The 72,089-nt window shown below is 37.8% G+C and overlaps 3 protein-coding genes and 1 pseudogene across 3 annotated transcripts; all 4 read right to left on the bottom strand.

The window, feature by feature from the left end:
* Nucleotides 1-7,289: 7,289 nt before the first annotated feature.
* bhlha9 (basic helix-loop-helix family, member a9) lies at nucleotides 7,290-8,999 on the bottom strand. Its single transcript, XM_059352309.1, has one exon. It carries the CDS (start codon nucleotides 8,664-8,666, stop codon nucleotides 7,803-7,805), a length of 864 nt encoding a protein of 287 aa, XP_059208292.1. The 5' UTR covers nucleotides 8,667-8,999; the 3' UTR covers nucleotides 7,290-7,802.
* Nucleotides 9,000-20,497: 11,498 nt separating this feature from the next.
* riox2 (ribosomal oxygenase 2) lies at nucleotides 20,498-32,103 on the bottom strand. The gene is made up of 10 exons (XM_059352308.1): nucleotides 32,063-32,103; nucleotides 29,958-30,404; nucleotides 28,260-28,379; nucleotides 27,012-27,140; nucleotides 24,659-24,762; nucleotides 23,401-23,503; nucleotides 22,538-22,703; nucleotides 22,324-22,412; nucleotides 21,614-21,724; nucleotides 20,498-21,145 (listed from the first exon to the last, which is right to left on the bottom strand). Exons 2-10 carry the CDS (start codon nucleotides 30,396-30,398, stop codon nucleotides 20,993-20,995), a joined length of 1,416 nt encoding a protein of 471 aa, XP_059208291.1. The 5' UTR covers nucleotides 30,399-30,404; nucleotides 32,063-32,103; the 3' UTR covers nucleotides 20,498-20,992.
* Nucleotides 32,104-32,505: 402 nt separating this feature from the next.
* Nucleotides 32,506-50,292, bottom strand: LOC131987141 (NLR family CARD domain-containing protein 3-like). The gene is made up of 11 exons (XM_059352312.1): nucleotides 50,237-50,292; nucleotides 49,658-49,739; nucleotides 48,854-48,981; nucleotides 48,441-48,523; nucleotides 48,037-48,265; nucleotides 46,154-47,948; nucleotides 45,902-46,075; nucleotides 45,526-45,699; nucleotides 45,366-45,412; nucleotides 43,644-44,303; nucleotides 32,506-33,586 (listed from the first exon to the last, which is right to left on the bottom strand). Exons 2-10 carry the CDS (start codon nucleotides 49,723-49,725, stop codon nucleotides 43,759-43,761), a joined length of 3,243 nt encoding a protein of 1,080 aa, XP_059208295.1. The 5' UTR covers nucleotides 49,726-49,739; nucleotides 50,237-50,292; the 3' UTR covers nucleotides 32,506-33,586; nucleotides 43,644-43,758.
* On the bottom strand, nucleotides 33,581-39,798 carry LOC131987136 (NLR family CARD domain-containing protein 3-like; annotated as a pseudogene).
* Nucleotides 50,293-72,089: the final 21,797 nt, after the last annotated feature.

Genomic DNA, 72,089 nt, shown 5'->3' with positions numbered 1-72,089 from the left:
TCCTGTGAGACCATGTTCACCAGAAGTCATGTGGATTACCTACAAATAATACAAATAATAGGTATATTTAGCTGAAGAGTGAATGTGAACAGCCTGTGCTGTATTACAGAGTGTTATTTTGGGGGGGTGAAACACTATATATTGCATTTTTAATGTAACCTACAGCATTGTTTATTCCTGACTTTGCATCCAACTTTTATTTCACCTCACCTGACATGATGTGTTGTTGTAGCCCAGCTCCAGCAAGAAATTTAAACCAGAGAGTTTTGACAGAAAGTGGTGCAGGGAAGATGTGTTAATAATTCAACGTAATAATATAACTTGTCACCATGGGAAAAATAAAACTCTTAAACCTCTGAAATGGAATAGTAAGCTGCACTTTTTTTCGCCTGCTTAGACATGGTATTGTAACATCAAATAAACTGTAGCTGTTATATCTCTGCAGGAGACACATATATTTGCATTTTTACATAAAACTGATACTGTGAGCATAAACACAGTTCCAGTGTGTTATTTATGATAATAGACTCACCTGCACAACAATGAGGTTTTAATGATGGCATGAAATACATTGTTATTTTTTATTTTCTTTCTTGGTTGATTTCATACATTCTTGGTGCTAGTTGTTTAACGCTTTTCCACAAGTTTTCATGTCCAATTTAATGCATTAACCCTTTTTTAGCAAAGGTTAAAACACGTGTATTAACATGACTTTACTTTTTTTGCAGAGATTTTTCTAGTTTAGCTTTGTGCATTTAGCATTTGTAATGCAATCTTTTGTGTTTACTGTTTGTTTGTTTTGATGTTTTCTGGGGTTAGGGTTATTTCTTTGTGTTTTTATCTGTTTTTTGGAATTTCTTTGTGTGTTTTATGTGTTTTTTGTAAATTTTGTGTGTATTTTGTATTTTTATTATGTTTTTGGTGTGTTTTGAGTGTGTTTGTATGTGTTTTTTGTAATTTTGTGTGTGTTTTTGTGTGTGGTTTTGGTTTGTTTTTAATGTTTTATGTGTTTTATGTGTGTTTTTTGTATTTTTTTGTGTTTTTTTGTGTTCAAAAGTTGATCCAGTAAGTCAAAATGAAATAATAATCAGGTCATATACCGAAGGTGAGGTTGTGCTGAAAACAATGATAGCAACATGGCATGGTAAAGATTTTTAAGTGGTTTATACAGGCAGAATGAAAAGGAGTCCAAAACCGACAAAAAAGCCCCAAACTCCAAAGGGTTAAGTCATGTGAATGCTTAGACTTTTAAGGATTAATGGATATCTGTGGAGCTCAGGCCTCTGGTTTCTTCAGTAGCTCCACACACAGCTCAGCTCTGTTGTCTTGCCTCCATCTAGTGTTCAGTAATGAAAGTGCTTTCTGCTCTGCAGATCCAAACAGATCAATAAAACAAGCTGTATCATGTCTCATCTGTCAGAACAAAAGGGCAGAGATAACACTTCATGAGTGGAGCAAGAGTTTTCTATATTTAACAAGGACACAAATCTGACAAATAAGGAAACAGAAGTTGAATCGTGTACAAAACAAGAAAAAGAAAATATGAAGAAGTTTATATTTACAGCTTGTCAAAGAATCAGAGACACTAAGACAGTACAGGTTGTGAACTTAAAACTGTGACTATGTTTAACATGGTCTAGTTGCAGTAGCAGTATTCTTTTTTTCTTGTGAAACCAGTCAATGCATTTTTAGGCATTTTCAAATTTTTGACCAAAATCAACATACTATAGTATGACTTTATTTCCAGCTCTTTTGACACCCCATAATATTGTTAATTAATCTGTTTTCTGTAATTTATGGCCTAATATGTTTTAACAGATTATAAAAGACCCATTTTAAGCATTTTTAGGCATTTTAAAATTTGCCCATTTTCGACAAAAAATCGACATGCCCTACAAAGTCTAACTGCAGGAACTACACAAATAAGATAAAACTATAAAACAGAAAAACTGCTTTAAAGTTTGTTTTTGTTTTTTTAACTGGCCAGTCAAATTGGTTATAGATAGGTCACTTATTTCTACATGTATTGATGATGTCACTTTTATGCTCAAAAATCATGATGATTTATTTGACCTTTGACCTCAAAAATATAGTTACTGCACCCTGGTTTTGCTGTAAGAGGTTCTAATAGTAATGCAAAAACAGAGTGCAATAACAACAATGTTGTTGTCTTTTTTTCAGCTTCTATATTTTGTTTTCAGTGAATAAACATTTTAAAACACACAAGTGTGTAAGCGGGCGGCCAGGGTTCGAGTCCAGCTCTGAGCCCTTTACTGCATGTGTTCCTCACTGTCTCCCCCTTTCACTCTAATATCTCTACTGTCAATAAAGCTACAAAATGCCCAAAAAATATATTTGAAAAAGAAACTTGGGGAGAGAGGGGGGGGGGGGGGCTTTAACATGCATCAAAGGTCCCCAGTCAGAATCACATACAGTCATGGAAAAAAATATTACACCACCTTGTTTTCTTCAATTTCTTGTTCATTTTAATGTCTGGTACAACTAAAGGTACATTTGTTTGGACAAATATAATGATAACAACATAAATAGCTGTTAAGAGTTTAATTTAAGAGCTGATATCTAGACATTTAACATGGATTTCTTGATAATGTTTTTGGTCATTATTAAGAAAACCAGTTATTTTTGTTGTTATCATTATATTTGTCCAAACAAATGTATCTTTAGTTGTACCAGGCATTAAAATGAACAAGAAATGAAGAAAACACGAGTGGTCTAATATTTTTTTCCATGACTGTATACACATATACATTTTACGTAAGCATCGTTTTTCAAAATAAACCTCACTGGGTGACTTAACGGATGTATACCTTTTTATTTTTCCCCACAATATTTTTTATTGAATTTAACACATTCATAGACAGCAGTGGAACATGATCACCAAGTTACATTTATCATAAAAAAGAGACATCACGTTTCTCATATTCCACATAACACAAGTAAATTGACAAACAAAACCAGACAAAGCAAAACCAAAGAAAAACAAACAACAACAACAACAACTCAGCACCTCACAACCGAGTCAAGGTGTATAAGGATGTATACCTTAATTTAAAGTCCTGCCACAGTCGTGTGTCTCAGACAGGAAGTAATAATTCAGGTTTAATGTGCTTGTTTGTAAATGTCAAAGGGAACAAACAAGTCTGTCACATCATGTCCTCTGGCACCTTCACTTCCTTCACCTTCACCAATGATGTCATCACAGCGTGTGTGTGTGTGTGTGTGTGTGTGTGTGTAGGGGGTTGGGCTCAGTATGTAGTGCATCAACATGCATCTTGACGCTGACGGCTGACTCATCCCCATATATCACGGCTAACACACCCTCGTGTCCTGGAATCATTTCTCTCATGTTTGCTTGTTTTCTTTTCCATCGGCTGGCAGCGGAGGGTGTCGGGGAGGCCGAGCGCTCGGAATAAAAGATGCATCAGTGACAGGCTCACATGTCGGAGAAGTGAGGTGAATCCTCAGGTGAGTCACCGTTCAACACGAAGGTTGACCTGTGGAAACACTTTCCTGCAAGACTCCATGAAGTGTTTGGAGAATAAACTCATGACTCACAAACTGATTTTGGTAAACAGCCTACACAAATACTGTGACGTACATTTGTATTTACAATTATTTTTATGATAGATTAGTATATCATCAACAAATCATTATAGTTCAATTTTTAAAAGCCTAAAAAATCTTAAAATGGGTCAATCAACAGACCATAATTGATCCATTTTAAGATTTTTAGGCATTTTAAAATTTGAACATTTTTTACAAAAATTGACATACTATGACTTTTCTTTGGGAGGGTAATTTTATGGACATCCCATAATATGGTGTTTTTCGGTCATTTCTGGCCATATTGTGCTCGAATATGTATCGACAGACTATAATTGACCCATTTTAAGCATTTTTAGGCATTTTTAAAATTTGATCTTTTTTGACAAAAATCGACATGCTATACATAGTATGACTTTTTTTCAGTTTTTGGACATCACATAATATGGTGTTTTAATGTAATCTTGGACATATTTGCTCTAAAAAAAATGTCTCAACAGACAATAATTGAGCCATTTTAAGCATTTTTGGGCATTTTTAAATTTGAACTTTTTTTTTTACGAAAATTGCCATATGACTTTTTTTTGAGGGGTAATTTTTGGACATCCCATAATATGGTGTTTTTCTGTAATTTCTGACCATATTATGATCTAATATGTATCAACTGACAATAATTGACCCATTTTAATCATTTTTAGGCATTTTTAAATTTGACCATTTTTGGACATCCCATAATATGGTGTTGTTTTGCTATTTTTGGACAAACTATACTACCACATGTATCAACAAAGTATAACTGACCCATTCTTAGCATTTTTAGGCAATTTAAGATTTGACCATTTTTGACAAAAATTGACATGCATACATACATACATACATACATACATACATATGACTTTTTTCATTTTTTGGACAGTGAAGTATATGGTGTTTTTCTGTAATTTTCTGGCCATATTATGCTCTAATATGTACCAACAGACAATAATTGACGCATTTTCAGCATTTTTAGGCATTTTAAAATTTGACCATTTTTGACAAAAATCAACATACTATGGTATGACTTTTTTCAGTTTTTGGACTTCCCATAATATGGTGTTTTTTCACTGGTTTTGGACAAACTATACTACTAAATGTATCCACAGAGTACAATTGGGCCATTTCTAGCATTTTTAGGCATTTTAATATTTGACCATTTTTGACAAAAAATCAACATAGTATGACTTATAAGAAGCTATTCATACATCCTGCACAAAACTACACGTATGATCACATGGGGTAAAATATCTAAAGTATCCTTTTTTTGGTCCATCTTCAGAACATTTAACAACATTTTTGTATTCTTATCTTAACTTTCTCATACTTAATTATAATTGATACTATCAGACTGGCAAAAACCTAATACCAGCCATTTAAAAACAAATCTGTTCATTCATGTTATTCATGGCTGAGGCCCATTATTATTTCACCACAGCATGTTTGTAACATCCACTGTGTCATAATTACAGTGTAAACACTCTCAGATTCTCATAGAACCGCTGTTGTCTTTTCCTCAGTCCTACTGAATCCTCCAGCACATTTTTCCTTTGTCTCATGATGTTTTTCACCCAAGTGAAAGTAAAGTGGTTAGGAACACATATTTTCTTGACTATTCAACCACAGCCACTGTCTGGCAAGGGAAATACTTTTACTATTCTAACTCTAACTATTCTGTATTTATTATGAGGGAAATTGTTGTGCAGCAGTTACATTACAAAGTGGAAATATTGCTACTGTGTTTTCTGTTTAACCCTCTGAAATATTGAGCTATTATGTCCATTAAAAAATCTGTTAAAAAATCTTTACCATGCCATGTTGGTATCAGTTTATTCAGCACAACCTCACCTACATGTCCTGAAAATTATTTTTTAACTTTGACTGACTTGATCAAAATTTTGAAGCCAAAAGAAACAAAGGAAAACAAAAAATCTGATCTTGAAAATTATGTTTCACTCACAGAAATGTACATGTTGCAAATATGATCATAGGTTGCAAAGATAGCATAGAACAGGTAAAATGAGGATAATATCTAGTTAAATATTTTTACACTAAATATATTTCACATTATCTCCGGTTTTACTTGGCCGAATATCATTAAAAAAAATCTGGTGTGCAGTTTCAAGCCAAAACTTAGAGGGAAGCTGATGGCTAGACTCAATGTTCATTTTTATGTCTTCACGTCATAAATAAGTAATATGCAGGTGGTTTCATGGACTCTAGAGGGTTAATTGTTGTTTTTTGCACGTTTATGGGTCACCATTTTTTTCATTTTTATCCTGCTGCGAGGTGTGATTTTCTTTCCATAAAATAAACCAGGACTAGAAACAAGTCTCAGTAGACTATCATGGTACAGTACTAGCGGCCCACTTTCACTCAAGAGTCTCTCGAGGACCCAGGCGAGTAGATAAACTGGCACAGCAGTGAGAGGAGACGTGTCTGCCAGAAAAGGAGGAGGAAGAGACATGCCGTCACTGAGGGCTGTCAGCCACACTCGTCTCTCGCTGGTGAGTCAACGTTTTCTAGTGATTCACGTCTGTACAGAAGCTGAACGACGGGCTCAAAGTCTACTCACTCTCCTCTTTTTTCTCACCACACATATCCTCCTCTTCCTATTATTCCACTCCTCCTCTCCATTCATCTCTCTGTCCGTATTCCCCTTTCCTTCCTGCCTGCTAATTGTTGTTGTGCCACACCATTTATTTCTCCAGCGAGCCTGCAGTACTTCTCCCCGGGCCAACTCTTTTCAGCAGCGTCTCGGGGCCCTTGTTGGGAGACCTCCAGGACGTTCAAAAAACTCTCACACACCCAATTCCACCTGCGGGCCAGAGCAGCCCGACAGGGGATTTCACCGCGCTGATGACGGGGCACACTCTTCCTTCCTGAGCCCACATAAATCTGTCGGTGGGCTCCGTCCTATAGTCTAATATTAAAGCTGTTTTCCATGACATGCTGCTCGGCGGGAGGGAGGGAGCTGTTATTGACTAACATGAGCTGGTAGAGCCGGGAGGGAAAAGCGGATTGTCATCTGCAAAGAAAACAAGTGACCTTTTATTGGGAATGATCTAGCTTTTGTTGACTAACATGAGCTTGTAGAGCCGAGAGGAAAAAGCGGAGCTTCATCTGCATAGAAAACAACTGACCTATTATTGGAAAAGCTGTTGTTGCAGTTTAAATTGAAATGTAGCCTACTTCTGAGCAGAAAGAAAGAGGTCCAGGATTCACTTTTCATATCCCTGCATTGTTTATCGATATATATTTCAGCCTTACATAGCACAAACAAACGCTGTCAGTGTTGTCATTCTCCCTGTCTGCTTTTATTTTGCTGCGTGTAAATCACACCTTGACTTTTCTTCTCCCAGAAAAAAATGACAAGAATGGACTTGTAAGGACATTTTTCAACTGAGTGAAGGACCTCTGTCATCTCAGAGTCAGAGTGGTAGGGGCTACTGACCCTAGGCTATAATCAAACACACACATGCATGCACACATGGACAAGCATGCACACACGCACACACATTGTTGTGTTACTGCTGTATGAAAAGTCTGCACAACCAAGAAAAACAGGAAGAAAAGCAAGAATCATGTCATTTTCACATTTAATTGAAATGAAGTTTAGAAAATTATGTACAAACTCTTTACAACTTTACAAACAGACATGACTTTTTATGCAATACAGAGAATAAATACAAGTTGAACTTTGAAGTCTTAGTCACATTTCTTTTAGATGCACTCATTACGTAAAAGGAAAAAAAGGTGAACATAACAACAGAAGAGCACGTGTCAGCTGTCTCATGTTTGTTGATTAGTCCACTTTTCGTTCTTTATGTGTTTATGTTTCCTTTACTATCACACATTTAGTACTGTAATATATCCTGTAATATTTCTTCTTCTGCAGAAAATCAAATGAAGACAATTTACCAACAAGAAACCGATTCTGTGGTGAATTATCTACAGCACTGTGACACATTCTTTATATATATAACATTTGAAATGCCAGATTAAAATACATGTCCTCATACATAACATTCTGCAGTCTCAATTGCCATTGCACTTCTATTTATATCTGTTATAATTACATTATGATGACTCTGCTTTAAAAATATGAGAGGATTACTGTAATACTGAGTTGATTGCAACAGCAGAAACACAAAAACCTTTTTCTCCCTGAGATGATTCAACAGTCCAAATGTCTTCAGGGCTCATTACAGTATGTCAGAGCCCAGAGAGAGGCCGTGCTCCGGCTCCTGCAGGTAGCTCACCTGCCAGGGGAGCCCCAAAGCTGGAGACGGCTCCACAAAAGTGTCCATGTACTTCTGAGCGCAGGAGGCCCACATCCCCGACTGGTACCCCAAACCCTCCGACACCTGAGGGTACCGCCGAGGGCTGGGCGGGTGGTCGTGGGGGCTGCCGCAGTGTCCATACGAGGCGTAAAGCTGCCCCTCAGTGGGGTAACAGGGGTAGTGAGGTGACGGGGGGCAGGATGATGCGGTGTTATCCATGTAGATGTGGGGCTCAGTGGGCAGCCGGTGCATGTGAGGCCCTTGTTGTGGCTGGTGGGAGATGGACGCGTGCCAGGGGATGTAACTCTGATGCTCCAGACGAGGAACTCTAGTCTGCTCAAGTCGGGACGCTCCCATCGCTGCAGGGCCGCCAGACGACCGGTTGCACTCCCGGTGGGTGCACGGCTTGCTGGGGGGGTTGGAGCTCAGGAACACCGAGAGAGCAGAGATGCGGTTGATGGCTCTCTGCAGCGTGGCGATCTTGGAGAGGCGTTTGCCGCTGAGGTCGTGGTTCAGAGCCACACGAAGCGCGTTGAAGGCTTGGTTGTAGTCCATGATGCGTTTGCGCTCGCGGACGTTGGCGGCCATCCTCCGGGCTTTTGAGCGCACGGGTCGGTTTCGCTTCTTGGTCTGGCCTTCCTCGGGGTCGCTCGGGCTGCCGGGGGAGCTCTCGCAGTCTTGGAAAGAAGCTTTGGAACTTCCCTCGTCCTCGTCTTCTTGGCCCAGCACGCCAAGCTCCAGCTCCTCCTCAGAGAACTCAGATCCTGCAAGACTGCTGCAGCTCATCGTGCCAATAACAAGATCGCTGGAAGGGTTTGAGTAAAATCGTCCCGCTGAGTGTGCGTTTGTTTGCAGACGACTCCACGATCTCCCCCAGTGCTCCTCTGCTTGTGTTGTGGGGCTGCCGGTGCCGACAGCCCAGGTATTCTCCTCCTCTGACTCCTCTGGTGCCTTGTGATTACTTGTGCCTCAACAAGACAGGTTGGCCTGCTTTTTAAAGCTCTTGCAGTCACATGGTACAGTCACCTGTGAGGAATGGTGCACTCTCTCTCCCTCTCCAGGTTTTATGGGCGCCCTCCAGGCAAATGGCACTGTCACCTCCTCCTCCTCCTACTCTGACTCTCCCTCACATCCCTTACAGAAGAGTTTCAACACATCACGTCAGTGCAAAACATACGCAAAACATACTAATTATTTGGATAGCAATTAACTTCACACATCCTTTAACACCTTTGCAGAGGATTTGATTCCACTGTTCTTCGCTCCTATAATCGCCCACTCCAGTTGCATGTTTTTACATGAGACTTTCCATAAAGCTGTTTTGAAAAGCTAAGCTGCTGATAGTTGAACAATGCTGCATAATTCCATGGTTATCCCCTTTTTTCTGCCTCTCAATTTTTTACCATCATTAGCAATGAAGAAACAGTTAAAGGTAACTATGTGGCTTTTTTTAATAAATATGTGTCTTTTAAAATAATTTTGTGTCTTTTTTGGTAATTATGTGTTGTTGTTTTTTGGTAATTTTGTGTCCTTTTTAAATAATTTTGTGTCTTTTTTAGTAATTTTGTGTCTTTTTTTGGTCATTTTGTGTCTTTTTTTGGTCATTTTGTGTCTTTTTTTGGGTCATTTTGTGTCTTTTTCTAAAATGATTCTGTGTATTTTTTGGTCATTTTGTGTCTTTTTTTGTAATTTTGTGTATTTTTTTGCTCATTTTGTGTCTTTTTAAAGTAATTTCATTTTTTTTAACCATCATTAGCAATGAAGAAACAGGACTATTAGACATTTATGACAAATTGCACATTTATCTAAGTGACCTAATCTGTTGAACATGTTTCCCCTTTTCTCAGGTCTGGGAAGAAAGGGACCTTCTTATCTGGCGTAGGTTAGATTTGTCCTAGCAATTAGTTGTCTGTGGAGTGGCGATTCTGCTTCTCTCTGTCTCTCTCTGCTCAGGTTTAAGGGCCATGTAATTTAGAGTCCCAGGAACCCCTCACCATAAATCAGGCCGAGCAGCACCTGAGGACAAGAGCAGAGCGAGCCTTAGACTTCAAAGAGAGGGAAAAACAAGGGCAAATATTTTACAATTAGAACCTGCAATTGCTGCTGGATAGGCTATCGATCTTTCATAACCTTTTGCTAGTGAAGATGTGCTTACATTTTCATGAAGTTTGGACAGTTAGCAAAACTAAAATACTAATAATCTTTTTTCTTAATTACCTTATAAGATAGGTGTTACTTTTATAAGAAAAGTATGCCCTTTTCCTTCTCACATTTGGTACAAATATCAGGAATAGCAAAATAGCTTTTCTGGAGTTATAAACACTGCAGGCCAAAAGTTTGGAAGCAAGATCAAGTTTGTACAAAATGATTGTTGGTATACTTTGCAACAAATTAAACATGATTATGATATAAAGGGTCTGTATTCTTATTTCCTTAATGTACAAATTTGTACTATTGTTTCTTTACTCAGCTGCTTCTTTCTAGCCATTTCTGTGGTAGTTTGTCAGAGATATGAACACAGTTGAGAGTTATTTGGGTTTTTATCTGCAATGGAGGGTGGTGGGTTTGACATGTTTGTTCAGTTTTGTTATGTTGTATTTGTATTTATTTTTATTTAATTATTTGCATCATAGGAAAAGGCAATTACAAAAAAACAGAAATTAAACAAGAATAGTAAGTGCAGGAGAGGTAAAAAACCTATATGGGCTTATAAAAAGCAACTCCCCAAGAAATATACAAACATTTCAAAAATAAATCAACAACAATGAGAGAAAGCAACAACAAATAATAACAAAAAAGAAAGCAATACAAGTGCCATTTTATAGCACACACACACAAAAAAGTCAGAAATGAAAACATGGGTGTGTATAAAGGCAAAATAATTGTATTTGAGTGTACAAATACATAAAACATGAACATGTATAAGAGAAAATGATCCATTGAGAACTATACTGGAAAAGAAACTATACAGAGTCTTGATTTAACAGGTAAGTTTTCAGTCTTAACTTAAAATTATTGAGGGATGAAGATAGTTTAACTACATGAATAATGTTAATTCCTGCTGTATGGAGCCTCTGTAAGCAAAATAAAACGTGTATGTGTAGTTGATGAAGTTTATCAGAGTGTCCTATATTTATAAATAAATATGCATGATTGAAGTATATTAATATCGTAGACTGACAATATATGAAGTTTCTTGAACAGAGGGGCAGATGGAGACAAAAAATAATTAGAGAAGGTGGCTCATCTAACAAATTTATTTTGTGTGATAAATCATTTCTGTAAATTAGAAGGATAAGTGCTGGCCCAAACAATATTACAATAACTGAGATGTGGATAAATTAAACTATAATACAGTATATTTAAAGCATTCTGAGCTTTGTGAAAAAACAATAAAAAGAATGTTGGTAAAAGAAATGAGGAAAAAAAGAGAAAAGGACAACACACTTCTCTTGACAGAAAATAGTGTGGAATCAAACTGTGTAAAAAGGTGAAAAAGCTGCATCCACATGAGATCTGTGAGTCAGATATTGTGGTGGACCATCAGTTTCAAACTCGCGGCCCGCGGGCCAATTGCGGCCCTCGTGACGATATTTTATGGCCCCCACCTTGATATGAAAGTTTAATGTGAGTTTCATATGAATGGCACTTTACCGTGTTGTGTGTGGAAGGTCCCTTTAATTACTTTTTATGGATAATTTTTGTCTTTGTCTTTTTTTTGTAATTTTGTGTCTTTTTTAGTAATTTTGTGTATTTTTTTGGGTCATTTTGTGTCTTTTTGGGTCATTTTGTGTCTTTTTGGGTCATTTTGTGTCTTTTTTCTAGTACTTTTGTGTCTTTTTTAAACAATTTTGTGTCTTTTTTGGTAATTTTGTGTCTTTTTTAGTCATTTTGTGTCTTTTTTTAGTAATTTTATGTCTTTTTTGGTCATTATGTGTCTTTTTTTGGTCATTTTATGTCTTTTTTGGTCATTATGTGTCTTTTTTTGGTCATTTTGATAATGCCCCCAGGTAATTTGAGTTTGAGACCCCTGTGGTAGACAGTGAAAGGTGATTTAGGTTGAGATAGGCTTCTGGCCAACAGGTCAGGTAACTAAAGGGTTTGGCCCTGAGACGCTGAACTGGGGGTCGTTGAGGAGCATTGCTTCCTTCCTGTTCTCCTCTTTTTATTGTACGTGTTGCAGCTCTGAGACGCCAACCTTTGAAACAATTACAGCCCAGAGTTTCAGCTCTAAAAGCACGAGTATTGTGGGAACCTTGTCTGGCCTTTTTACTGCTGTGTACAGGAGGTCAGCATGGATACCCACATACAGTCATGGAAAAAAATATCAGACTATTGTTTTCTTCAATTTCTTGTTCATTTTAATGCCTGGTACAACTCAAGCAACATTTATTTGGACAAATATAATCAAAACAAGAAAAATACTGATAAGAGTTTAAATTAAGAGCTGATATCTAGACATTTTCCATGGTTTTATTGGTAATGATTTTGATTATTATCATTAAAACCATGGAAAATGGATGGTTAAATGGTTATATGAAACTCTTATGAACTATTTTTGTTGTTATTGTTATAAGTAATTTTGTTCTCCCCCCCCTTTACTGTCCAATATCTGTACTACATTATTATGGTTTTGTAATAGAAATAGTCTCTGAATATATTTTCTTCTTTCTCTCCAGTGTGTGAAAAGGGATGGTTGATGCTATGTTTTTGTGTGCATGTGAAATTTTAATAAAAATGGTAGAGTCAGCATCTGTTTTGACATATGACTAATTCAATGGAAAAAAAGATACAAAATAACTCAAAAAAGACACAAAATGACCCAAAAAAGACACAAAAAGACACAATATGACCACAAAAGACACAAATAACTAAAAAAAAAGACACAACAACAGACACAAAATGACCATAAAAGACACAGAAGACACAAAATGCCAAAAAAGACACAAAATAACAAAAAAAAGACACAACAACAGACACATAATTACCAAAAAAGACACAAAAAGACTAAAAAAAGACACAAAATAACTAAAAAAGACACAACAGCAGACACAAAATGATCAAAAAAGACACAAAATGACAAAAAAGACACAAAAACTAAAAAAGACACAAAAAATACACAAAATGACAAAAAAGACACAAAATAACTTAAAAAGGACACAAAAAAGACATGAAAAGGATTCAAAAATGGACAAAATAGTCGAAGACTCCATAGAGTTAAAATAAAATGAAAAATCTGACTGATAGCCAAGTTTGTGTGGAGAAAAAGGAGCCATGCATGTGATGTAAGGACAGACTGAAAGATGCTAAACAGAGACAGAAATTAATGCAGAGGAAGATGACAAATTTGAACCAAAATCTCCTGGACTTGAGAGGTTTATTCACTCATTTATATCTTTGTTTTGCTCCAATCCAAACCAGTGACTAACCCCACCTTTCTAAATAACCCTGCTCATCGTGTGCATACCTTTATAGCTAAAACTGTTTGAAACGTTGAGCCAACGAGGAGTGCGAAGGCTTTAGCACAAGCTGTGATTTACGGCTTCACAAACATGTCAGATTTACTGCGGCGGTGTAAAGAGCATGGAGACTACAGCCTCGGACTCTCCCCGTCCATTCATTTTTTGACAGGTGACAAGACACCAGTAATTATCAGCCGCCGGGAATAAATCACAAGATTTTATCACGCAGCTCGCCGTGCCCTTGATGGAATAACCATTTTCAAGCAAAGGGAACCCGTCCAACGCCGCTGAACCTAAGATTTGTAAATCTCCTGCTCAAGCCCCCATAATGACGGGTTGTTAGCCGGTTGTTATTAGAGGTCTGTGTGCCAAACGTTATAGATGTATATTTCCAAAGGGGTAGTTAGGGCTAATAAGTGAGTAAGGTCCAGGTTCGCTAACCTTGGCTTTGCACTGGTATGTTAATGCATGTTTTTGGTGTCTGCCATGGAATTTTCTCACCTCAATAAAAAGCCTCGAGACAAAAAATGCTGGCGGTTATCTCTGCCCCCTCACTATTTGCTATTTGTCACAGCACAATCCCTTAATGTCTGTTGAAATCAATGTTATCAGGCGTACACTGCCAATCTGCGGTTTACGTCATGGCAGTTATTTGATTCCACGTTCTCTAATCTCTTTTATTGCAAAAACACTGTGTTGCTTCACTGGTCAAAGAAGGAATTTACATTTTGTGGCTGACTTAACCCCCTTTTGTTATGTTGCAGGTCAAAGGTTAAAAATCAAATAAATAAATAACTTTTTTTTGGTAATTTTGTGTCTTTTTTTGAATAATTTTGTGTCTTTTTAAAATCATTTTGTGTCTTTTTTAGATAATTCTGTGTCTTTTTTTTAGGTATTTAGTGTATATTTTTGGTCATTTTGTGTCTTTTTTTAAGTAGTTTAGTTTTTTCTGTCATTTTGTGTCCCTTTTTTGGGTCATTTTGTGTCTTTTTTTAAAAATAATTTTGTCTTTTTTGGTAATTCTGTGTATTTTTTGGTCATTTTGTGTCTTTTTTAAGTAATTTAATGCTGGCGGTTATCTCTGCCCCCTCACTATTTGTCACAGCACAATCCCTTAATGTCTGTAATCAATCAATGTTATCAAGTGTACACTGCCAATCTGCGGTTTACGTCATGGCAGTTATTTGATTCGACTTTCTCTTGTCTTTTTTAAATAATTTTCTGTCTTTTTTGTTCATTTTGTGTCTTTTTTAAGTAATGTAGTTTTTTTTCTGTCATTTTGTGTCAACACTGTGTTGCTTCCCTGGTCAAAGAAGGGATTTACATTTGGTGGTTGACTTAACCCTTCTGATATGTTTCAGGTCAAAGTTTAAAATCAAATAAATAAATAAATAAATAAAAATTAAAAGTATTTTTTCATGAAAAAGAAAAAATGTAAAATGAAATTTTAAAAGAATCAATTATCATGTTGAAATATTGTATATTACATGTAGGTCTTTCCAAAGTACATTAAAAAAGTTTAAACAAAACGAGGGAATCTTCCTCATTGAACCATGATCACTGAGATGTAAAGAACACCATTGCACTAAATATTGATTAAAATCATTAGTAATGGAGTTATAAGTTAAAATTATTATTATGGAAAAAATTATTAGACCACCCTTGTTTTCTTCACTTTATTGTTCATTTAATTAAATGCTATTTTAAGAGCGGATATTATAAATTTAAGGAAAAGGGTGGTTCAATAGCTTTTTTCCATTACTCTATTTAAAGAGCATTTTCATTTTAATGAAGTAAGGATTTGTTTTTTTCTTTGAAACTTCAGCATTGTGTCGTCACTGTATCTATCTATCTATCTATCTATCTATCTATCTATCTATCTATCTATCTATCTATCTATCTATCTATCATTTAAACATTTCAAAAAGTAAAAAGAAGAAGGTGTCAGTTTGATGTGAGACATGCTCAGCTTTAGTATTTATCATCTGTCAGATCTGTCAACAGATCGTGGAGTTTGTGCGACATGGTGAGAGAGTGTCTACATCAGAGGACTCGTCCAACATGTTCAAAACAAACGTGAAAACAGCGAGCCTCCTGACACAACTATTGTGAATCATTCTGTCTGAAATTACTGGCAATTACGTGTATCTGGCTGCTGTAATCCCTCTCAGCGTGCACGCCAGCTATAAAATCTCAGTTGTCGGGTTGAAACAATGCCTCAGGTATTTCTGCAGGCACGGCCCGGCATTGAAAGTGTTATTCACTGAATATCTGTCACTCTGTTGGCTATTAATCATAGAGGTGTGTTGAGGTTTATTCTGCAGCATTAGAGATGTTTCCAGGAGCTCTGAGAACTTGGATGTGGTGTGATTTATAGGAGGGGAAAACTAGTAAAGTGGATGGCTGCTTATAAAGAAAAGGATATCGTGATCAAGGCCAATAAATGTTGTCATCTTTTAAGCAGTTAATCATAGCAGGATACAATTTACTGGCAAATAAACATAACTGAACATCTCACTGACTGAGTCACCTTTACTGGTTGATACAGTTCTTCTGTGTTTCGCTTTGGTGCATTTCTATAAACACTATAAACACTATAAACATTTGCATAACAGTTAGTTCAACCTCCACAACATTCAGTCATTTGTGCTCATGATAGTAGCAGTTTCTCATTACTTAATACAAATTGCGAATGCTTTTGGACATGCATCAAGTGCTTTCATACAACTCTGTATGTCATGTAACTCTAAACCAGGGGTCTCAAACTGAAATTACCTGGGGGCCGCTGGAGGCAGTATCAAAATTACCCAAAAACAAGACACAAAATGACAGAAAAAAAGCTAAATTACTTGAAAAATACACAAAATACCAAAAAAAGACACATAATTTCCAAAAACAAGACACAAAATGACTGAAAAAAACCTAAATTACTTGAAAAATACGCAAAATTACCCAAAAAAGACACAGAATTTCCAAAAACAAGACACAAAATGATAGAAAAAAACCTAAATTACTTGAAAAATACACAAAATTACCAAAAAAGACACAAAATTACAAAAAAAAAAAGACACAAAATTATTTAAAAAAGACACAAAATTACCAAAAAAGGACACAAAATTACCAAAAAAAAAAGTAATTAAAGGGACCTTCCACACACAACACGGTAAAGTGACATTCATTGTTGAATGTTGATCAGATCATGTGATTTTACCCCTTCCAGATAATGGCCTATGTCAAGTGTGTGACTTAAGCAGATTTATTATGCCTAAGTCAAAATAAAATGTGACTTAGGCAATTTTTTGAACATGCCTTTGTGACTTAAGCAAGTTATGGTAACACTTTATTTTGAAGGTGTCTACATAAGAGTGACATGAGCGTGTCATAAACATGACATGGGATGTGTCATGAACATTAATGACACTTTGAAGTAACATGAATGCTCATGATACTTGTCATGTCATGTTTCTGACAGGCTTGTGTGACATCTTATGTAGACACCTTCAAAATAAAGTGTTACCATATCTTGCTTAAGTCACAAAGGCATGTTCAAAAAATTGCCTAAGTCATTTATTATTTCTCTTAAGTTACATAATTTACACACAGTGTTATTACTATGCCAATAGCCATCCTTTGTTACATCCTTTTTGAGTGAAATGATCAATAAATGTCATATGTTACACTTTTGGTGAAGTTTTTTGTGTTTCCTACAAAACGTGAAAAAATGAGTTAGGCGATTATTTTAACAGGGTGACGATATGTGCCAGGTAGCTTTCGTGGGGTGCACTTTTCTGACCGATCGATCCAATTCAGGGATGGGCAACTTAAATGCTGCAGGGGGCCACAATTTTTCATGTTCACTACCACAGGGCCACATATAGGACCGTGCACTTAACCAGATATGATGAAACTGCAATTTTAAATATGTTTACAGTGCAGTAACTTAACATATTTCATGCTCAAATGCATGTTTAACAGTATAAATAGGAATACAAAAGGTTTGAAGCAAATAAAAAATAACCACTTACTGTGATTTTGTGAGAACAGCAGACCAACATTAATTTTAATCAAGTAATTTTGTGCATTTTTTCACAGCACTTTTAAGATTTCATGCTCAAATGCATGTAGTTGTACTGAGGGCCACTTCAAGTGAGGGTGCGGGCCGTATGTGGCCCCCGGGCCTCCAGTTGCCCATCCCTGATCCAATTCGTCCCACACAAGCTCAATTGGAGAAAGGTCTGGAGACTGGGGGGGCCAAACTATCTTTCCAAGAACACCTTCTTGTTACTTTTAGTCTTGGTAACCCTGACAGAGCTTGGTAGAATGCCTCGGGTCATTATTTTGCTGCAAAACAAACTTTCCACCCACAAATCTTCGTCCAGATGGAACTTCATGATGCTGGAGGATGGAGTGGTCCTGTTCCTTCTTCATGATACCCTTTACTTCATTGTGGGAGTTATGCACGGTGCTTTAAGACATCACCAGTTTGTCTGCAAACATAGACTCTGCAATTTGAACCAAATAGTTTAAAATTTCTTTCATTGGTCCAGAGAATTTGTTTCCAGTCATCATTGATCCAATTTTTGTGTGCTTTTGCCCACTCATGTCTCTTTTTCTTGTTCTTTGGACGAAGTAGGTTGTTTTTTTTTTTTACTGTTTTTAAAAAAAGTCATCGTCAAAGTTGTTTGGCCTGTATTGTCCTTACTTCCAAACTTTTGGCCTGGAGTGCATGTTGTATGTCCAGTTCCAACATGTACTGCAATATTGTTAATAGTTTTCATTTTAAAATACAAAATGACAGAAAAAAATAAATTACTTTCAAAAGACACAAAATGACCAAAAAAGACAAAAAAATTACAAAAAAAAGACACAAAATGACCAAAAAAGACACATAATGACCAAAAGACACAAAATTGCTATAAAAAAGACACAAAATGACAGAAAAAAACAAAATTACGAAAAAAAAGACACATTACTAAAAAAAGACACAAAATGACAGAAAAAAACTAAATTACCAAAAAAAGACACAAAATTACAAAAAAATACAGAGAATTACCGAAAAAGACACAAAATGATTTTAAAAAGACACAAAATTATTAAAAAAGACACAACTATTTTAAAAAAATGACACAAAATTACCCAAAAAGTAATTAAAGGGACCTTCCAAACACAACACAGTAAAGTGCCATTCATTCATTTATGAGCTATCCATTTTGAGCAAGTGACACACTTTTACAGGTTATCAACTAGGTTTTTCCAGTTTGTACTAATTGTTTTGAGAAATGCATTAACTGTGCAAATGTATAAATAGTGATGTGAGAAATGCACCAAAGCGACTGAGAAAAACTGTAATCAATATGTGCTGTCATGCAAATATCTCATTCACCTCTACGGCATTGTTGGACCTGCCTTTCTCTGCAGTAGTTGATTAATGAGACATTTTTTTTGTCTCAGTCAGGTCATAAAAGAAAACTGAAAAACAGCACTTTTAATGTTTGGGTCACTAAAAAAAACCCTGCACTCTCTAATTTAGCCATTACGATAACCTCCCTTCCTGGTGATTTATACCTTGTAACAAAACCACGCAAATCTGTCAGTACTGATGTCATGACATGTCTAACAGTTTCCTCCGCGGAGGAATGTCAGTATACTTCCTCCCCTGCCCCGAATACTTGAATCATGATATGAATCACTTGTTTTTACAGGATCGTAGCTGCCGTAGGATCATATGAACTGCAAACTGAGACATTGTTGAAGTGCATTAGAGTGCTTATTTAAACTATTTTCCATTTATGCTTCTGTTGAGGTTAATGTCAACACTTTTTTGCAGCTTCTTTCTGCACATGACAAAAAATGCACATGCACAAAAGCCCACCTCCCACTTTAAAAAAAAAAAGACAGCGGTGTATATTCATAGTGCATTCCTTCCAAAGAGAAGTCAGTCATTATGCCGGGTTATCATTACAGGGTCCATTTGGAGTGTTGGAACATGTGGTCAAGGTTAACTGTCTGTAGGCTAGTTCCCACACAGCCCACAGCAGTTAAAGTGGTGCACTCTGACCGCAGAGTGAAACAAAGCATCGCCGCAGTGCTCTGGAGAAATTAGTCTAATAAGTTCACAACACTCTCCTGAATGGATGGGTTTGAAGTGCTGGTTGACAGTTGTCAGAAATCAGTTGTTTGATGAATTAGGACATCACACTGCAACTTGTATTTTTTGGCCTAAAACAGTGATTTAAGTTTGTAAAACTTGGTAATATAAATTATTTACATTTAGGGCAATAATGTAAGTTAGCACAACAAAGCAAGCCAGTTGTCTGCTCAAAAACAAGTTTGTGAGTTGTTGTCACTTATATCTTTAAGTTGGGGTTCACAACAAGGGACAATAGTTCTGATAACTCTTATTTCTTTGTTGTGAAATTCGGTCATTAGTGAAAGCTAGCAGCTAACTGATGCTAGCGGCTAACCGATGCTAGCGGCTAACCGATGCTAGCGGCTAACCGATGCTAGCGGCGCTGCTTGTTACAGCTACAAGAGTAGCCATTAGCGTATCAATGCTAACTCAAAATTGTGGTTGCAACATTAGCTGACATTTCATAGCGGTGTTAAGATCGTGCCAATTCAGCACATTGCAGAAGTTAGCAGAAGTAAGGATTAAAAGTTATTACAATGTAAAATTATAAGTTAGTACAACTTACAGTTGAGTTGACAAAAATCTGAATTCAGAGTTGAGCAAACTCTAAAACAAAACTTAAAATATTAGTTTAATTGTCCAACTTAAAATTTTATTGAAGTTTGTTGCCTTGAAATTTTGAGTTAACCCAACTTTTCTTTTTTTGCAGTGCAGAATCAGAGGTTAAATACTAAATAAAGTAAACCGAGCTGGTATAGGAAGAACAAAGGGTATGCCACAGAACACTGGGTTTATGTCATTGATAATTGTAGCTTTCTCTCACAGTCTCCTTTCCTATTAAAGTCAAGCAGAGCAACCAATCACTTCATGTTGCTCATCACAGCCGTGTCTACCTGTAGGTAACCTCATAAAACGAGGAGCTGCAGGCCAAACTTTGGCCAGACTCGTTACAAAAAGATGACCTGTGTTACCCTGGTTACCGGCTGTTTTGGATGGAGGGTGAAGTCAGGGGGGCAGATGGGATTTTTGAACTGGAACAGAGTTATTTTTCCACTCAATGCCTTAACCCAAATATGTTTATTTAAAAACAATTAAAATGAACTGTAGTGTAAACAACAATTCTGCTAACACATCCATGTTCCCAGTGCTCGGTGCGATTGCCCCGAGGCCCTAATAAATGGAACTACCAACTAACTAACACTAACATAAATACAATGATACATCACTTTTGTTTTCAGTGAATAAACATTTTCAAATTGATTTTGTTATAAATGTATTTAAAACTTTTTAACAACTCTATTCAAAGATTTGTGTATATATATTGATGATGTAATTTTTATGCTAAAAAAAACCAAAACAATTTATTTGACCTTTGACCCAAAAATGTAGTTACTGGAGGCATGGCAGCTTTATTAAGGAGGAGCCAGAAAAAAAGCACAATGAGACGTAAGTAAATATAAATATCGACAGATGTGGATTTAATATATTTGACTTTAGTGATATTTTGACGTTGTGGTGTGCTATTTGACCACCAGAAGACTCTCGCTCCAGAGAGCCAGGACCAGACTGAGTTTGTCCTCCTGTGTGGGCAGCTGGAGCTGGGCCACAGTCAGCTGCTCCGCCTGCTGGAGCTGCTGCAGGGCCTGGAGGTGGGACAGAGGGAACTGCAGGCCCTGCACACACAAACATAACAGGGGACATTATCAACCAAACATATCGAAACATGTATACTTCACAGACTGTCCTGCACAGTGTAGGTATTGTATGTACAGAGAGCTGCAGAAGTGTGTTTGTGTCCACTGCTGTGATAAAGAATAAATCATTTATTTCACATTAATTTCAGTGAGGAATGCTATTTTGACTAAAACGATTCTTTCTGCTCAGGACAGGTGGCAACCTCCAGGTCTGAGCAGGGAGGCAAACCAGGAAGTGCCTTAAGCTGCATTCTACCAAAAATTCCAGTAGGAGGCGCTAAGTTTGGCTGCAAAAACATTTCTGTCCATTAACTTCAATGCAAAATGAGAAAACTTCTCACTTGATTTGTTTACCCAAGATTTTTTTTTAGGACAACACTATGGTCTCAATCACTAGTAAAAAAATCTTCTTCAAGACAATTTGATGTTAATAGTTGGACAGCTTACCCTGGAGACGTCCTCTTCCTCGTCTTCATCGAAGCTTTCACCCATCATGTGGCTCTCCCTCTGGTTCTTCAAAGAATGCAGGACGAAGACTACCAGCTCTGTGGCCTCATCCTGAAACACAAACACACAAACATTTGAGCATAACACTGAATTCAATCTTTTTCTCTGTCAGAATCAGGCGGCAACCTCCAGGTCTGAGCAGGGAGGCAAACCAGGAAGTGCCTTAAGCTGCATTCTACCAAAAATTCCAGCAGAGAGCGGAAGTCTGGCTGCAAAAACATTTCTGTCCATTAATTTCAATGCAAAAAGATGATTTATTACCTCAGAAATTTTTTTCAGGACACTATGGTCTCAATCGCTAGTAAAAAATCTTCTTCAAGACAATTCGATGTTAATAGTTCTAATAATGGCCCCATTTAGAAGAAAATAGAAGATAAAGAATCATATGATTTGGGGCGTGGCTACCTTTGATTGACAGGTCACTAACAAGGCGAGCCGTCATCAGGAGAGAAGCAGAACAATGCGTATCCACGGCAACGTGTCAATAAAGTTATATAAAACATTATATAGATATAAAACAAGATGGCGACGAGTGTAACGATAAACTCGATGCTTCCAACGTTCCACAAACCAATGGGTGGCGTCGTGGTGACTACGTCCATTATTTATATACAGTCTATGGTCAGAATATGTAGCAGTGATGGACTTACTGTGTTCTCTTGGCTGGGCTCCACAGTTATCACCATATGATCCTTGAAACTCAAACACACCGTATCCTCCAAGGCAGGAATCTTCCCAGCTGTGACACACACACACACACACACACACACACACACACACTGTAAGTGAATGCTATAAGCGTGTAAACAATAAACAGTGTCCTGCACATGTCTGAACACAGACAAACAACCACAGACGACTGACCTGGTGTGAGCAGCTCCTGCTGGCAGAACGGTGGCAGTCTGTTGGTGATGAAGTCTCTCTTCATGTGAGTCGAGCGCACTTCCTGCTTCCCTCTTTCCATTTCATCAGCCAGAGATCTGAGGCCGGCAGCCAGCTGTCTGCAGGTGTCCAGGCCTTCACTGTTACCCTGCACACACACACACACACACACACACACACACACACACACACAGGGACCCAGACAGTCAGAGTGGATGCTTGTTGCTGGAGATGTGAACCAATGCTCATACAACATTTCCCCCTCGGTGTGCAGCAGAAAGCTTGCAGGTGTTTTGTGCCTTTGGACAGGTCTATTCTGCCCTACAAAACCTGCCAGCCTAACTGTTTTATTTCCTTTTTACTCTAACTCTATTGTTAGATTGAGTTTTTATTACTATTTTATTGTTTTAGTATTATTTTTATGGTTTTCATTGTTTTTCATGTATTGCTATATTTGTGTATGATTTTATTTTATTTAACTGTACAGCACTTTGGTCAACTGAATTTGTTTTTAAATGTATAAAAAAACTTTACTAGACTAATCTAAACCAGTGTTTTTTTGCATACCAAAGTGCAGCCAAAATCTCAAGGCACACCTGTATTCATATTGGTGCAAAATGCCTCTATAAAACGTGTTACCACTCTTTGCATGTTTATTTATATTTTCATAATCATAATTTTTAGGGGTAGCATTGGATTTGTATTGCGAAATGAGTGCAAAAAGTACTAGTAACATAAATAATAACTTAATTAATATTTTTTTCTATTGTTGTATACTGCATTAATAGTGTATGATTGTCACAGAATCCCACCACACACCATTTGATCTAAAGAAACAGTCTCACCAGTAAGAGTCTCCGGGGCATGCCCTCTCTCAGGCTCACTTCAGTCTTGCTGCGGTCGCTCAGCAAGCTGGGAAATACGTCCAACAGCAAATCTCCCCACGACCTGAGAGGACAGGTAGAGATGACATGTGAGACTATCAGAGAACATGACATGCTTTATCATCGAGAGTTGTTCAAAATTGCTCCGATACTGACGGAAATTCTCTATTATCATCCACATCCTAGAGCAGGGGTCTCAAACTCGCGGCCCTCGTGAGGATATTTTGTGGCCCCAACCTTGATATGAAAGTTTAATGTGAGTTTTATATGAATGTCACTTTACCGTGTTGTGTGTGGAAGGTCCCTTTATTGGTAGCTTTGTTTCACTTGTTTCTATGACGACGTTAAAAAGAAAGGCAGCTGCTACCGGAGCATTTATTATCTGCCATGTTGTTGTTACCGGAAGAAGTGGAAATGTTATGTAATGTAATTTTGTGTCTTTTTTTGGTAATTTTGTGTCTTTTTTTGTAATTTTGTGTCTTTTTATAGTAATTTTTTGTGTTTTTTTTTGTAATTGTGTCTTTAGTGATTTTGTCTATTTTTTTGGTAATTTTGTGTCTTTTTAAGTAATTTAGTGTTTTTTCAGTCATTTTGTGTCTTTTTTTGTGATTTTGTGTCTTTTTTTTGTGATTTTGTGTCTTTTTTGTGATTTTGTCTTTTATAGTGATTTTGTGCATTTTTTGGTCATTTTGTCTTTTTTTTGTAATTTTGTGTCTTTTAAAGTAATTTAGTGTTTTTTTCAGTCATTTTGTGTCTTTTTTTGTCATTTTGTGTCTTTTTTGTCATTTTGTGTATTTTTTGGTCATTTTGTGTCTTTTTTTAAGTAATTTTGTGTCTTTTTTAGTAATTTTGTGTCTTTTTTTGGTCATTTTTATACTGCCTCCAGTGGCCCCCAGGTAATTTGAGTTTGAAACCCCTGTCCTAGAGCAACAAAAACCAAACTATATCCCAGTTTATTTTCACACCACCATTAACCTGCAGGTCTGTTTGTAGGTGGAGGAAGAGAAGCTGTTACTGCAGGGGCACCTCACTCAGGAGTTTGTAACCACACACACACAATCGCACCCACATGGCTCTATTCCTGTAACTGCTGCAGGCACACAGATCCTTCACCTGCCTCTTAGAGTTTGAAACATCTCAGTCTGTAAAAAGAGTGACCTGTACTCAACACTGTCCACACAGTTAAAGTGAAGACTACGGAGAAGAGGAGCTCTCGTACATTCTCTGGTAAGTGCTGAGAGTCAAGTGGGTGGAGTGGTCCACTCCTGCTGGTGTGCTGGCCTGATGGATGGTTCCTCTGGGGAAGTACAGAAGATCTCCAGCCTGTGGGGAGGCAAGACAGAAAACAAATAACTTGATTTTATGTCCCCACAAGATATTCTGCTCATGTTCTGTCTATGAACATAAAATACAATGCCTATAAAAAGTAGTTCCAAGAGAAAGTAAGTGAAACCTTTAAAATTACCTGGTTTTCTGCATTTATTTGTCATGAAATGTGATCAGACCTGCATCTAAATCCCAAGTATAGACAAACACAACATGCTAAACCTAAAACCATGCAAACAATTATAATATTTCATGTTTTTATTGAATATAAAAGAGAAATTAATGCAGCCACGTGGAACCATCGTGAATATTAAGTAGCCACGTGGAACCAAAGTGACTATTAAGTTGCCATGTGGAACCATCGTGAATATTAAGTAGCCACGTGGAACCAAAGTGACTATTAAGTTGCCATGTGGAACCATCATGAATATTAAGTAGCCATGTGGAACCATTGTGAATATTAAGTAGCCATGTGGAACCATTGTGAATATTAAGTTGCCATGTGGAACCATCATGAATATTAAGTAGCCATGTGAACCATCATGAATATTAAGTAGCCATGTGGAACATCATGAATATTAAGTAGCCATGTCACTTCAAAGGGTTCACTTACTTTTTCTTGCAACTGTATTCACCACCTTGATGTTTTGTTGCTTTTATACATGAAATCATGGTCATTATAATCTGGGTTTTTTGACAAGAATTTGCAAAAGCAAAACTCTTTAATATCAAAGTGAAAACAGATTTTTACAAAATAATGTCAATTAAAAATATATAAAGTAAAATAAATTATTGCATAAATATTCACCCCCTTTAAAGTAACTGACTTAATTCAACAGAGATCCAGAAAGGCAGCAGGCCCTGAAAGGCTTGTAAAGGCAGAGGGGAACATGAATGCAGAACAATATCGCCAAATCCTGGAGGATGATCAGACTCTGTCTGCAAGAGAACTACGACTTGGGAGAAGATTTATTTTCCAGCAAGATAACAACCCCAAGGATACAGCAAAAGCTACACAGAAATGGTTCAAAGACAACAAGGTTATTGTTCTGGAGTGGCTAAGTCAAAGCCCAGATCTCAATCCAAAGGAGAATTTGTGGCTGGATTTGAAAAGAGCTGTTCATGCCTGATCCCCCGAGCATCCTGACAGAGCTGGAGCTGTTCTGCAAGGAAGAATGGAGAAAAGTTGCAGTATCCAGGTGTACCAGCCTGAACGAGGCGTATCCAAACAGACTCAGTGCTGTGATTGCAGCCAAAGGTGCATCTACTAACTACTGATCTGAAGGGGCTGAAAATGTATGCAATCATTTACTTTGCCGTATCTGGAAGCCCTGAAACGCAAGGTGACATTTTTTTTTTGAGCATTGTTGGCCAAGTTTATCTGGTACGAACAAGATACTGCCACAAGGTGTGTACTTAACTTGCTATTTGTTGTTAAATTATTTTACATATGGCATTTCTTGCATCCAGGTGCGTCATATACACATTAGGTAGGTTTACGCTGCCTGAAGACACCATGATCATGGTCACCCATCCCACATGAATATTAAGTAGCCATGTGGAGCCATCATGAATATTAAGTAGCCATGTGGAACCATCATGAATATTAAGTAGCACTGTGGAACCATTGTGAATATTAAGTAGCCATGTGGAAAAATTGTGAATATTAAGTAGCCATATGGAATATTAATAGTATTGTGAATATTAAGTAGCCATGTGGAACCATCATGAATATTAAGTAGCCATGTGGAACCATCATGAATATTATCGTGAATTATGTTTAAATTCATGTTTAGACCACCCATTTTCTTCAATTTTTTGTTTATTTTAATGCCTGGTACAACTAAAGATACATTTGTTTGGACAAATACCATTGAAAACGTCTAGATATCAGCTCTAGTTGTACCAGGCATTAAAAAGAAAAAAAAATTAAGAAAAAGGGTGGTCTAATATTTTTCTACATGACAGAACAAGGTGAATTTTTTATTTATTTTTTTAAGTGTTATCTTGTACTTACAAGATCGTATCTCGTAAAAAACTTTCACCTCGCCTTTCAGGGCTTCAGGAGCCATATATAGTTTAAATTCATTGACATTACTTTGATATTAAAGATGGGTTTTTTTTTGCAAATTCTTGTAAAAAAAAGCCAAATTATATTGACCATGATTTCATGTATAAACAGGTGAAACATCCATGTAGGGTGAATACTTTTCATAGGCATTGTACATACAGTTGTGGTGCCTCACCTTCATTATGATTTCATGGGTCGGGCTGCCGATCCTCTCCTCTGACTCCACGCTGTACTCTGCTGCCAGCGGAACAGTCGGCGTGTAGAGAAGCCAACGTTTCTGTCCCTCCAGCTGCAGAATGAATACCTGAGCAAAAAGCATCATCAGCATGAGGGGAAAATGTATGTGACTGAGACCCCCGAGTCAGTACCTGCTGCCTGCTGATGAGGGACCCGCTTTACTTATTCACTGCAAGCAGGCTGTCATCATGATGCTTTCTTCACTTCGCTGAGGTGGACAGAGTCGCAGCACTCTCATCAAAGTTCTTTCACATTTAAAACATACTGTAAAGCATGGGTCTCAAACTCGCAGCCCTCGTGACGGTATTTTGTGGCCCTCACCTTGATATGAAAGTTTAATGTGAGTTTTATATGAATGGCACTTTACCGCGTTGTGTGTGGAAGGTCCCTTTAATTACTTTTTTTGGTAATTTTGTGTCTTTTTAAAAATAATTCTGTGTCTTTTTTTAAAATAAATGTGTGTCTTTTTTAATAAGTTTGTGTCTTTTTTGGTAATATTAAGTAGCCATGTGGAACCATCATGAATATTAAGTAGCCATGTAGAACCATCATGAATATTAAGTAGCCATGTGGAACCATCGTGAATATTAAGTAGCCATGTGGAACCACAGTGAATATTAAGTAGCCATGTGGAACCATTATGAATATTAAGTAGCTATGTGGAACCATCATGAATATTAAGTAGCTGTTAATGTATATGTTTAATATGGAAATGTTGGCCTCTGAAAACTATGTCCATCTATATGACTCAATACTTGGTTGGAGCTATTTAACTACTGAAAATTGACTTTTTTAATCATATTCTAATGTATTGAGATGCAGCTGTATAACAAGTTGTGAAAGTAACACATAAGGTAGTCTTCAGAATTTTAGGTGGTTGTCTGGATGATGTACAAAAAAAGAAATTACCTGAATTCACCCTGTGTATGTCACAGTCGTCAGTAATATATAACTACAAAATCAGCTCTGACAAATAATGCATCCATTTTATTTGGAATAGCAGCAACTGACTAACATATCTGTCTGATCTCAGTTTCTAGCCAGTCTAATAAAAAATGGTATGTTCTTCACAGTATTTCATCTTACAAATAAAATATAGAATAATTGGCTCTTAGTGATTTAAGTGTTAAGTTGTAAATATTCTGAATAAGGGGGAGCCATAAATATGAAGTGGCTCATGTCGTACCTCCACATCGTCATAGTGAGCTGGAAGGCCCTGGGACTCCTGTGGTGTGATGTAGACGTTGGAGCCCACCAAACCTCCAAAGAAACACTCCAGCTTCTCCTGGATCCTCCACAACTCATCCTGACAAAACACAAGAAGATCTGCATGACACACGGTTACTCTGCTGTCCAGTCTGAGATTTGAGATAAAATAAACCCTTGCAGTGGAAATTAGTATCTAATAGATGTGGGGGGGAAATCAATACAGTTTACTGCCCTACAAAGTCTAACTGCAGTAACCACATTTTTGGTCAAAATTTAGTTATAATATATAAGCTTTATTTCAGAGAAATAATTATATAAAAACCCCAAAGCCAACTCAAAACCAAGCAGTAATTGCACTTACCACAGTCTGCTTTGGAAATATATACTAATTTAAACATAAAAATAATAGAAATTATATGGTTATTTCAAAGGGAAATTATTATCTAGTAGTGATAGTAATAGTGATAGCTAGTAAAAAAAAGTAAAAAAGTGTCAGGATATCGTGTGGAGAAGTTGTCGAAATAACGCTGCAAAGTTCAGCTTTTTTCATGTTTCATTTAAAAAAAACTTCAGAACAGTGAAGCTTATTGTTTGTGAAAATGTGATAAAATGCTGCAGTTGTTGTCGTCCATACATGTTTAATATCAGTTGAGTTCAGTTTGACTGAACACTTTGTTGGTCAGTCTGTGAGATTTTTCTCTGATTTGACAAAACAATTCTTGATTGAATTTAATTTTGTGGACACAGAATGCAGTTAAACAGTTAAACGGCAATATATTGTATCGCAATATATTGCGATACAATATATATATATATATATATACATATATATATATATATATATATACATATATATATATATATACATATATATATACACATATATATATATACATATATATACATATATATATATACACATATATATATATATATATATATATATACAATATATATATATATATATATATTGTATCCCCCCCCCTCCCATTATGCTGTATTTCTTTTCTTTCATCCCTGTCCTGTCCACCCCTTTGTCATATTGTATGTACGTTATGTATATGTTTGGACGGGTTGATGGCTAATTTCGTTGTCATAGTACTTTGTACTTTGTAGTACTCTGCAATAAAGGCGATTCTGATTCTGATTCTAATATCGTATCGTGACTCAAGTATCGGGATAAAATCGTATCATGGGGCCGATACGCTGATTCACACCTCTAGTATCTAATAAAGGGATGGGCAACTTAAATGCTGGAGGGGGCCACAATTTTTCATGGACACATATAGGACCGTGTACTTAACCAGATATGATGAAACCGCAATTTTAAATATGTTTACAGTGCAGTAACTTAACATATTTCATGCTCAAATGCATGAATAACAGTATAAATAGGAATACAAAAGGTTTAAAGCAAATAAAAAATAACCACTTACTGTTATTTATTTATTTTTGTGTAAAAACAGCAGACCAGCATTAATTGGAAGAAGTAATTTTGTGCATTTTTACACTCGCACTTTTAAGATTTCATGCTCAAATGCATGTAGTTGTACTGAGGACCACTTCAAGTGAGGGTGCGGGCCGTATGTGGCCCCTGGGCCTCCAGTTGCCCATCCCTGATCTAATAGATGGACTAACATGAGCAGTAGCATCACCAGTCATGACTTCCTCTCACCTTGAACCTCTGTGGCTGGTGGAACTGGATGGTGGCCTTATTCTGAACAAAGTTTTTATTCAGGTCGCCGTTCTTAACTCGTCCCTGCTTGTTTAGCACTTTTTTCTTGCCGTTGACGCAGCGAACGACGTTGACGTCCCTGCAGTACTCCAGGTGGTGAGAACACAGGCTCTGCAGGTCAGACAGCTGGAACAGAGACTGGTAGTAGGAGGCTGTGCTGGGGTCAGACCTCTGCAGATGGAGGGGCTTCTTCTCCCAGTAGTCCCTGAAGAAGTGCTCTGAGCCCAGGGGCTGGATGAGGCTCTCAAACAGGCTCTCTGGGCTGCTGAAGCTCAGCGGCGAGGGCGCCTCGCTGTGATTGGCTCGGCTCTGTTTGGCAGGGAGCTGCTCGTCATCGCTGCTCTGCCTCTTTGCAGTCTTTGCTTTGCTTTTTTTGGGCATTTTGATCTGGAAAAACGAAAAAATTAAGAGTATTATTAGTGAGGCAGTGAAGGCTGAGTCTCACAGGTACTGGAGGATTATTTGTTGTTCAATGCTGCAGTTGTATACCAGATTCACAGTATCTTTTTTTGGTAATTTTGTTTCTTTTTTTGGTAATTTTGTGTCTTTTTTGGTCATTATGTGTCTTTTTTGGTCAATTTGTGTCTTTTTTTAGTAATTTAGTTTTTTTTCTGTCATTTTGTGTCTTTTTTTTTTGTAATTTTGTGTCTTAGGTAGTAAAGGCTGAGTCTCACAGGTATTGGAGAATTATTTGTTGTTCCGTCTTGGAGAAGCAATAACCATGAATCGTTCAGCTATTACGCTGCAGTTGTAGACCAGATTCACAGTATAAGAAAACATGTAAACTGTGACTGCAAGTCTGATAGATAGATAATAATTACTTTTACTTTTATTTACTTACTTTAATTACTTTTAATTAATTTTGGGGGTAATTTTGTGTCTTTTTTATAATTTTGTGTCTTTTAAAAATTATTTTGTGTCTTTTTTAGTAATTTTGTGTATTTTTTTGGTCATTTTGTGTCTTTTTAAATAATTTTGTGTCTTTTAATCAATCATCAATCAATCAAAATCAAAATTACGTTATTCATCCCCGAGGGGAAATTCAGTTAGTCTAATAATAATAACAATAGTAGTACTGAATGCAAGCATACATAACAAAATATATAATATGTAAACATGTGTGTGTATACATATATATATATATATAATATAAAACAAACCTGAAACTTTCTTCAATCAACCTAATAAACTCTTTTTAGTATGGTTGATGCGTTTGAAGGTCCAGAGTTTCTAAAATATTTTACTTGACAACATATTTTCTAAATAGAAATATAACAGAGATATAATTAGTTTTAAAAGTAGCACTTTATGTAGTCTTCAGATTTTAGGTGGTTTTCTTGGTTATCTGTGTACAGTCATGGAAAAAAATATTAAACCACCCTTGTTTTCTTCACTTTATTGTTCATTTTAATGCCTGGTACAACTAAAGGTACATTTGTTTGGACAAATATAATGATAACAACAAAGACAGCTGATAAGAGTTTAATTTAAGAGCTGACATCTAGACATTAAACATGGTTTCTTGATAATCATTTTGGTTATTATCAAGAAAACCATGGAAAATGGCTTGATATCAGCTCTTAAATTAGACAATTATTAAACATTATGAGTAAAATCATAACTGCAAAACCAGCTGTTAAATAAATTATGTATCTCCATATAAAGTTTTTGAAATGGCAGCAACTATCATATGACATATTATGCATGTCTGATCTCTATTTCTAGTTAGTCATTCCAATAAAAAACGTTTGTTCTTAGCGTCCATATACAGAGAATTAAAAATACATATAGACAGATATAGAACACTTTAAATGGTTTATAAAACGTGTCGAACCCGACACTGAAGATTGTGATGTTGTTGTTTGACAGTATTTCTTCTTACAAATAAGTAAACAGTCCGACAGTGTAGCTTTCAGCAGCTCTGCCGGAACAAATATTCAGTTCCCAGCCCGGAGACAGTTTAACAGTCCGCTTCACGGACACGTTATATTTATTACATATTTTATATCTGTGTTAGAGTTTAATAACTCCACAGACTCACTCACCTTTTTAACAGCGGCTGAGATGAGCCCACTGATCCACGTGAACCGAGGTGTGTTTCACTAAATAGGTCCGACTGGAAACTCCTGCTGAGGAGGAATCAGAGACTCTGAGCGCCATTGGTGAAGTGTGTCTCCAGATGGCGCTGTTGAGTGGATGTTACTTTCTATATGTGGTTATATTCGTCACCCTGTTAAAATAATCGCCTAACTAATTTTTTCAAGTTTTGCGAGAAACACAAAAAAAATCACCAAAAGTGTAACATATGACATTTATTGATCATTTCACTCAAAAAGGATGTAACAAAGGATGGCTATTGGCATAGTAATAACACTGTGTGTAAATTATGTAACTTAAGAGAAAAAATAAATGACTTAGGCATTTATTTGAACATGTCTTTGTGACTTAAGCAAGATATGGTAACACTTTATTTTGAAGGTGTCTACATAAGAGTCACACAAGCCTGTCAGAAACATGACATGACAAGTATCATGAGCATTAATGTTACTTCAAAGTGTCATTAATGTTCATGACACATCCCATGTCATGTTGAAGTCACGCTCGTGTCACTCTTATGGAGAGTCAACATGGGACCCGCATTCATTTCCCATGTTATTTCATGCTGGCTGTCTGTTTGAACATCTTTTTTTTAAAACAACAGATCATTATATCCATTTTTTCCTTTCATATTTTATGAAGAAAAATAGTTTTTGTATTATTACATCAAGTTTAAGAACATGGGTCAAAAATGACCTTGTGCATTAGAAGCGTGGTGATACAAAAAGCGAAAAAAATGAACAATTTGTGTAACTATGTTTGTCTTATTTTTAAGGTTTAACTTAAAAAGAGTTGTCAGAACCACCAGATTACATTGAAAAAATCACCTATTTTAACATTTGAGACTTAGAGCCACCAAATAATAATTTCCATTTAATTGGAAATACACCAATTTAACAAAATAGGATGGTTCATATTTGTGTCTTCTTTATCAGGTTTTAAATTGGTGATAGATGAATTGGTGACCCCTTGATGCACAACATATAAACACCTTCTAATGCATAACATGGGTCAAAAATGACCTTGTGCATTAGAAGGATAGTGATAAAAAATAAAGGTTTTTATACAAAAAGTAAGGAATTAAAACACAAATTAGGATGTATGATGATCAAAAACGTTATTTGAGGAAAACCTTCAATACTGAATGATGAAATTGATTTATTGTAAAGATATAGAATATAAAAACTTAGTCGGGTCACTTTAGACCCATCTTGTGCATCAAAGGGTTAAATTGGGCATTTTCGCCGTCGTCATTGTAGTTTTTGACCATTGGCACGTTGATTGTTTTGCAACCAGTACCAGTGCAAAGTCATCTGCTCGTGCTAATTAGCTAGCTTGATCAGCGGGACAACGGCTCATTCAGGTCAATCTTGGATTAATTAAATAAATAACTGGATGAGAATCAGTTGTTCCTACTTCAATATGTACAAGTTTATTACAGCATGTGTACATGGACAGAGATACACCAAAGCCTTTCAGAAAAAATTAACATTTTGTGTTTGAGACTGAGACAGATCTGCTTCACAGTGCAGTGTGAGTGAGAGACACTGAGGAACCAGCTGGCGAGACCCTAAACCCAAAGCCAGGATAAAGAGGTTCAGTGAATGTGGTGTTGAAGGTGTAGAGGTGGATCAGTGTTTCAGAGGAGACTCTGTAGAAGGACAGAATGCCAGCAGGACAGTCCACATACACTGCTACTCTACCAGAGGGGGGGGGAGGACGAGGAGGAGGAGGGGGAAAGGACTTTTTTTCTGTTATTGTGGAAGACAATGTAACCATCATCAGAGCAGTCCAGACTCCAGGACTGCTCATTCAACTTCCCAGAGTCCTCTCCTGCTGATTCCTCTGTAACTCACTGATATATAAACTCCTCCAATCCACTCGACCTCCCAGTAGCAGCGACCAGTCAGACCAGTTGTACACAGCAGCTGAGGACAGAAGTCAAATCTGTCTGGATGATCAGGATATGACAGATACTCCATCACACATGTCACCTTCCTGTTGTTGTCAGACAGTTTGAGTCCTCTGTTTACTGTGTTTGTGTCCAGTTCCAGTTCACAGACATCTGATGGAGAGAACAAGACACAAAACAGCCGCAGGTTATCATCCGCTGATTTATTAACAACTTTAATGACAATAAGTGAAAGTAAATCCTTCAAAGTTTCAAGGTGTAACAGTAAGTTAACAGGAGAGTCAACATGTCAGTAATATTGTGTGTTTTTCCTAGTGTGGACTCAAGGATGACAGCTGATGGAGATCCACATCAATAAACACACATAGTGAATAAAGTCTCAATAATTAAAGTGACACATAATTTTAGGGGCCCTGCAGTGCATGTGCGACCCAGCAGTCCTTCTGTCCTCACACTTATTCGCTTTTATTAATCGTTTTATCAGTTCTTTTGAAGTCTGTATGTGAGTGAACTTGCCAGTGACCCAGCGATGTGGTTTGTGAGAACTTTTATTCACTTGATTGTAACTTTGAGTGTAGCAACACAGCTCCACATGTCACAGCCATGGCAGGTGGAGAAGTTTAGTAGAAATGCCTTCTAACTTAAGAGAGTCACTGACACTCCAATCTTAATGAAATGCATTTATAAGTTTTGGTGGATCACTGTGTTCACTTTGTCTATGTTGGCTGATTTGAAATGGATTGATTGAATTCTAACATTTTTCCAGCCTTACTGACTGAAAACAGAAGCTGAATCCTGATTTAAACTCTTGAAAGAAAAAGTCAAAATGTGCTGCAACATGTGCAGCTGAGTTCTGAAGAATGAAGCTGAAACACACTCACACTTCCTTAGACCAGGGGTTAGTCTCTGCAGTCCACCATGGTCCACCCTGCAGGAAGGGACACAGTCACAATCAACTTCATTTACCGTTAAACATCAAAAAGAGACACTCAGTTAGAGACGGAGACACAGTGAGAGCTGCTTTCTGTCCACACCAGAGAGTGTCCACCTGTCTGTCCATACCTGAGAGTGTCTAGTCTCCAGTGTGGATCCTTCAGTCCAGCAGACAGAAGCCTCTCTCCTGAGTCTCCTGGATGATTATAGCTCAGGTCCAGCTCTCTCAGATGGGAGGGGTTGGAGCTCAGAGCTGAGGCCAGAGAAGCACAGCCTTCCTCTGAGATCATACAGCCTGACAGACTGACGACACACACACACACACACACACACACACACACAAACACACATAAAAAGACACCAAACACATGCACACGCACACACACACACACACACACACACACACACACACACAGTCAGCGTAAACTCTCTAAATAAAAATTAATTCATTGCTCAACTGTCTTAAACACTATTTGAGCTCAAAAGCAAACAGCTGTGAGCTAATAAAAAAAGTTGAATTCTGACCTGAGAGTTTCCAGTCTGCAGTGTGGACTCTTCAGTCCAGCAGAAAAACACTTCACTCCTGAATCCTGCAGGTCGTTGTCATTCAGGTCCAGGTCTCTCAAACTAGAGGGCTGGGAGCTGAGGACTGAGGACAGAGCTTCACAGCTTCTCTCTGAGAGCTTACAGTCACTCAGCCTGGAGAGGAATCAGCAAAACATGAGAAAACAAATATAAAAAGTGGAAACTACATTTAATCTGGATAGTGACACCTACAGAGCTTTTTTGGATGCTTTGACCACAGGCAGCAGCCTCAGAAGAGCCTCCTCTGATGCAGAGTATTTCTTCAAGTCAAACACATCCAGATTCGTTTGTGATGACAGTAAGATGAAGACCAGAGCTGACCACTGAGCAGGAGACAGATTATCTGTGGAGAGACTTCCTGATCTCAGGGATTGTTGGATCTGCTCCACTAAAGAATGATCATTCAGTTCATTCATACAGTGGAAAAGGTTGATGCTTCTCTCTGGAGAAAGATTTTTACTTATCTTCTCCTCGATGAATTTTGCTGTTTTCTTTTTGGTCTGAGAGCTACTTCCTGTCCGTGTCAGCAGGCCTCTGAGGAGAGTCTGATTGGTCTGCAGAGAAAGACCCAGGAGGAAGCGGAGGAACAAGTCTAGATGTCCGTTTGGACTCTGCAAGGCTTTGTCCACAGCACTCTGGTAGAAAAGTGTTACGTGTTTGCTATTGAACGCTTTAGACCACCGAGATGTTGTTGGTTTTTGTGCAATCAGATTGACTCCAGAGGTGAAGAAGGTCAGATGGACATGAAGAGCAGCCAGAAACTCCTGAACACTCAGATGGACGAAGCAGAACACCCTGTCCTGGTACAGTCCTCTCTCCTCTCTAAAGACCTGTGTAAACACTCCTGAGTACACTGAGGCTGCTATGATATCGATGCCACACTCTGTGAGGTCTGAGTCATAGAAGATCAGGTTTCCTTTCTGCAGCTGATCAAAAGCCAGTTTTCCCAGAGACTCAATCATCTTCCTACTCTCTGGACTCCACTGTGGATCTGTCTCAGCTCTTTCATCATACTTGATGTTCTTCACTTTGGACTGAACCACCAGGAAGTGGATGTACATCTCTGTCAGAGTCTTGGGCAGCTCTCCTCCCTCTCTGGTTTTCATCACACCCAGAACTGTAGCAGAGATCCAGCAGAAGACTGGGATGTGGCACATGATGTGGAGGCTTCGTGATGTCTTGATGTGGGAGATAATTCTGCCGGCCTGCTCCTCGTCTCTAAATCTCTTCCTGAAGTACTCCTCCTTCTGTGGGTCAGTGAACCCTCTGACCTCTGTCACCATGTCAACACAGTCTGCAGGGATCTGATTGGCTGCTGCAGGTCGTGTGGTTATCCAGAGGCGAGCAGAGGGAAGCAGATTCCCCCTGATGAGGTTTGTCAGCAGCACATCCACTGAGGTGGACTCTGTGACATCAGTCAGGATCTCAGTGTTGTCAAAGTCCAGAGGAAGCCGACACTCGTCCAGACCGTCAAAGATGAACACAACGTGGAACTTCTCAAACCTGCAGATTCCTGCTTCTTTGGTTTCAGTAAAGAAGTGATGAACAAGTTCCACCAAGCTGAACTTTTTCTCTTTCAGCACATTCAGCTCTCTGAAAGTGAATGGAAATGTGAAGTGGATGTCCTGGTTGGTTTTGTCTTCAGCCCAGTCCAGAGTGAACTTCTGTGTTAAGACTGTTTTCCCAATGCCAGCCACTCCCTTTGTCAGCACTGTTCTGATTGGTTCATCTCTTCCTGGGGAGACTTTAAAGATGTCTTCTTGTCTGATTTTTGTTTCTGGTCTGTCTGGTTTCCTGGATGCTGTTTCAATCTGTCTGACCTCATGTTCATCATTGACCTCTGCAGTCCCTCCCTCTGTGATGTAGAGCTCTGTGTAGATCTGATTCAGAAGGGTTGGGTTTCCTGCTTTAGAGATACCCTCGAACACACACTGGAACTTCTTCTGAAGGTTGGACTTCAGTTTACCTTGACAAGCTCCAGAATGACTTCCTGAATGAATAAAGAACCGATGGGTGCAGTGAGTGCATCCTGTATTTAACATTTCATCGTGTTAAATTTGAGAGAAAAAAACACTTACTGCTCTGCAGACAGTCAGCCAGCTCCTCCTGCTTCATTCTTCTCAGGAAGTGAAGTGTGATCTTCAGAAACTCCTCTCTGCTTCTCCTCCTCTGCTCCTCCTCCTCACCCTCCAACACCTCCTCATCCTCCCTCTGACTCTCTAAGCATTCTGTGTAATCTGGACCCAGAACCTTCTGGATCTTCTTCAGCTCGTTCTTCACAAAAGTGACAATGTTCTCCTCCAGCACCTGGAACAGAACGATAAACTGAACATTTAGTTTAAAGATCACAACATGTGATTCATCTGTCAGTTTGAAGGCCTGCTGGTCCAAATAGAGCAGCATGGGGCCTGTTAGGAACTGAATGGTAGTTCAGCATTAATCTGTAGTTTATGGTGAAATTTTTTGTTTGTACATGTACAAACCGTAAATATGGAATCCAGATCTGTTTGATGCTGTGGGGCAGACTGACCACTGAGGCCCTCTGAGCTCTGCTGCTGAACTCTGCAGAGAAAACATCAAGTTTAGGGACATTTAATGACATAAACATGCAATTATTAAGTTTAAAAGCATCCTGCATTTGCAACTGCAAAACTAAATGTTTTACCACCTCAACTACGAAGTTCTGAGAGTGTCAGATATCAACAAACTTCAGTTTTAAATTCTTACCTCCCATCAGCTGCTTGTCCAACTTTAATGTCAACAAGGCGACCCATAGACCGGTCACTCTTCATGGACACACAGCTGGTTTCAGGTCCAGGTTCAGTTTGTCCACCTTTGATGTCAATAAAGCGACCAATAGACCGGTCACTCTTCATGGACACACAGCTGGGTTCAGGTTCAGGTTCAGGATCAGGTTGTCCACCTTTGATGTCAATAGGGCGATCCATAGACCAGTCACTCTTCATGGACACACAGCTGGTTTCAGGTCCAGGTTGTCCACCTTTGATGTCAATAGGACGATCCATAGACCAGTCACTCTTCATGGACACACAGCTGGGTTCAGGTCCAGGTTGTCCATCTTTGATGTCAATAGGACGATCCATAGACCAGTCACTCTTCATGGACACACAGCTGGGTTCAGGTCCCGGATCAGGTTGTCCAACTTTGATGTCAATAGGACGATCCATAGACCAGTCACTCTTCATGGACACACAGCTGGGTTCAGGTCCCGGATCAGGTTGTCCAACTTTGATGTCAATAGGGCGATCCATAGACCAGTCACTCTTCATGGACACACAGCTAGGTTCAGGTCCAGGTCCAGGTTCAGGTTCTGGGGAGTCTGGTCTCTGCAGCTGCTTCCTGATGCAAAGACAGTGGATCAGTGATGTTTTTGTGTTCATCAAAAAGTGATAAACTTTGATAAAAGATGCTCATCTCATTCTTGATCTATTGGTTACCAAATAAAGTTAGTAGTTAACACTCTGGAGTCCACGAAAGCACCTTAACATTTTCTTTGATGATATTCAGCCAAGTAAAACCAGAGATAATGTCAATTATATTTAGTATAAAAGTGTAGAACTAGATATTATGCTCATTTTACCTCTTATATGTTATATTTTTAACCTGTGTTCATATTTGCAACATTTAAAATTCTGTGTGTGAAACATAATTTTCAAGATGAGATCATTTTCAAGAACATTTTTATCAAGTAAGTCAAATTAAAAAATAAATTATCAGGACATATAGGTGAGGTTGCGCTAAAAAAACTGACACCAACATGGCATGGTGAAGATTTTAACCGAATTTTCAATGGACATAATAGCCGAAGATTTCAGAGGGTTAATAATAGTTGTGATGTGACAGTGAGTGTGACTAAAGATGGTGGAGTGATTTGAGTCCTGGACAATTAGAGATCCTTGCCTCACCTCTGAGCTTTGGTCTGACTGTCATGTTTCCCACACAGATTGATTTCTCTGTCCTGACACTGATCCATAGCAGAGTCCACACCTGCAGGTAGAGATTCACAATCAGTCTTTATTACCTTTATTATGACTTTCATTAATCATCAGATAAATGTATGACATGTCAACATGAGTAGCCACATTATTATGATTTTTAGTTTTGAATTTACAGGATCAGATTGAGTAAAAAATACTTAACTCTATAGAGTCTTAGGCTATTTGGTCAATTTTTGAATCCTTTTCATTCTGCCTGTGTACACCACTTAAAACATGTTTAAATGCCATGTTGGTATATTTTTTTCAGCACAACCTCACCTATATGACCTAATTATAATAGATTTTTTTATTTTGACTTACTGGATCAACATTTTCAACCAAAAAGAAACAAAGAAAAACCAACATAAATGTTGTGATTGTGTGTCATCCAACTCTGGTTTTTATTGTAGTCATTTTGTGTTTTTGTAAGTCATTTTGTGTCTTTTTGTGTATTTTTTTTGGTCATTTTATGTCTTTTGTTGTGTCTTTGTTAGTTTTTTTTTTTTTTTTGTCTTTTTTGGTCATTTTGTGTCTTTTTTAGTTATTTTTTGTGTCTTTTTCTGTCATTTTGTGTCTTTTTATTAGTAATTTAGGGTTTTTTTTCTGTCATTTTGTGTCTTTTTTTGGTCATTTTGATACTGCCTCCAGCGGCCCCCAGGTAATTTGAGACCCCTGGTTTAAATGATAGATAGATAGATAGATAGATAGATAGATAGATAGATAGATAGATAGATAGATAGATAGATAGATAGATAGATAGATAGAATAAAATACTGAGGAAGAATAAATAAAATAATTAAGAATTATTAAGAAGTTAAAAGAAGATCAGTTGGTAGGTAAGGTACAGTGGCAAGATGATGGTAATTATACTGATGATATGATGGTAATAATGTTATTGTGACTAGACAGTATATAATAATAGTACAGTATATATATAGTATGTAATATATAATACAATATATAATAATAATAATAACAATAACATAGCAATGTGTCATATATTTAGCCTGTGCAGGGAATGCATGCATACATGTATATATATATATATATATATAATATATATATAAATATCAAACAAACCTGAAACGTATTTGTTTTTCAATTAACCCAATAAACTCTTTTTAGTATGGCTGATGCATTTGAAGGTCCAGAGTTTCTAAAATATTTTACTTAACATATTTTCTAAATAGAAATATAACAAGAGATATAATTAGTCGTAAAATTAACTCTTAATGTAGTCTTCAGATTTTAGGTGGTTTTCTTGATTATCTGTGAATTACCCAACTTTACCCCGTGTACAGTCATGGAAAAAATTATTAAACCACCCTTGTTTTCTTCACTTTATTGTTAATTTTAATGCCTGGTACAACTAAAGGTACATTTATTTGGACAAACATAATGACAACAACAAAGATAGCTGATAAGAGTTTAATTTAAGAGCATTAAACATGGTTTCTTGATAATAATTGTGGTTATTGTCAAGAAAACCATGGAAAATGGCTTGATATCAGCTCTTAAATTAGACAATTATTAAACATTATGAGTAAAATCATAACTGCAAAACCAGCTGTTAAATAATGTATCTCCATTTAAAGTTTTTGAAATGGCAGCAACTATCATATGGCATATTATGCATGTCTGATCTCTATTTCTAGCCAGTCCAATAAAAAAACATTTGTTCTTAGCGTCCATATACAGAAAAGTAAAATATATAAATATAAATATAAATATAGAACACTTTAAATGGTTTATAAAACGAGTTGAACCCGACACTGAAGATTGTGTTGTTGTTGTTTGACAGTATTTCTTCTTACAAATAAGTAAACAGTCCGACAGTGTAGCTTTCAGCAGCTCTGCCGGAACAAATACTCAGTTCCCAGCCCGGAGACAGTTTAACAGTTCGCTTCACGGACACGTTATATTTATGATATATTTTATATCTGTGTTAGAGTTTAATAACTCCACAGACTCACTCACCCCTTTAACAGCGACTGATGACCCCACTGACCCACATGAACCAAGGTGTGTTTCACTAAATATGTCCGACTGGAAAGATAGAGAGATTCTGAGCGCCATTGGTGAAGTGTGTCTGCAGATGGCGCTGTTGAGTGGATGTTACTTTCTATATGTGGTTATATTTGTCACCCTGTTAAAATAATCGCCTAACACATTTTTTCAAGTTTTGCGGGAAACACAAAAAAATTCACCAAAAGTGTAACATATGACATTTATTGATCATTTCACTCAAAAAGGATTTAACAAAGGATGGCTATTGGCATAGTAATAACACTGTGTGTAAATTATGTAACTTAAGAGAAAAAATAAATGACTTAGGCATTTATTTGAACATGCCTTTGTGACTTAAGCAAGATATGGTAACACTTTATTTTGAAGGTGTCTACATAAGAGTCACACAAGCCTGTTAGAAACATGACATGACAAGTATCATGAGCATTAATGTTACTTCAAAGTGTCATTAATGTTCATGACACATCCCATGTCATGTTGAAGTCACGCTCATGTCACTCTTATGGAGAGTCAACATGGGACCCGCATTCATTTCCCATGTTATTTCATGCTGGCTGTCTGTTTGAACATCTTTTTTTTATTACAACAGATCATGATATCCATTTTTTCCTTTCATATTTTATGAAGAAAAATAGTTTTTGTATTATTACATCAAGTTTACAAACATGGGTCAAAAATGACCTTGTGCATTAGAAGTGTGGTGATACAAAAAGGGATACACTAAATGAACAATTTATGTATATGTGTAACTATGTTTGTCTTATTTTTAAGGTTTAACTTTAAAAGAGTTGTTAGAACCACCAGATTACATTGAAAAAAATCACATATTTTAACATTTGAGACTTATTACAGCCACCAAATAATAATTTCCATTGGAAATACACCAGTTTAACAAAATAGGATAGTTAATATTTGTGTCTTCTTTGTCAGGTTTTAAATTGGTGACAACATATAAATACCTTATAATGCACAACATGGGTCAAAAATGACCTTGTGCATTAGAAGCATAGTGATAAAAAAGGGTTTTTATTCAAAAAGTAAGGAATTAAAACAAAAATTAGGATGTATGATGATCAAAAACAAGTTATTTGAGGAAAACCTGCAATACTGAATGATGAAATTAATTTATTGCAAAGATATAGAATATAAAAACTTACAATGTAATAAATTATTCTGTAGTCATTTCATTTTACTTAATATATTTGATAAAATGTATTCAATATAAATGCGTCCTTGATTTTGAGGCAGTTGTTTAAGTAACTTTAATATAAAAATGTTTGAGATAGAATCTACTTATTTTGATCACATTAAATATAATCTTTATGTGTCTGTAATTCTAAATCAAGAGAATTTTTAATGAATCCAACACAATAGAATTAGTCCGTTTTTAATTGACAGGCACTTCCTGTTAAGTTGTTAACTCAATTTGTAACGTAGTTAAATTGAATAAATAATATTGCGTGCAATCTGTTGCCTCAATTTTATTGAGTAGTTATTGTTTATCTTCTTTTTTTTTTTACAGTGTGCACAGACAATTAAATCTAACTACGTTACAAATTGAGTTAATAACTTAACAGGAAGTGGCTGTCAATTAAAACAGACTAATTCTATTGTGTTGGATTCATTCAAAATTCTCTTGATTTTGAATTACATACACATAAAGATTATATTTAATGTGATCAAAATAAGTAGATTCCATCTCAAACATTTTTATATTAAAGTTACTTAAACAACTGCTCAAAATCAAGGACGCATTTATATTTAATACGTTTTATCAAATATATTAAGTAAAATGAAATGACTACAGAATAATTTATTACAGTGTCGTCAGGTCACTTTAGAACCATGTTGTGCATCAAAGGGTTAAATTGGGGATTTTCGCCGTCGTCATTGTGGTTTTTGACCATTGGCACGTTGATTGTTTTGCAACCAGTACCAGTGCAAAGTCATCTGCTCGTGCTAATTAGCTAGCTTGATCAGCGGGACAACGGCTCATTCAGGTCAATCTTGGATTAATTAAATAAATAACTGGATGAGAATCAGTTGTTCCTACTTCAATATGTACACCAAAGCCTTTCAGACAAAATTAACATTTTGTGTTTGAGACTGAGACAGATCTGCTTCACAGTGCAGAGTGTGAGTGATAGTGAACAGACAGAACTTTGATTTCAGTCAGCAGAGTTTCTCTTCAAAGGAGAGACACTGAGGAACCAGCTGGTATGACCACAAACCCAAAGCCAGGATAAAGAGGTTCAGTGAATGTGGTGTTGAAGGTGTAGAGGTGGATCAGTGTTTCAGAGGAGACTCTGTAGAAGGACAGAATGCCAGCAGGACAGTCCACATACACTGCTACTCTACCAGAGGGGGGGGAGGACGAGGAGGAGGAGGGGGAAAGGACTTTTTTTCTGTTATTGTGGAAGACAATGTAACCATCATCAGAGCAGTCCAGACTCCAGGACTGCTCATTCAATCCAAACACACAATCTTCCCCTAGTCCTCTCCTGCTGATTCCTCTGTAACTCACTGATATATAAACTCCTCCACTCCACTCGACCTCCCAGTAACAGCGACCAGTCAGACCAGTTCTACACAGCAGCTGAGGACACCAGTCAAATTTGTCTGGATGATCAGGATATGACTGATACTCATTCATACATGTCACCTTCCTGTTGTTGTCAGAGAGTTTGAGATCACTGTTCACTGTGTTTGTGTCCAGTTCCAGTTCACAGACATCTGATGGAGAGAACAAGACACAAAACAGCTGCAGGTTATCATCCGCTGATTTATTAACAACTTTACTGACAATAAGTGAAAGTATATCATTCAAAGTTTCAAGGTGTAACAGTAAGTTAACAGGAGAGTCAACATGTCAGTAGTATTGTATGTTTTTCCTGGTGTGGACTCAAGGATGACAGCTGATGGAGATCCACATCAATAAACACACATAGTGAATAAAGTCTCACTAATAAAAGTGACACATCATAGGAGGGGCCCTGCAGTGCATGTGCGACCCAGCAGTCCTTCTGTCCTCACACTTATTCGCTTTTATTAATCGTTTTATCAGTTCTTTTGAAGTCTGTATGTGAGTGAACTTGCCAGTGACCCAGCGATGTGGTTTGTGAGAACTTTTATTCACTTGATTGTAACTTTGAGTGTAGCAACGCTGCTGCTAAACTTCTCAACCTGTCATGGCGTGGAGGTGTGTATTTAATTCCTGTGTATACACCCACTTTCAGGCATCTGGATCGAGAGAAAAAGACTGTAAAAATCTGCTCGGACGACAGTATATCCTCATGCCAGGGGTGCTTGGAATGTACGGACTGGGAATGTTTATATAATGCTTGTGATGACATCAATAAACTAAATGACAGGCAATAATACAGTACAGAAGGAACATTTAAAATCAGATTAAGATCTATGGCAGCAATTAATAAACCCACCAGGGAAACCAGACAATGCACCAGGGTGACTGCTGTGGACAATGCTGACTTGACAAATGCTTTTAACCTGTTCTTCTCCAGATTTGAAAGGCCCATGTCAGATGACCTCTCTAACTTACAAGAGTCACTGACACTCCCCTCTTAATGAAATGCATTTGTTAGTTTTGTTGGATCACTGTGTTCACTTTCTTTATGTTGGTGGATTTTAAATGGATTGATTGAATTCTAACATCTTTCCAGCCATACTGAATGAAAACAGAAGCTGAATCCTGATTTAAACTCTTGAAAGAAAAAGTCTAAATGTGCTGTAACATGTGCAGCTGAGTTCTGAAGAATGAAGCTGAAAAACACTCACACTTCCTTAGACCAGGGGTTAGTCTCTGCAGTCCACCATGGTCCACCCTGCAGGAAGGGACATAGTCACAATCAACTTCATTTCACCATTAAACATCATCAAGAGACACTCTGCTTGCCCACCTGTCCACACCTGAGAGTGTTGATCTGTCTGTCCATACCTGAGAGTGTCCAGTCTCCAGTGTGGATCCTTCAGTCCAGCAGACAGAAGCTTCTCTCCTGAGTCTCCTGGATGATTGTAGCTCAGGTCCAGCTCTCTCAGATGGGAGGGGTTGGAGCTCAGAGCTGAGGCCAGAGAAGCACAGCCTTCCTCTGAGATCATACAGCCTGACAGACTGACGACACACACACACACACACACACACACACACACACACACACACACATAAAAAGACACCAAACACATGCACACACACACACACACACAGTCAGCGTAAACTCTCTAAACAAAAATGAATTCATTGCTCAACTGTCTCAGACACTATTTGAGCTCAAAAGCAAACAGCTGTGAGCTAATAAAAATACTTGAATTCTGACCTGAGAGTTTCCAGTCTGCAGTGTGGACTCTTCAGTCCAGCAGAAAAACACTTCACTCCTGAATCCTGCAGGTCGTTTGTACTCAGGTCCAGGTCTCTCAGACTAGAGAACTGGGAGCTGAGGACTGAGGACAGAGCTTCACAGCTTCTCTCTGAGAGCTTACAGCCACTCAGCCTGGAGAGAAATCAGCAAAACATGAGAGAACAAATACGAAAAGTGGAAGCTACATTTAATCTGGATAGTGACACCTACAGAGCTTTGTTGGATGCTTTGACCACAGGCAGCAGCCTCAGAAGGGCCTCCTCTGATGCAGAGTATTTCTTCAAGTCAAACACATCCAGATCTGTTTGTGATGACAGTAAGATGAAGACCAGAGCTGACCACTGAGCAGGAGACAGTTTATCGGTGGAGAGACTTCCTGATCTCAGGGTTTGTTGGATCTGCTCCACTAAAGAATGATCATTCAGTTCATTCAGACAGTGGAACAGGTTGATGCTTCTCTCTGGAGAAAGATTTTTACTGATCTTCTTCTTGATGAATTTTGCTGTTTTCTTTTTGGTCTGAGAGCTACTTCCTGTCCGTGTCAGCAGGCCTCTGAGGAGAGTCTGATTGGTCTGCAGAGAAAGACCCAGGAGGAAGCGGAGGAACAAGTCCAGGTGTCCATTTGGACTCTGCAAGGCTTTGTCCACAGCACTCTGGTAGAAACGTGTCAATTTGCTACTGAACGATTCAGACCACCGAGATGTTGTTGGTTTTTGTGCAATTAGATTGACTCCAGAGGTGAAGAAGGTCAGATGGACATGAAGAGCAGCCAGAAACTCCTGAACACTCAGATGGATGAAGCAGAACACCCTGTCCTGGTACAGTCCTCTCTCCTCTCTAAAGATCTGTGTAAACACTCCTGAGTACACTGAGGCTGCTCTGATATCGATGCCACACTCTGTGAGGTCTGAGTCATAGAAGATCAGGTTTCCTTTCTGCAGCTGATCAAAAGCCAGTTTTCCCAGAGACTCAATCATCTTGCTACTCTCTGGACTCCACTGTGGATCTGTCTCAGCTCCTCCATCATACTTGGTGTTCTTCACTTTGGACTGAACCACCAGGAAGTGGATGTACATCTCAGTCAGAGTCTTGGGCAGCTCTCCTCCCTCTCTGGTTTTCATCACATCCAGAACTGTAGCAGAGATCCAGCAGAAGACTGGGATGTGGCACATGATGTGGAGGCTTCGTGATGTCTTGATGTGGGAGATGATTCTGTTTGCTTGCTCCTCATCTCTAAATCTCTTCCTGAAGTACTCCTCCTTCTGTGGGTCAGTGAACCCTCTGACCTCTGTAACCATGTCAACACAGTCAGCAGGGATCTGATTGGCTGCTGCAGGTCGTGTGGTTATCCAGAGGCGAGCAGAGGGAAGCAGATTCCCCCTGATGAGGTTTGTCAGCAGCACATACACTGAGGAGGACTCTGTGACATCAGTCAGGATCTCAGTGTTGTGGAAGTCCAGAGGAAGTCGACACTCATCCAGACCGTCAAAGATGAACACAACTTGGGACTCTTCAAACCTGCAGATCCCTGCTTCTTTGGTTTCAGTAAAGAAGTGATGAACAAGTTCCACCAAGCTGAACTTTGTCTCTTTCAGCACATTCAGCTCTCTGAAAGTGAATGGAAATGTGAAGTGGATGTCCTGGTTGGTTTTGTCTTCAGCCCAGTCCAGAGCGAACTTCTGTGTTAAGACTGTTTTCCCAATGCCAGCCACTCCCTTTGTCAGCACTGTTCTGATTGGTTCATCTCTTCCTGGGGAGACTTTAAAGATGTCTTCTTGTCTGATTTTTGTTTCTGGTCTGTCTGGTTTCCTGGATGCTGTTTCAATCTGTCTGACCTCATGTTCATCATTGACCTCTGCAGTCCCTCCCTCTGTGATGTAGAGCTCTGTGTAGATCTGATTCAGAAGGGTTGGGGTTCCTGCTTTAGAGATACCCTCGAACACACACTGGAACTTCTTCTGAAGGTTGGACTTCAGTTTACCTTGACAAGCTCCAGAATGACTTCCTGAATGAACAAAGAACCGATGGGTGCAGTGAGTGTATCCTGTATTTAACATTTCATCGTGTTAAATTTGAGAGAAAAAAACACTTACTGCTCTGCAGACAGTCAGCCAGCTCCTCCTGCTTCATTCTTCTCAGGAAGTGAAGTGTGATCTTCAGAAACTCCTCTCTGCTTCTCCTCCTCTGCTCCTCCTCCTCACCCTCCAACACCTCCTCATCCTCCCTCTGACTCTTTAAGCATTCTGTGTAATCTGGACCCAGAACCTTCTGGATCTTCTTCAGCTCGTTCTTCACAAAAGTGACAATGTTCTCCTCCAGCAGCTGGAACAGAAAGATAAACTGAACATATAATTTAAAGATCACAACATGTGATTCATCTGTCAGTCTGAAGGCCTGCTGGTCCAAACAGAGCAGCATGGAGCCTGTTAGGACCTGAATGGTAGTTCAGCATTAATCTGTAGTTTATGGTGAAAGGTTTGTTTGTACATGTACACACCATAAATATGGAATCCAGATCTGTTTGATGCTGTGGGGCAGACTGACCACTGAGGCCCTCTGAGCTCTGCTGCTGAACTCTGCAGAGAAAACATCAAGTTTAGGGACATTGAATGACATAAACATGCAATTATTAAGTTGAAAAGCATCCTGCATTTGCAACTGCAAAACTAAATGTTTTACCACCTCAACTACGAAGTTCTGAGCGAGTCAGATATCAACAAACTTCAGTTTTAAATTCTTACCTCCCATCAGCTCCTTGTCCACCTTTGATGTCAATAGGGCGATCCATAGACCACTCACTCTTCATGGACACACAGCTGGTTTCAGGTCCAGGTTGTCCACCTTTGATGTCAATAGGACGATCCATAGACCAGTCACTCTTCATGGACACACAGCTGGGTTCAGGTCCCGGATCAGGTTGTCCAACTTTGATGTCAATAGGGCGATCCATAGACCAGTCACTCTTCATGGACACACAGCTAGGTTCAGGTCCAGGTCCAGGTTCAGGTTCTGGGGAGTCTGGTCTCTGCAGCTGCTTCCTGATGCAAAGACAGTGGATCAGTGATGTTTTTGTGTTCATCAAAAAGTGATTAACTTTGATAAAAGATGCTCATCTCATTCTTGATCTATTGGTTACCAAATAAAGTTAGTAGTTAACTCTCTGGAGTCCACGAAAGCACCTTAACATGACTTTTTCATGAAGTTAAGACATAAAAATGAAGCAACATTGAGTCTCTCCATCAGCTTCCCTCTAAAGTTCTGGCTTGAAACTCAGATTTTTCTTTGATGATATTCAGCCAAGTAAAACCAGAGATAATGTCAATTATATTTAGTATAAAAGTGTAGAACTAGATATTATCCTCATTTTACCTCTTATATGTTATATTTGCAACCTGTGTTCATATTTGCAACATTTAAAATTCTGTGTGTGAAACATAATTTTCAAGATCAGATTTTATGTTTTCCTTTGTTTCTTTCAGGTTCAACATTTTTATCAAGTAAGTCAAAGTAAAAAATAAATTATCAGGACATATAGGTGAGGTTGCGCTAAAAAAACTGTCACCAACATGGCATGGTGAAGATTTTAACCGAATTTTCAATGGACATAATAGCCGAAGATTTCAGAGGATTAATAATAGTTGTGATGTGACAGTGAGTGTGACTAAAGATGGTGGGGTGATTTGAGTCCTGGACAATTAGAGATCCTTGCCTCACCTCTGAGCTTTGGTCTGACTGTCATGTTTCCCACACAGATTGGTTTCTCTGTCCTGACACTGATCCATAGCAGAGTCCACACCTGCAGGTAGAGATTCACAATCGGTTTTAATTAACTTTATTATGACTTTCATTAATCATCAGATAAATGTATGACATGTCAACATGAGTAGCCACATTATTATGATTTTCAGTTTTGCATTTACAGGATCAAATTGAGTAAAAAAATACTGAAAGTGTCTTATAAGTACTATATAAATCTTACCAACTATTAATGATTATTATTAAGTTTCAGCGCCCGTTCCTGGACAGATAATAGTACATGTGTAAATTCCTCTATGCTTGAAGAGGAGAGAAATAGTAAAGTGGAAGCAACTAAGTATATTTACTCAAGGACTGCTACAGTTTATGCTACTTTCTACTTGTAATCTTGTACTTTTTACTTTACCACATTTAATATTATATTATTATAGGTTATCCAGCCAGCATTTTATTCAGTCATTAAAATGAGTTGCCACATTAAAGCATCAATAACAACATTTGAGCCTTAAAATGACCTTTTATCCATCACTTACTCACCTCGTGCTGCCTTCAGGTCCTGGAGAAAACCTGTTTTTTCTCACATGCCTCCACGCTGAACGCAGAATCACAAAACATCTGTTTAATAACTCTCCCACAACACATCAGCAATGGAGAAAGTACTCCCATCTGTCAGTAAAAGTAGTAATACCACTGTGTAAAAGTACAACAGTATCAGCATCAAAGTATACACTCAAAGTTCTCATGATGCAGAATGACCAAATTTAGAGTATTATATCATTAAATTATTGCTTTACTCTGTAATTGCAGCCATTTCTTAGAAGAAGCTGTCACAGGAAATAAGAGGAAGTAATTCACAAGGACAGAAATGTAAGTGCGTCACATACAAATGACCTTCAACTTTTACTAACAAAGTTCTTTTACATGGTTGTAGTGGTACTGCAGGGAAGAATGAACATTAAACATGGTTAGCATGTTAGCATGCTGGCACAGAGCTAATCTCCAGTTATTATTAAACTCTGAAACACAAACAAACAGAGAAAGGCGAAAAAGAGTTACTTACCAAAAGTTTAACACTAAGACACATCTGCATTGCAACAGGAAAGAACAGGAGGATGTGAAAGTAATATATAACTGAAAGGAAGAGGGGGGAGGGAGAGACAGAGAGAGAGAGAGAGAGAGAGAGAGACCTGAGCCCTGGCAATCAATCTGGAAAAGACAAGATTTACGAGATTGTGACTCCCTCCACACCTTCAAAAATCAACTCAAAACACACCTTTTCAAAATAGCTTACAAGACCTGAACTTGAATCTCTCATCTCTGTTTAGTTCTGTTTTCTTCTAATTCTTTCTAATTTCTGTTATGTTAAGCGACTTTGAGTACCTTTAAAAGCCCTATAAAAATTGAATGTATTATTATTATTATTAATATGGTCTTCCAAAAACGACCCCAAGTGTCAGAGAAACCCATACAGGTTCTCATTGGGCTCTACCCACAGAGAACACACACACACTTACACATATATGGGACTAAAAATAACCTCCATGGGAAATTTCAACCTGGCTGTTAATGATCTCAGAGACAAAGGAAGAGGAGCTTTCTATGCCATCAAATAAAATCTTGGCTCAAAATATTCACATCTATAATCGAGCCTATTGTACTGTATGGCAGTGAAGTGTGGGGCCCTCTTGTGAATCAAGACAAACACCCAGTGGAAACCCTGCATACTGATGTCTGAGAATACAGCTGGTCAGGCTCCTCCACACCAGGTCCTACGGCCCTGTCAGGAATCTTTGATGAACTGAAGTCTGAACGTGAAGAAATCCACCATTTTTCTTCTGGATTTGGGCTAACAGGCCTGAGGAGGGGGTCCATACAAGTCAGGCGATGCCATGGGAGGGATGCTACAAGATTGTTTAAAACCAACACCCTCCCTCTGTAGGACATCTGAGGGAGCAGCCATTTTCATTTTGATAGTTTTACGTCTACGTTTTCCATGACGGTCTCCCAGTTTCTACCCACCACGGCCTCCTTTCCAAGCAACATGTCAAGGTATTTTAGGCTTCCAGGGAGAGCGCAAAGAGCATGCCGGACAGAGCGCAGCCCTGCCGGATGCCTCTGGGCCAGGGGTCTCAAACTCAAATTACATGAGGGCCGCTGGAGGCAGTATCAAAATGAGCAAAAAAAGACACAAAATTACTTAAAAAAGACACAAAATGACCAAAAAAAGACACAAAATGACTGAAAAAAACCATATTACTTTAAAAAGACACAAATTAGAAAAAGACACAAAATTACAAAAAAAAGACACAAAATTACAAAAAAAAGACACAAAATTACTAAAAAAAGACACAAAATTATTAAAAATAGACACAAAATTTCCCAAAAAATAAATAAAATATTTTAAAAAGACACAAAATTATTTTAAAAAGACACATAATTACAAAAAAAAGACACAAAATTACCAAAAAGAGACACAAAATTACATTACATAACATTTCCACTTATTCCGGTAACAACAACACGGCAGATAATAAACGCTCCGGTAGCAGCTGCCTTTCTTTTTGTTAATGTCGTCATAGAAACAAGTGAAACAAAGCTTCAGCTTGCGCAATAAAGGGACCTTCCACACACAACACGGTAAAGTGCCATTCATATAAAACCCACATTAAACTTTCATATCAAGGTGGGGGCCACAAAATATTGTCACGAGGGCCACAATTGGCCCGCGGGCCACAAGTTTGAGACCAATGCTCTACGCGGTCTAAAAGGAGCACACAGACTACTGTTTACCTTCAGCACACTCTCAACCTCCCTGTACAACACCTTGATCTTGGCTGTGAAACCAGCGCTGAACCCAAACATCTCCCTGGCTTTGTCAGTGTTTGTATTTATTATATTTTATTTACATTTATATTATTTTATTATTCATTGCCATTGATATTGCATTTGATTTAGTATTTCTTTCATATATTTATTGTATTGAGTTTAAAGATTGCAATGCCCTCAACAGGGATTTTTTACAGGTGAATTGTGCCCTCTGCTGGATAAAGTTTGTATTGCACCTGCATTATTCCACAGACAGAGTTAGAAGGGATTTTCACCTTTAATACTTCACAGAGAGATATTGCAGAGTTGATTCTGCTCCCTTGTGGTTTAGTTTGTATTTACAGAGTCCAGTCCCCTTGGGGATTTAGTGGTTGATTGTGTGTTGTTCACTTATGTCGAAATGGTGGTTTTAAATCATTTCTTCAAGGTGAAAGCAGATTATTTATCTTTTTTTGTCAGCCAAGTTCAGACACATTTACCACATTTTATTAATGAATGTAATTAATTTATTAATGTATACTTACCTTTTACAGAAACATTATTTTACATTGTATTGTTGAATTTAATTGATACATTTTTACTTACCTTTTATAGACACAGTTTCTTACATTTTATTCATGAATGGAATTTATTTTTAGCTTAATATATTTATTTGTACCTTTTACAGAGCCCTTATTTTACATTGTATTACTGAATTGCATTTACACTTACTGTTTACTCAGGTTAAATCAGTTATTGACACCTTTAGCTGGCCAAGTAAACCTGAAGGAAGGATGGACTCCATGTCTCTCTCTGTTTCATACACCGCAAAACATTAGTCGTTTATTTCATCCTTTTCCTTAACTCCTATTTTCTTCTTTTTCATTCCAGATGGGCGGATTGGGAGAGAGAGAAACACACACACACACACACACACATATATTTTTAGAGAGAGAGAGAGAGAGAGAGAATGAGAGAGACACACACACACACACACACTATCACATTTTCAAATCGTGAAATATTTTTTGTACAAATTATCACTTCTGTAACATAAAAAACACACTTTATAAGAATTATCATCGTTATAATATGATCAAATCTTTTATGGTTGTGATAATTCTTACATGTTAAAGGTTCCCAAGTTCAGGATTCAGTTATTCTGAAATTCATCCAGTATTGATTGTTGCTGTCCTGCTTGAACCCCGTTGACACCGTTGTGTTAGGCTGTTACCTGTTTTGGAGTCATCTGGTTTATTGATCACATCAATTTACTTGTATTGGGATGTGGCATCTTTGTTTTAGCATTTCACCTGTTTGAGGTATATTCTGGCATACATCATTTTCCCTGTATTGGGATGAGATCTCATCTGGTTTTTAATAAAACTTATATGGACTATTTTCATAGTATTTGATCATGTATTTGATTTTATATTCCCTTTATATTTTATTATTTCTTTTATTGAGTTTAGAGATTGCAATGCCCTTAACAGGGATTTTTTTACAGGTGAGTTATGCCCTCTGCTGGTCAAAATTTGTATTGCACTTGCATTATTCCACAGGCAGAGTTTGAATGGAGTTTTCACTAGTCGTGCTTCATCACAGAGACATTGCAGAGTAAATTCTGCCTCCTGCTGTTCAAGGTTTGTATTGCAACATATTTTTTACATTTTATTCATGAATTGACTTTTTTATATTTATATTTTTATATTTACCTTTTATAGAGATATTATTTTAAATTGTATTACAGAATTATTCGTATAAATGTGTATTTACCTTTTACAGACAGTTTTGTACATTTTCTTAATCTTTTTTAAATTTTTATATTTATATTTACGTTTTACAAACACATTATTTTGCTTTGTATTACTTAATAAAATGTATACTTACTGTTTATTCAGGTTAAATCAGTTGTTGACACCATTAGGTTACTCCGACCTGCCCAAATAAACCTGAAGGAAGGATGTACCCTGTCTGTCTGTCTGTCTGTCTCTGTTGACCAGTCTCTGTGTTCCATACACCGCACAACCTCAGATTTGGCTTGGAAAGCCGTCATCAGTTAGTGTCAAGTGTATTTTCACGGCATGGCTTTCCACACTTGAAAGGAAGGACTTGATGCAACTCAGGATTTAACTCTTTCACTCCCTTTTTATTTGCAGTTTGTGCAGGTGAAAAACCTTTAAACACAAGAATAAACAATTGTAAATAAAAACCAATCACCAACAAAAGGTACAGGTAAGTAAAGGCATGTATGTTTAACAGGTAAAGGTAAGTATATTTTGAACAGATAAGGTAAGTATATTTTAAACAGGTAAGGTAAATATATTTTAAACATACATTAACCAATAATCCACAAAATATTTAACTTAAATAAATGGGGTAAATTAGCCATTGAACAAACAAATGTAGTTCTACATTTAACCCACTTCACTTTTAACCTAAATTAACATACAGGTTTTAGACATGTCATGTACTTTTCACACCATTTTAACTTATTTTAAATTTAATCAAACACTATTTTTATAGCCTATTTCACTGTAGATTTTAACCTTGTAACCTTGCCGCTGATTAGTGATTGTGCTCACCTGCTGAGGCGCGCCGCGGAGCAACGCACACGCCGTCACACGCAGCTGCACCTCCAGGCAGATCACCGCAACAGTTAGGGTCCGTTTAAATACCTTGTTTGTCGTCTCACTCACGCTGTCGGTCAAACTTCAGTTATTTTATCCCCTTTTGTTAACTACTACTACTACTTTTTCATTCCAAATGGGTGAATTATTGAGTATTTTGTAAATAACACTAGCTCTTGAAGGCTTAAGTTATAGTTAGGCTTTAAAAGCCTCTGACCTTAGGTTTAGGATAGACATATGGGTTAGGGTTAGGTGAGGGGTAAAAAGGTTTCCATCTCTGGTAGGAGATTTTCCATGGTTTTCCTGATAATGATTTTGGCCATTATCAAGAAAACCATGGGAAATGTCTAAGATATCAGCTCCTAAATTAAACTCTTATGAGTTATTTTTGCTGTTATCATTATATTTGTCCAAACAAATGTACCGTTAGTTGTACCAGGCATTAAAATGAACAAGAAACTGAAGAAAACAGTGGTCTAATTTTTTTCCATGATTGTATATTGTTTTATATATAGCTTTCTGATGTCTGTATGGCTATATCATCACATGTGTACTGTATATAATATGAGGAAAAGTCAAACAAATACAATTAAGTGAGCTCTGCTGTTTCCATGTGAACACAACATATCTATAGGATCCATGGATTATCTGCTGTCACGTGGTGCAATGCTGCAGCTTTACATCTCACATCAGTATTAAATATAGACTATAGATTAAGGAGTGAAGGGACGTAAAGCCCCACTGAATCCACCCAACTCGACCTTTACGCTCCGTTCACCCTCTTCAGTCAAGTTTACTCACCTTCTCCAGGCTGATGTAAAGCTCTGGGGCCTGGTGGTGTTTTAGAAGAGATTTTTTTTGTAATTGAGCCAGATGGTTGAAGTAATGTCCTGGAGGTAGGAGTGATTTCTGTAGCTGGTGGCGGTTTGTTTGGTTGTCCTCTGACACATCTTGGTTATCAGTCTCATTATCACTCCCACTCCGAGTGATTATGTCTCTTCCTGTACTGGAGATATCTAGGTCATGACTTCCTGTCCTGCTTTTTCTGCCATTGAGATTATGTTACAATGTAATCCATTTATTTTTGTGTGTAATCCTGATTCTTCATTGCTCAACCAAGACTTTAAATTTCGTCCTGACAGAAACCGAAACATACTAGAAGGTCTAATGGAAGAAAAATAAAAACATTTCCTCATAAATGGGTTTTAATCATAGACTGTGTATAAATAATGGACGTAGTCACCTTGACATCACCCATTCTTTTGTGGACTGCCCGTAGGAAGCATCGAGTTCAGCGTTTCACTTGTCGCCATCTTGTTTCTGATACGCGGAGCAGACCATATCTGGACTGTGGAGGAGGAGAGGGATCTCATCACCGACAACAGCCTCTCTACACCTCAACCTGACTGAGAGAAGCTGCTGCTAATTCATGTTAGCATTAACTGGAGCATTAACTGGGATGTTCGTTCTAGCTAGCAAAAAACAAAAACAAAATGTACGTTACTTACCTCAGAAAACTGAGCAGCGACTCCTTGGAGTGTCTGTTAGTCCAACCAAACACTGAACAAGACATTTTTAATGAACAAAATGTTCAAATAAACTGTCATTAAGTGGAAATACAGTGAAAGGGTCAAAGTTATGAGACCAAATCGCTAAACGTCCTCTTTTCAATCTATATAACGTTATATATAACTTTATTGACACTTTGCCATGGATACGCATTGTTCTGCATCTCTCCTGATGACGGCTCGCCTTGTTAGTGACCTGTCAATCAAAGCTAGCCCCGCCCCAAATCATACGATTCTTTATCTTCTGTTTTCTTCTAAATGGGGCCATTATTAGAACTATTGACATCAAATTGTCTTGAAGGAGATTTTTTACTAGTGATTGAGACCATAGTGTTGTCCTAAAAAAAATTCTGAGGGAATAAATCAAGTGAGAAGTTTTCTCATTTTGCATTGAAATGAATGGACAGAAATGTTTTTGCAGCCAAACTTAGCGCCCCCTGCTGGAATTTTTGGTAGAATGCAGCTTAAGGCACTTCCTGGTTTGCCCACCTGCTCAGACCCGGAGGTTGCCGCCTGGTTTTAATGTGCTTCCAGCAGTGCTTCCCTGCACTGTGAATAATGCACCCGTGATGTCAAACATTATTTATATATTCTTAAGGAAAACACTGCTGCAGGGCATGGTTATATTTTCAGAAAAATCCCATCAGCAGGCCATGACCCTTAACTTAATCCACTGTTTTCAGCCACTCGCAGCCTGAACGCCACAGAGTAAAACCATGCCACTGCGGCTCCCTCTCCCCTCCCCTCTCTGCAGAGAATACACACTCCTTTTGCTAAATGCTCAAATGACAGTCTTAGCCCACGGAGTGCACACAGCAAACCCTGTGAAAGTGATTTAATTGCTCTGTCAGATCAGCGGACGCTCACAGGCTACCTGTTAGTGCAACACACCTGCCCACAGCCAAATCACCGCCAGTCAGTCCTCGATGAAATGAAACGGGGGCACTGGGGTCCGTGTAAATTGGCCCTGACAGAGGGAAGAATCATCGAAGAAAAGAGCCAGGCTGCAGTTTACTGGCAGCCAGCACTTCACACTGTGTAATATCCCTCCAGATTTACTGCCACTCTCTTTTCTTTTTGCCTCTATAGTGTTATTGCAGTGCTCCTGAAAAGCAGTGACTGCAAGTGAGCCATATGTATCAACAGGATTGCTCTTTTTCTCACTCTACATTTTGTTTGTAAGGCTTTGACTTGACACTTGATAGAAGTCAAAACAAAAGTTTACCCTTTATTACATGTACATGTTCTGAATTTCATTATTATTATCATCATATAACCTGATTATAATCTTTAAAAAGAGCCGTTCTGTAAACAATTATTTTCTTATTTTATTGTCTGTTTGTGAAAAAATGCAGCAAACATTTTTTCAAGATGGCCGCTATTTCAGGAGAGAGGAATCATGTTGTGGGAGAGACAAAAAGTGAGTAAAAAAAACCTAAAAATGTTTACAACTTCAAATTAACTTTTTTCTGTTGATTCTTGTTTTTCAAACATCATAATTCCAACCCTCCTCCTTTATCTGGGCTTCGGACCGGCGAAAGTGACCCAAAGGAGACACTCTGTGTTGTGATATGATGTTGTTGTGTAGATGTTATTGTAGATGATGTTCAGCATTTTTCACAGATGACATTGTGACTTGGGTGGTGGGAGGGAAAGGTAAGTTAGTCCAGGTCCTCCAGGTTCCTGTTCCTCTTCCACTTGTCTTGTCTCCTCACCCCCAGACGGCAGGCTCTTTTCAGGACAGGTGGACTTTGTTGTATATATGTATATATTCCTTAGCAAATAAATACAATACAATATTTCTTCATACGTATATTTTCAAATGTAAACACAAGCGCTGCCCCATTATGAATATGATTAATAGGTGTAACATAGAACTTTAATCTACACAAAGTAGGAACATTGTTTTTAATGGGTTAAGAATTACAAAATGCACCATTTTCATTAAGACGTCCAACTCCAGCCTGTTCTCTCCTCAAAAACTTATGTGTCATGTGCACAAGCAGCGAAAAACGAGCTATATTGACGTATTTCACCGACCACTGCAATGCACCTGCCGCCATCTTTCTGACATAGTAATGGTTGACGGAGAACCAGATTTGAACCGTACGTGTGTGCTACTTTAAGAACGCGCCGCTGTACTGCGAAAGTGAGCCGCGATATCTATATGTGTCGTAATGTGTGGTACTGACACACAACATATTCTGTCGTTTAGGTTGAAGATCTTGTTGTCAAATTCCAGATGAAGCAATTGGAATAGAAAGCATGAATGTCAAATGTCAATATCTATTTACTCCTGTGTTACATTTTATTTATAAAATGTTTGAAGGTCTGTGCTATATGGTGAAAGAAATATGACGTTAATCAATATGACTTGTCATTATTACAGACATATAAGAGTTAAATAATATAGAGGATGTATGTTGTAAACTTAGTCATATGCAGTGGTGGAATATAACTAAGTACATTTACTCAACCTCTGTACTTAAGTATAATTTTGAGGTACTTGTACTTTACTTGAGTATTTCCATTTAATGTAACTTAATACTTCTACTCCACAACATTTATCTGCCAGCTTTAGTTACCTTTCAGGTGGAGATTTAACATAAAAATGTAGCTCCATCTTTACACACACTGCTTATATATAAAAATATATATATATATTATATATATATTTATATATATATACATTGTAGGACAATTTATTGCACAAATTATTGCACATTGCCAAGTATAGTATGTTTAAAAAAGAAAGAAATATTGCACAGTAATAAAGTCCATATGAAATTAGTGCATATGAAAGTTCAGGGTTGTTATTGCTTTTGGGAAGAAACTGTATAAAAGAGGGTTTCTTTGCATCTGTCAAACAGCAGTTTGTCTTGATTCCAAACTCTTCTTCATGTGGTATTTTTGGTCTCAAGTGATTAAAGTAAATGCTTTCTTTGCACCCTCTTGATACCTTGTCACCACAGTGTCTCTTCTACTCATTCACAGCTTTGGTTTAAGGAACAAAAGTGAGGCAATGGTGCCCCCGTGTGACAGCACAAAGGCATCAAAAACCATGTTACTTCTGTTTGACTGAATGGGGACATTTAAAGTGATGTTCTGTTGCAAATGTCTGTGAGTGAAGGTTCACTCTATGGAGTCTTGGGCTATTTTGTCCATTTTTGAATTCTTTTTATGTCTTTTTGTGTTTTTGTAAGTCATTTTGTGTCTTTTGGTGTTTTTTTTTGTCATTTTGTGTCTTTTTGTGACTTTTTTTGGTCATTTTGTGTCTTTTTTTCTCATTTTGTGTCTTTTTTTTTGGCCTTTTACTGTCTTTTTTGGTCATTTTGTGTTCTTTTAGTCATTTTGTGTCTTTTTAGTCATTTTGTGTCTTTTTGTGTCTTTTTTTTAGTCATTTTGTGTCTTTTTTGTTTTTTTGTGTCTTTTTGTGTCTTTTTTTGTCATTTTGTGTCTTTTTTTGGTCTTTTGGTGTCTTTTTTGGTCATTTTGTGTCTTTTTTGGTCTTTTGGTGTCTTTTTTTGGTCTTTTTGTGTCCTTTTTAGTCATCTTGTGTCTTTTTGATCTTTTTGTGTCTTTTTTTTAGTCATTTTGTGTCTTTTTGGTCTTTTGTGTCTTTTTTGTCATTTTGTGTCTTTTTTTGGTCTTTTGGTGTCTTTTTTGGTCATTTTGTGTCTTTTTTTTAGTAATTTTGTGTCTTTTTTGGTCTTTTTGTGTCCTTTTTTAGTCATTTTGTGTCTTTTTGGTCTTTTTGTGTCTTTTTTAGTCCTTTAGTCCAACATAAAATGTGACTTTGACTCTTTTTTTCTCAATAAAGAATTTAAAATGTTGCAAGTGTGAACAAAGGTTGCAAATCTAACATATAAGAGGGTTCCATCCAGTTCTATCATTTTATACTAAATATATTTGAGCTTGTCTCCAGTTTTACTTGGTATATCATCATCAAACTGAAACTGGCTTCATGGAGTTTACAGCCAGAACTTTAGAGGTAAATTTACAGTAGGGCTCCACGCTGCTTTGTTTTCTAGTCTGGATGTCATGAAGAAGTCATGATTTGGTGATTTTGGAGACTCCAGAGGGTTAAATGGCCCAGTGTATGTAGGTAAATTAGAGCAGGCTTCCCTGATACATGTCCAGTAAATGATGGGCCTGGTTGCTGGTACTATGGCAGCTTTTTGGAGATTTAATGGGAAGTTGTAATCTCTAAATCATACTTTCTGTGTTCATCTTTGTGCTGTGCTCTGCTGATTAAAATTTGATTCCCTTCGCCTTGGGCAGCTACCACTAGTTTATGATTATGTTGGAGTGCATGAGCTAATTTTAATAATAATCTTAATGTAAATTTGCATGCCTTGTCTAATCAACTAAGAAGATCATGTGTGTGTGTGTTTATACAGCTTTGTTATTTATTTTTTTGACAGTTTGCAAATGAAAAACATCCCTCTTGGACTCACTCAACATCTAATATGGATTGTTTAAATAAATGATTTGCAGCACTGCGTTAATCATGAGCCTGCCAATAGGAAATTAATGAAATAAGCATTTCCAAAGCAGACTATTTTAAATATTAATACGTACGGGCCAGACAGTTTAGTTTATTCATGTTGTAGATGAAAAACTGGGATGAAACTAAATTAAAATTAATTTAAGTATTTTTTATTTCTATTTCAGTCCTTTGGTTTTCTGAACAGCAGACATTTTTGGAACAGAAATGCAAAAAACACAAAGATTCACATGCCCATGCTAAAACCTCAGACAGTGCAGTCAATTGTATAACGGCTCTCTCACATAGTAAATTAGTCACTAATCTTTCCCCCAGTGTAAACCAATTTGAGACTGACATTGTGGACTCAATGCTTGAAATATTGTTTGAACTCCTGCATCTGCATCATTTATACCAGGTCATCATTCCTATAATGTTTTCATGAAGCAGGTGAGTTAGTTTTAATGACTGAGTTTGAGTTTTTATTACTATTTTATTGTTTTATTGTTTTTAGTATTTTATTGTTTTCATTGTTTTTATTTTTATTTTTTCATTTTGTTTTTATCTGGGCGGCTGTGGCTCAGTTAGTAGAGTGTTCGTCCAGTGATCGGAGGGTCTCAAATCTCAAATTGTACATGTGTATAGTGACAATAAAGCCATTCTATTCTGGTGGTTCGATCCCTGACCATAGCAGCCTACATGTCCAACTATCCTTGAGCAAAATACTGAACCCCAAATTGCTCCCGATGCTGCGTTCATCGGTGTGAAAACGAATTCCCAATGGTGGCAGGTGGCACCGTTTAGGGTAGCCTCTGCCACCAGTATGAATGTGTGTGTGAATGGGTGAATGAGTGCAGTCTGTAGTGTAAAGAGCTTTGAGTGGTAGCAAAGTGACTAGAAAAGCACTATATAAGTGCAGGTCCATTTACCATTTATTACTATATTTATGTATGATTTTTATTGTATTTTAATAACTGCACAGCACTTTGGTCAACTGAGGTTGTTTTAAAATGTGCTCTATAAATAAACTTTGACTTGACTTGACTTGACTTGACTCCAAAACACTACATCTTTTAAACAGATAGTGTGTGAATTTTTTGCTGTTTTTCTTTTCTTTTGGAGGCTAGTGGCCTCAATTTTAGGGATATGTATATACTGTTGCCATATGAAACAAGAAGATCTAAGGAATCCCTTGGTACAAAGCATGTCAGGAAAATATCATATCCAAAAGTTGCCGAAATAACACTGCAAAGTTTTCAAAAGCGGTCATGTGACCTCTGACGTCATGTGATCTCTGTCTGGGTTCCCACAAGTCTCCTCTTTATTACAAAAACCACAAAGTTTTGCTCATGCATTAATATTAGCCATTTCCGCCTACTGTATTCTAATATTTGCACACTGAGGTCCCTAAACAGGCTTTGAATGACATAAAGTGGGTATCAGTGGAAAACTGAGACTCTTGTGGATTCAATGAGTCCAGTTTTCTTCATGTGGGATGATGTTAGTCATCAGTAGTAGCCAGTTCATTGCAGTGAGGGCATTTCTTCAGTCTGGACCTCAGTGTATAAAATGATCTGCTGTGACCTCTAGGATAATCACAGCCTCATGAAACTTTACAACCACAAACTAGAGACCTAGAGGCTTTAGATGGTGTGCAGCTTTCCTAGGTATATTGTCAATAAGGGGGTTTCTCAGCAGTTTAGAAAACAAAAGTGCTCGCATCCAATCGCTAAAAATAGAGAAATCTCCAGTTAAGTTTTTAAAACCAAAATCGCAGCAATTCAATAATTGATTAAGTAATGTTTATTAAAGATTTTTGAACAGGAAAACTTTACACAACAGTGCATTGTCCCTTTATAAACTTTTTCACCATCACCCACCTAACTGTGGTGTAGTTCTGTGTGGAAGTAGTTAATTGAAGCCTAACCCTGTTTTTTTGGTTTAAAACAGAGGCTGTGGTGTGTTATAACAGCAATCATTATTGTTTTTAAAGGATTAAATAAGTTGTCATAAGAAACCATACAAACAAGTCAAGGAGAATATGATGCTCTGTTATTAAATGACCTCAAACAGTTTGGTATTTCTTCTTACTTACTGGCCTTCATACACTTATATAATACAATTCTGCTATAAACTACTGCAATCTTGCTGGCGAAGTATCCGTCTGACAAATTCTTCGGTCTAGCTCTATTATCCATGTGTGGTTACCTTTGATGTTTAAGCTTCACTACCTGGTTTAATCACAGGCCAAACCTCCGTGCTGCAGCCACTGCAGAAAGATTTGGCTCTGGGATTCCAGCAAAGCAAAAGCTTCCACACTGAAAGAACGTCAGACCAATTAGCCCTGCAAACTGTGATAACATGACAGAGTGAGTGTTTCTGCATCATTTCTCACCTTACATGAACCAAAGTGCGTAGGTACTAAAACAGTGAACACATGCTCACAACCTTTCCCTTGGTGTCAAATCGCTGACCGTAGCCACCTGGCAACTGATACTAAACCAAAATAAATGCAGTCCCTGCTTCATTTCTAATTTGCAGCTTGAAAAATAATGTTTTTACTGCCTTTCCTCTGCACACAGTCTCTGCCTCTCGGGCATGCAGGAGCCTGCCGCCAGCGCCGCCAACAAGAACTAATGAATTAACATGAGGGTCAATCCAAGCTCAGCTGCTGCTCCAAAATAGTGTTACAACACTAAATTATGCTCCACCGTCCAATTATAAACCAGTAAATTGTTTTAGACAGTGAATTGTAAATTAATTCATTTAGATTTGATAATGTATAGGGGTCAAATTAAAAAAACTAAAACCCTGTTAATTAACTGACTCATTTTCACTTTTACATTAGTGTTTGTTGGGTATGGCACCCCTCCGCTGAGGTGAGACTTGGCCACAGTTATAGCTGCTGGTGGAAACTGGGGAGGGTTTAGGGTGTGTTTGTGTTGGGTGGCAACCACACCTCTTGGTGCATCAAATGGCCTCATGCTAGAGTTCTCTAGGGTGCCCTTCCACTGGAGAAAAGTGCCCATGAATGGACAAAAAATGATTAAGTGGTGGCAGGGTGCCTGTAAATGGAGAAAACATGATCAAGTGTCCTGGAGCATGGCTTTAGATGGAGAAAACATGATGAAGTGTCCTGGAGCATGGCCTTAGATGGAGAAAACATGACAAAGTGTCCTGGAGCATGACCTTGGATGGAGATAACATGATGAAGTGTCCTCGAGCATGGCCTTAGATGGAGAAAACATGATGAAGTGTCCTTGAGCATGGCCTTAGATGGAGAAAACATGAAGAAGTGTCCTGGAACATGACATTAGATGGAGAAAACATGACGAAGTGCCCTGGAGCATTCATTAGATGGAGAAAACATGACGAAGTGCCCTGGAGCATGGCCTTAGATGGAGAAAACATGATGAAGTGTCCTGGAGCATGGCCTTAGATGGAGAAAACATGATGAAGTGTCCTGGAGCATGGCCTTAGATGGAGAAAACATGACGAAGTGTCCTGGAACATGACATTAGATGGAGAAAACATGATGAAGTGCCCTGGAGCATGACATTAGATGGAGAAAACATAAGTGTCCTGGAGCATGGCCTTAAATGGAGAAAACACGATGAAGTGTCCTAGAGCATGGCCTTAGATGGAGAAAACATGACGAAGTGTCCTGGAGCATGGCCTTAGATGGAGAAAACATAATGAAGTGTCCTGGACCATGACATTAGATGGAGAAAACATGATGAAGTGTCCTGGAGCATGGCCTTAGATGGAGAAAACATGATGAAGTGTCCCGGAGCATGGCCTTAGATGGAGAAAACATGATGAAGTGCCCTGGATCATGGCCTTAGATGGAGAAAACATGATGAAGTGTCCTGGAGCATGGCCTTAGATGGAGAAAACATGATGAAGTGTCCTGAAGCATGGCTTTAGATGGAGAAAACATGACAAATACCCTTCTTCCTAGCCTAAACTTAAACTGGATAGGTTTTCAACTGGCAAAGAACCACTCTCGACAAGGAAAACTGGTTCCAGAGTGGCACCAACTCTTTGCTGGTTTTGACCTGGGGAGGAAATATCATGACCAACAAGACCAACAAAATGAGTGTAATTAATTTAATTTGAATTGTTTAACTGCAATGTGAGTGATTAGTGGGCTAGCGTTAGCGGGCTAGCCTTAGCAGGCTAGCGTTAGCTTCCAACAACGTGTTATGTTCAGTGTTAATAAGAACGTAATCACTGCCCATAGACTTCAAGACAAGCAAGACAAATGTGTTGTACATAGGGATGGGTACCGAATTCGGTACTTTTATAGGTAGCGACCGAATTCCGTCGGTACTATCGAGTACCGATTCATGTAAAATCAAACGGTACCATGTTTCGGTACCTTAACGGCGTTAACTTTAAACTGATCATTGATTTCAACCCGTTTTCATTTAACGTCTTTGATTAAGAAGCGTGCTGACGATCGCACTATTTTTTTTTTTTTTCTTTACCTCCTCGTCTGGTCCTGTCTGCTCACCGCGGCCACTAGCCACTAGCTGCTGCCCTCTTCCAACCCGGTGCAGAGACATACAGCCACCTCTAGGCCTGATAGCCGCCAGCTGCTATCTCTCCAATGTCTCTACCCGGGCTTGGCCTTCGTCTGCCTCGAGATTGGACCTTCCTTACTCCGTTTGCTCTCTCCATTCTTCTGTAGACCAGTCATTAGCAGCTAGCAGCTAGCTGCTGCATCTCTGGTCCTCCGCTAATACTCCGCTCTTCAACTCAGGAATATTACCTGCCAATTTACTCCAAACTGCCTCGCTGAAATTAAATCCCTCGGAATCCTGCGTCATCCTCGATATGTGCACAGAGCAGCCCGACTCAACTTTGTTTATTCCAACCATGCTATGCCCACAATACTTTCTGACCGGTGCTGCGCCGCATAGCTACGACGTCATCACAACAAATCACACGTGCACTTGCCACCTTTTTTTTTTTTTCTCCTCCGTGCGCTTGCCACCTGAGAGCTCCTCTGCATTCTTTGATAACACTGCAACCTTCATGTTACAAAATGCACGTTCGCTCAACAATAAAGCACTGCTCATCCTGGATTTTATATTGTTTAGATATATTTTTTAAAGTTTATATTTTGAGAAATAAATATGTTGAATTGAAAAAATTTCAAATTTCAAAACTGGTAGGAGGCCCCGGGGAAGACCCAGAACACGGTGGAGGGATTATATCTCTCGCCTGGCCTGGGAACGCCTCGGGGTCCCCCAGGAGGAGCTGGACATTGTGGCTGGGGAGAGGGGCGCCTGGAATGCCCTGCTTAGCCTGCTGCCCCCGCGACCCGGCCCCGGATAAGCGGACGAGAATGGATGGATGGATGGATGAAAAAATTTGATTTTATTATTAAACAAATTAACATTTATACCCACATAAAAAAATGCAAAAGTACCGAAAATTGGTACCGTTGAGTACCGGTACCGATTCCCAGGTACCGGGTATCGGTACCGTATCGGTTCAAATGTGAAAGGTACCCATCCCTAGTTGTACATGTCGTGTTTGGATGCCAATATAGGCTCGCAAAGCCAGGAGCAACACTTGTAAAGAGACGATGTAGTCTGCCATTGTTGTTATTATACTTGCTGAGAGAGCAGAGACGTTTCCAGATGTATACAGTGACGTAATGACGTGGCTCTAGCCTGTGAAAAAGTGAACAGGCTCTGAGACGGTTTCGCAAGTTAAACCAACTACCAACCAGCAAAAAAACTAGGTTTGCTTTGGTCTAAAAGGAGTAAGAATGCCCTTCTACTGGAGATAACGTGATGAAGTGCCCTCCAGGGCAGCCTTCTAGCAGAGAACACCTGTGTCCTGAAGCATGGCCTTAAATGGAGAAATTATGTCCTCTAGGGTGGCTTTAAAATGAACATAAATGAGCTGCAGTGCCTGAGCCCGCTACTGGTGAGGATGGTGTGTTTATGATAATGTGTTTGGCTTACATCAAATATGGAGTTTAAAGGCTCGTGTTGGTCTGATCAGACCACTTGGGGTTTTTTTTAGGTGGACACACATTTAGGGACAACAACTACTTTGGACGCGTGCAAAACCAGAAAATGAATAATAACATAATATTTAAGATTTTCCGCAAACTTTAACGCAATGATAATCAACTTAGTCCACCAATGGTTACAGCCAACATCATATAAATAGATATCTCCTAAATGCAAAGGCTCACAGCTTAACATTAGTCACATATACCTCCAGTCCTTTCTGCAGATATGAAAACATTTAAATATTTGAATCCCACTACATTAACAATTTTGACAGATCTTTTTCCAGCTTAGAAAGCTACCTCTGTTTGGATCCTGAAGCACCATCTGCTGTCACTGCAGGTTTACCTTGAAACCACAGAGCATGTTGATGTAAGCTGATGTAGTGGCTCACCAGCGAGTATAAAATAGTGTAAAACACACACAGAGGCAGAGAATTTTGGGAGTCCTTAACATCAATATGATATAATAAGGCAGGAAACCATAGCAACACCAGACGGCAAAAATGTTATTCGTAAGGCATTACTCTTAGTGCATATTACCAGCCTGCGAGCACAAATCGACCATTATGTGCAAAGCCAGATCTCACTTATGGATCCATTTCAAGGGACAAAACGGAAAGAAAAGGCCGGATGTCGAAAAATAGGCACTTCATATATGATGTGTTTTATATAAAATATTGCTGTTTGAATAGCTTTGATACTACGTACAGTATGTTAAGAGTTTAATCAGCACCCATCCACACATGGCCTTGTGTGAATGAGCCTTCATGGCCACAAACGCTGACTGACTGTGTCCCAGTGGGAATCTGAACCTGGAGTTTCAGTGAGTCACCGAGAGAAAGCCCGGCGCCCTTTCAATCACACTGTCAATGAACAAAAAACCTGTAGGAGCAGATGAGGGACACAGAGAGGTGGGTGACTCACTCATGTTCTCTCCTGGACACACTGAAGGAGCCATGTGAGCGGTGCTGATGCGCGGCAATATCTTGAGATCTTGATGACAATGCTGGAAGGACAGCGCAGCAGTGACAGGCTTGCATCAGGTGTTGGTGGGCGTCTGATGAGCTCATGATGTCAGAGGGAACAATGCCTGCTCGGGCCGTACGGTATGCGGTGTTGGCTGGACCAGAAAGGTCATTAACGTTAGTCATGATTATTCATAGTTAGAGCCCACATTTGGAAATATCAGCCACTGACTCATGTTGGCTTCATGCTGGCTACCAGTCAGCATGGGGGCTGGACTTATACATGTGTCCCAGACAGCTATTAAAGTTATATAGAGAAAGGTGTAAGAACAAGAAGAAGGTTCACAATATGCTCGGTGATATGTGAGTGGGAGCTTTTATGCACGATGCATTTACATACGAGTTGTTTCTAATGATTCTTACTGCTGTTTAAATGTTCAATCAATCAATCAATCAATCAGACTTTATTTGTATTGCACTTTTCATACAAGAGAAATGTAACATAAAGGGCTTCATATAGAGAAAAAAAAGGGGGGAAATAATAATAATATATAATAATAATAATATTAATACTACTACTACTAATAAAAAAGCTAGATAAAAATAATAGATAATAATAATAAATATGAAAATAATAAATAAATAGAAAATACCATATATATATATATATATATATATATATATATATATGTATAAATACTAAATATATATGTAACATAAATAAATACATTTTATAAATAGTCTAATAAAGAATAGGAAACTAAATGACCAAAAAAAGACACAGAATTACCACCAAAAAACCCACAAAATGACCCCCAAAAGACACAAAATGGCCTAAAAAAGACATAAAATTACTAAAAAAAGACATAAAATTATTTTAAAAAGACACAAAATTACCAAAAAAGACAAAATTACAAAAAAAAGACACTGAATTACCAAAAACAAACACAAAATGATTTAAAAATGACACAAAGTTATTAAAAAAAGATACAAAATTACCAAAAAAAGTAATTAAAGGGACCTTCCACACACAACACGGTAAAGAGCCATTTATATAAAACTCACATTAAACTTTTCACAAAATATCGTCACAAGGGACGCAATTGGCCCGCGGGCCGCGAGTTTGATACCCATGCTCTAAAGTATCTTTGGACTTTACTACTTTAGGCTTAAAAGCTTCACCTATGAATAGCATATAAACCGTCTTTAATACAACTTTTGTGCCTTAGTTACAGACCAAGATTGTTCTTTTGTACTGAATTGTTCTTAACAATGAATAGTGAAAGCCTGTTCTTGTTCTAGTTCTCATCTGTCTTGTAAGTTGTTACTTCAAGGCTGCAGCTTGGTCTGCAGGTGTTCTTAGTCAAACAATGACTTTCTCTTCTCTCTTTTCTTATGCACACACTTATGTATGAATTGTGCTGAACCTCAGAACTATTCTGCAGGCTGTATCAGACACTTTGTACAATTTGCTGAAATTTTACAGAGCAAACTGACAAAAGACAAATTCTTCCTCCAGTATTTATTTCCGGTGACTTCTCATCGAGTGTTGTTTTTTCAGTGATTTTCCACAACAAAATGCTCACTAGTCACAGGTAAACAACATGATTTTCAGAAAATGATCCCTGCTGCTCAATTTGCTTGTTACGCACTAGTGAACATGTTGGACTGAGAAACTTCATGTAGATTACATAGTCTGTTTTGACTTTACTAATGAGCTAGTGAGGCTCAGTGGGATCTTTTTAGACGGTTCTTGTCAACTGGTGAGACTAAAAATGTTTCAGCGTGCTGTGTCAATCATTTAGGGGCTAGAAAATCTAAACAAATTAAACATGTACCACAGTTGAAGACAACAGACAAAGACTGTAGGCATCAATTTTTTATTAGTAATCACTCACACACGCACGCACGCACGCACGCACGCACACACACACACACACACACTGGTTTTTCATACATCATGGGGACTTGAGTTTTAATCATCACTTGTGGGGACCACCCTTTCTAGAGGTTGTAGAGAGCTGAAAAAAAATGAGTAAACTTGCCATAGCTTAGTTAGCCTATACACGCTTTCAAACCTCTGAAATTATTTTATTATAATCAGGCTTTATGGGGACATCTGGAAAAACCAGTAAACATGCTTTCAGGGTACATTATTTACATGAATTAGCATATTTCACACAGATTATTTGGTGACTAATGGGGACCTACTTTTACATAAAATAATGAAAATGAGCTACTTTTCTAAGAAGCCAATTCTATAATAATGGCATTTGCAAAAATAGTAAATATCATTTAGGACAAAAATAATATTGAGTAGAGACAGTTCAAATGATGTTGAACTTTAGATGTTCATATATTATAAAGCATTTTTGACCATTATACTAAATGCATTGATCTCATTTTTTGAAAATATTTTTGTTTGCAGCCTTACTTACATGGACAGTTTGTGTCAAAACTAGTTTTCATGAACTTTCTTTCCTCAGCTGTGGTTTCTTCAATGTGAAATATACTTGTGCAACAACACACACACACACACACACACACACACACATTTGACCCATTATCAATATAAAAATATTGATAATTGCAGCTTTGAGCAGCATGCACCTTTAGTATTTAGGTGGTGTATTAGCATCTAGAATTTTTTTTACATCTACCAGTTCCTAACTGACTAATATTTTTGCTTTTTTACTCAGTGACCACTTTATTAGGTACACCTGTACAGTCTAATTCAATACAACGGTTCTACCTTCTACTTTTATATGTTGTACTGGACAGCATGATCTTGTTAGGTGCTTCTTATATTCTACTGTCCCCATGTATAATAGGGAGGACAAAACACTGACTGTGACTTAACAGGTTATTGTTATGGTTACAGGCTAGTGTAGTATAATTAGCCAAACTGCCTGATTCTTTTCTTTTTTTAAAAGTTTTTCTTCCGTTTCCAAGCCAGCATCTGGACAGACTCTTCAGTGTGTGCAGATCATTAATTCATTCCCAAATTAAAAGTCTAAATTTCTGTGAAATGAGAGGGACGATGGGAGATTTATTATAATTAATGATGATAATAATCCAGGCATAATATTTTGGGGACACCTGTTCTACAGAAAACACAAGTTTCTGTCTGTCTGTTAGACTAAGTTAGGGTAAATAATTACACCAGATATGGAACTGACATATTGTACCCTGTGAACAGTTCTTTGGCATTATATTTCCCTGATTATAGCATAAAACCAAAGAGTTTTTAACCTTAACCTGTCACAATTAGTATTATAGCAGCATCCACCATGCTTAGCACTTTAAAATACAGTAGTATGATTGGAAGATTATCTCTGAATTAAAAGTTTAGGTAACGCTTTATAATAAGGTCCTTGTAATAACCATTAATTAACAAGTAATAAGGCCCTTGTATCTCCTTACAAGATGCTAATTAACATTATTGTGTGTTTATAAGCTTATATAAGTGTTAATAATGGCATTACAAACACCCATGACCCACCCATTATGTCTTTGCCATGCCTTTATTAATCTTATTTTATTTGCTTATTGATATTAAAATATACTTTATTGCTCATCTATTACAAGTTAACTATAAATTAACTATGCTTTTTGCAACTACCGGATCTAAAGCGAGAACAATGCCTTATTACTTGTTAATTAATGGTTATTAAGGACCTTATTATAAAGCGTTACCAAAGTTTATTATAGGTGAAAATAGGGAATATAACACTGCAAAATGAAAAGAGTTAAGAAAACTCACCCACACTGTTTATCTCCTCTACTCCTCAGGAAGGTACCAGGATTATAGTGATCGAGCATCCTGCTGACGCAGGTTCCACATGTAATAGCAGGCCTGAATGAATGGGTGGAGTACAGTCATAGTAGTGAGTCACAGTGTT

This window comes from Centropristis striata, chromosome 15 (genome assembly GCF_030273125.1).
Source record: "Centropristis striata isolate RG_2023a ecotype Rhode Island chromosome 15, C.striata_1.0, whole genome shotgun sequence".
NCBI classification, from domain to species: Eukaryota; Metazoa; Chordata; class Actinopteri; order Perciformes; family Serranidae; genus Centropristis; species Centropristis striata.
Note: the sequence above shows the minus strand (reverse complement) of the source record. Positions and strands in the feature narration are given on the sequence as shown.

Excerpts from the sequence above, each read along its gene's own strand:
- bhlha9 (XM_059352309.1), bottom strand. The coding sequence starts at position 8,666 with ATGAGCTGCAGCAGTCTTGCAGGATCTGAGTTCTCTGAGGAGGAGCTG.
- riox2 (XM_059352308.1), bottom strand. The coding sequence starts at position 30,398 with ATGCCCAAAAAAAGCAAAGCAAAGACTGCAAAGAGGCAGAGCAGCGAT. Across the intron at positions 23,504-24,658 it reads CTCAGCACTTACCAGAGAAT|GTCGTGGGGAGATTTGCTGT; the intron begins GTACGAGAGCTC and ends CTGTCCTCTCAG. Across the intron at positions 21,146-21,613 it reads AGGAAGAGGACGTCTCCAGG|GGCCTGCAGTTCCCTCTGTC; the intron begins GTAAGCTGTCCA and ends TTGTGTGTGCAG.
- LOC131987141 (XM_059352312.1), bottom strand. The coding sequence starts at position 49,725 with ATGGATCAGTGTCAGGACAGAGAAACCAATCTGTGTGGGAAACATGAC. Across the intron at positions 48,524-48,853 it reads CAAAGTTGGACAACCTGATC|GCAGAGTTCAGCAGCAGAGC; the intron begins CGGGACCTGAAC and ends GATGTTTTCTCT. Across the intron at positions 45,413-45,525 it reads TGGAGACTGGACACTCTCAG|GGTGGACCATGGTGGACTGC; the intron begins GTATGGACAGAC and ends CCCTTCCTGCAG.